The 66,937-nt window shown below is 39.3% G+C and overlaps 2 protein-coding genes across 7 annotated transcripts; both read left to right on the top strand.

The window, feature by feature from the left end:
• The first annotated feature begins 8,180 nt into the window (after positions 1-8,180).
• Positions 8,181-62,212, top strand: LOC133547090 (zinc finger protein OZF-like). 6 transcript variants are annotated; one of them, XM_061892899.1, is made up of 6 exons: positions 8,181-8,598; positions 8,818-8,904; positions 9,122-9,186; positions 10,202-10,426; positions 13,230-13,520; positions 36,015-37,414. In XM_061892899.1, the coding sequence occupies exons 4-6, from the start codon at positions 10,216-10,218 to the stop codon at positions 37,211-37,213; spliced, it is 1,701 nt and encodes a 566-aa protein (XP_061748883.1). In that variant the 5' UTR covers positions 8,181-8,598; positions 8,818-8,904; positions 9,122-9,186; positions 10,202-10,215; the 3' UTR covers positions 37,214-37,414. The 6 variants fall into 6 exon arrangements, with proteins under 6 accessions (XP_061748883.1, XP_061748882.1, XP_061748887.1 ...); XM_061892898.1 differs by having other exon boundaries at positions 9,027-9,186; XM_061892903.1 differs by lacking the exons at positions 8,818-8,904; positions 9,122-9,186; positions 36,015-37,414 and adding exons at positions 59,105-59,359; positions 61,956-62,212.
• A 117-nt stretch (positions 62,213-62,329) lies between these two features.
• LOC133547091 (gastrula zinc finger protein XlCGF49.1-like) lies at positions 62,330-63,038 on the top strand. The gene has a single exon (XM_061892904.1). It carries the CDS (start codon positions 62,330-62,332, stop codon positions 62,909-62,911), a length of 582 nt encoding a protein of 193 aa, XP_061748888.1. The 3' UTR covers positions 62,912-63,038.
• The last annotated feature ends 3,899 nt before the right edge of the window (positions 63,039-66,937 follow it).

Genomic DNA, 66,937 nt, shown 5'->3' with positions numbered 1-66,937 from the left:
TTTTGGCAACCAACAATTCATTGATTAAATTAATACATCCAAACACTTTATTGATATGTATGATGTGCATGAACAAAGAACAGTTGATGTTGTATGTAGCTTATAAACAAGGAAGAGGTTTGTAACACATCAACATCAACAAGTCCTTTAAAATCTCATTAATGTCACGGGAATGGCCAAATCTTTCACATTTCAAACCGAGCAAAGGCTTAAGATAATGCTACTTTTGTTTAAGAAATGCTTTGCAGGTACAATAGTCTGGATAAACCTGCTTTCATATCAATTTTAAAGAGACTATCTTTTATACTTTATATTTGAGTTGACTATATCTACTGTCATTCTAGCAGTGACGTGCTGTCAGGGAGGCGAGTGAGGCTGTGCCTCACCTGCCAGGTGGCTTAACCATGAGATGTTCCAAAACAAAATAATAAAATAAAATAAGTTTTAATTTTTCTCTTTTGGTTTATAATTTCTATGTGATTTTGATGTGGTTCCTGTATATTTTGATAATTTTCATGGTCAAAATTGCGGAAATTCCATGTTTCCTGATCAAAACAACGCAGCATACGAGAAGGGAGGCAGACACAGGCGGAGCCTCCACGGCTACACACAGTGTATATTGGCCGTGTGTGTACGAGGGGGCGCATGCTTGTTGCCTCAGGGAAAAGGCAGGCCATGAGGCAGCAAGTACCTCTGCCTCAAGGTAGGGGGCGATATTTTGTCAACTTGCAGTTCAATGCCTCAGCAGTACTCTAACTCGCCACACTGGGAGAAGTGGGGGCGTTCGCGTAGAATGTACAGTAGCATGGACCATAGGACAGGACGAAGAAGTCGCGTTAAGAAGCTGTAGAGGCCTAAGATGCTCTACTAGTCTGCTGGAAATCCAAAGAAAACGAAGGAGTAAAAAGCAAAATGGCTTTTGACAGGGAAGGCCTAAACGTGGCCACTGGCCATTATTGTTTCTCTATTTGTATTTAGTGCATACATGTACACATATATGTGGTGTAGTAGATGAAACGTTGTTAGTCATTGTTTGTCAGCGGTAACATTAGTCTGAGCGCACTTTATCTGGTTTTACCATGAATTGATTAACGTGGACCCTGACTTAAACGAGTTGAAAAACTTATTGGGGTGTTACCATTTAGTGGTCAATTGTACGAAATATGTACTGAACTGTGCAATCTACTAATAAAAGTTTCAATCAATCAATCAATCAATCAGTCTTGTGCTAGTTAGCTTAGCTCGTTAGCAGCTAACAAAGAGACACGGACATAGATAAATAACCATAACCCAACTTTGGGAAGTTGACATTAAAAGGGACCGAATGTCCCTTTGGGACAGAGGACCCTATTGAATTTCTAGCATTTTATTCTTTCTTTCTTTCTTTCTTTCTTTCTTTATTATTATTCCACAGCTTTGAGCTATAATTTGACCCCCTTAACATGCTTCAAAACTCACCAAATTTGACATACAAATCAGGACTGGCGAACATTGCAATTTAATCAAAAAACCTAACCCCAAAACTACAAATTGTGCTCTAGCGCCCCCTAGGAAGAAAACACAGACAAAACTGCCTGTACATGCATATATATATATATATATATATATATATATATATATATATATATATATATATATATATATATATATATATATATAGTACATATTATAAATATGCATATATAGCTATATTTTATATATGTATATCTATATATACATATATAAAATATAGCTATATATGCATATTTATAATTTGTACTCTATATATACATATATAGATATATATATATCTATATGTATATATATATATATATATATATATATATATATATATATATATATATATACATATATATCTATACATATATATATATATATATATATATATATATATATATATATATATATATATATATATATATATATATATATATATATATATATGTCTTGATTGGATTATCCAGAGAATAGTGCTCGATACCGTGGTAGAGCGCAATATGTAGGTGTGGGAAAAAAATCACAAGACTACTTCATCTCTACAGATCTGTTTCATGAGGGGTTCCCTCAATCATCAGGAGATTTTAATGGAAGCATTCACATACAATGGTTTATATAGAGCACAGAGTGGGTGGGTACAGGCAGGCGTAGGGTGTGGTGATTGGCTCATGTGTTACCTAGGAGGTGTTTCCGTCTGTGGCGGCATGTTGAAATGATTTCACTGCGCTTGTTGAGGGATGATAGCTCTGGATGATATATAATAAACAGTTTCTCTTTTAAGCATAGGTTGCATCTTTTATTACCACTGTTGTAAGGTGTGCTGGATGCAAGAATTTGCCATGTTATTGAATATACAACATTATTGTCTTTGAGGTTCCAAATGTGTTTGCTGAGTTCTGTAGAATTCTGCAAAGTCTGGTTTCTAAAGGAGCCCTTGTGAATATTCCATCTTGTTTTGAACGCTCCTTCGGTTAATCCTACGTACGTGTCGGATGTGTTAATGTCCTTGCGTATTACCTTTGCTTGGTAAACGACATCATCTGGTACAATCCGCCATTCAGCAAAAACGTCTCAACCAACATCGGCCGCAAGTTCCTCACTCTGATCGACAAACACTTCCCCAAAGGCAATACCCTAAGAAAAATATTCAACAAGAACAACATTAAATTGAGCTACAGCTGTATGAATAACATGCAACAAATCATTTCAAACCACAACAAAGCAATTGCAAAAGGACTGCCTACCCCCAGACTAAACGACTCTGAAACCAATAATGAATGTAACTGTCGCAAGAAACCTGATTGCCCTCTCAACGGAAGGTGCTTACAGACATCAGTCGTTTACCAAGCAAAGGTAATACGCAAGGACATTAACACATCCGACACGTACGTAGGATTAACCGAAGGAGCGTTCAAAACAAGATGGAATAATCATAACGCCTCCTTTAGAAACCAGACTTTGCAGAATTCTACAGAACTCAGCAAACACATTTGGAACCTCAAAGACAATAATGTTGAATATTCAATAACATGGCACATTCTTGCATCCAGCACACCTTACAACAGTGGTAATAAAAGATGCAACCTATGCTTAAAAGAGAAACTGTTTATTATATATCATCCAGAGCTATCATCCCTCAACAAGCGCAGTGAAATCATTTCAACATGCCGCCACAGACGGAAACACCTCCTAGGTAACACATGAGCCAATCACCACACCCTACGCCTGCCTGTACCCACCCACTCTGTGCCCTATATAAACCATTGTATGCGAATGCTTCCATTAAAATCTCCTGATGATTGAGGGAACCCCTCATGAAACAGATCTGTAGAGATGAAGTAGTCTTGTGATTTTTTTCCCACACCTACATATATATATATATATATATATATATATATATATATATATATATATATATATATATATGGTCCACGTCTTGGACCATGTCATATTCTGGTTTTGTCTCCATTTTGTTATCATCCTGTGTTGTATTCGATGTCTTTGGTTCCCGGTGGCACTTCCTGTTTGGTTTCTGTTGTCATGGTTACTCATTTAGTGTCACCTGTTTCTTGTTTGTCGTCACGCACCTGATTTGATTAGTTATCTCCTTATTTAAGACCGCACTTGTTTGTCATTCGTTCTCGGACTATAGTTTGCTACACGCAACAAGTGACATCTCTCTTCCCGCATTGTGGTAACTATCTTTTTTCACCCTATTAGCTTCCGTGCTATTTTGTTTGTTTACTTGTCCCTAGTTTACATACTAGCGCTTTCTGTTCATTCTAGCTTCCACGCTAGTTCTGTTTGTTTTGTCTTTAGTGCCTATGTGCCAGTATTTCTGTTATTAGTTTGTTCTTGTAGTTAGGAATAAATCATCATTCCTACCTTAACGCTGTGTTCCATCTCTGCTGCACCACGAGAACGCAAACACACGCGGCGATGCCACCCAGACGTCACAGTATAGTCCGAGCTAGTCAACGTTCTCTAGCAGCAGAAATAGAGGCTTTCGATGTGCATAGGGGACAGATAGTCTAAGCGATGCAGGCAGGGACTTATTGCCACACGCCAGAGTGGACCTGGGAGCCTGAACGTCTTCAGGCTTCACCCGACGCCTCTCGGCTCGCTGCGGTCCCGGTCCGCATACGTCAGTGAAAGCAGAAGTCAGGGAGGAGGACTTCACCTCGCGATAGTGACGCGTCAGCCCCGCCATCCCTCTTTCACGGACGCAGCCACCTCCAACCCGTCCAAGACTCTTCTCCCATGTCTGGTAACTCTTTTTTTTTATTCCTCATCTCACTCCTCAGTCTGGACCTGGTAGTCACAGGTACGGCACCCGTGACGTCAGCCCTCTGACGTCACGTGAACAGAGTGGAGATGAATATTTTTTTTTAGAGCATGCACTCCCTCAGTCGTCCGCAGGGGACGTGAATATCTCCCTTACACTCCTTAAAGACATTTGTTTTCAATCCCAATATAAGTCTTTATTTTCTGAAACCCCTCCACCTGTGACTTGGCCCCCTTCCCCAGTGACTTTTCCTCCCACGCTGTCTACCTCTTTCTGTTCCTCCCCCCACCCACCTCTGGAGGTAGTTGTAGACCATGGAGAGAGCGTCTGGCATCCGCTTGTGGAGGGGGGTGGGCTCATGCTGGTAGCTGTGCCACGGAGGTAGCACAGTGGCGTTCAGCCGAGCCTCTTCCTCCACAAAGACCTCCTCCGCCGGTTTTTCCTCACGTCAGACCGCAGCCTCCTGTACGTCCTCCTCCACCAGTATTCCGGCTAGCACCTCCTAGGCCGCCTCCACCAGCACCACGGCTAGCACAACCTAGGCCGCCTCCCCTGGCACCACGGCTAGCTGTAGCTAGTCCCAGTTCTAGCCCAAGTCACAGTCGCATTCCTAGTCCTGGCCATAGTCACAGTTTGAGTCCTGGTCCTAGCCATAGTCATAGTCTTAGTTATAGTTTTAGTCCTTGTCATAGTCTTAGTCCTTGTCCTAGTCCTTGTCATAGTTCGAGTCCTGGTCCTTGTCTTAGTCTTAGTCATAGTCCCAGTCCCAGTCCTAGTCATAGTCTTGTTCATAGTCTTAGTCCTAGTCATAGTTGTAGTCCTAGTCATAGTTTGAGTTCAAGTCTTAGTCCTAGTCCATGTCAGACTTCTAGTCCAGGTCTGGATTACACTCCAGCACCTGACGTCATGCTGGATCCCACTCCAGCAAGGGACTTCATGCTGGATCCCACTCTAGCACCTGTTCTTCGGCTGAGACCAGTGCCGGCTCCTCGGCTGAGACCAGTGCCGGCTCCTCGGGTGAAACCAGTGCCGGTTCCTCTGCCGGCTTCTGCACCTGCTCATCTGCCGGCTTCTGCACCTGCTCATCTGCCGGCTTCTGCACCTGCTCATCTGCCGGCTTCTGCACCTGCTCCTCTGCCGGCTTCCGCACCTGCTCCTCTGCCGGCGTCTGCACCTGCTCCTCTGCCGGCGTCCACGCCTGACTCGTCTGCTGCGGCGTCCACGCCTGACTCGTCTGCTGCGGCGTCCACGCCTGACTCGTCTGCTGCGGCCCCCACGCCTGACTCGTCTGCTGCGGCCCCCACGCCTGACTCGTCTGCTGCGGCGCCCACGCCTGACTCGTCTGCTGCGGCCCCCACGCCTGACTCGTCTGCTGCGGCCCCCACGCCTGACTCGTCTGCTGCGGCGCCCACGCCTGACTCGTCTGCTGCGGCGCCCACGCCTGACTCGTCTGCTGCGGCGCCCACGCCTGACTCGTCTGCTGCGGCGCCCACGCCTGACTCGTCTGCTGCGGCGCCCAAGCCTGACTCGTCTGCTGCGGCCCCCACGCCTGACTCGTCTGCTGCGGCCCCCACGCCTGACTCGTCTGCTGCGGCCCCCACGCCTGACTCGTCTGCTGCGGGGCCCACGCCTGACTCATCTGCTGCGGCGCCCACGCCTGACTCGTCTGCTGCGGCGCCCACGCCTGACTCGTCTGCTGCGGCGCCCACGCCTGGTCTGCTGCGGCGCCCACGCCTGACTCGTCTGCTGCGGCGCCCACGCCTGACTCGTCTGCTGCGGCCCCCACGCCTGACTCGTCTGCTGCGGCCCCCACGCCTGACTCGTCTGCTGCGGCCCCCACGCCTGACTCGTCTGCTGCGGGGCCCACGCCTGACTCGTCTGCTGCGGCGCCCACGCCTGACTCGTCTGCTGCGGCGCCCACGCCTGACTCGTCTGCTGCGGCGCCCACGCCTGGTCTGCTGCGGCGCCCACGCCTGACTCGTCTGCTGCGGCGCCCACGCCTGACTCGTCTGCTGCGGCGCCCACGCCTGACTCCTCTGCTGCGGCGCCCACGCCTGACTCGTCTGCTGCGGCGCCCACGCCTGACTCGTCTGCTGCGGCCCCCACGCCTGACTCGTCTGCTGCGGCCCCCACGCCTGACTCGTCTGCTGCGGGGCCCACGCCTGACTCGTCTGCTGCGGCGCCCACGCCTGACTCCTCTGCTGCGGCGCCCACGCCTGACTCGTCTGCTGCGGCGCCCACGCCTGACTCGTCTGCTGCGGCGCCCACGCCTGACTCGTCTGCTGCGGCGCCCACGCCTGACTCGTCTGCTGCGGCGCCGCCGCCTGTCTCGTCTGCTGCGGCGCCGCCACCTGTCTCGTCTGCTGCGACGCCGCCGCCTGTCTCGTCTGCTGCGACGCCGCCGCCTGTCTCCGCGACGCCGCCGCCTGTCTCCGCGACGACGCCGCCTGTCTCCGCGACGACGCCGCCTGTCTCCACGACGACGCCGCCTGTCTCCACGACGACGCCGCCTGTCTCCACGACGACGCCGCCTGTCTCCACGACGACGCCGCCTGTCTCCACGACGACGACGCCGGTCTCCACGACGACGACGATGCCACCTGATTCGGCTGCAGCAACCGCCCCGTCTTCGCCTGCTGCTTTCGGGCCTGCTTTGGCTGCAGTCCCCGCACCCTCGTCTGCAGCTTCCAAGCCTGCCATGACGACGGCGCTGAAGCGCCAAGACTTTCACGGCAGCGGCGTTCCATCCGCCGCCGCCACCTGGCTTGTTCTCGGTGGATTCGGGGACATGCGACCTGGCGACCCTCCATCGTGTCCTCCCTCCGCCCTGCCTTCATGTTTGGACTTTTTTGTGTGGGGGGGTTCATACTGGGACATCTGGGATCTGTCCGTTAGGGGGAGGCTAATGTCATGGTCCACGTCTTGGACCATGTCATATTCTGGTTTTGTTTCTGTTTTGTTATCATCCTGTGTTGTATTCGACGTCTTTGGTTCCCGGTAGCACTTCCTGTTTGGTTTCTGTTGTCATGGTTACTCATTTAGTGTCACCTGTTTCTTGTTTGTCGTCACGCACCTGATTTAATTAGTTATCTCCTTATTTAAGACCGCCCTTGTTTGTCATTCGTTCTCGGACTATAGTTTGCTTCACGCAACAAGTGACATCTCTCTTCCCGCATTGTGGTAACTATCTTTTTTCACCCTATTAGCTTCCATGCTATTTTGTTTGTTTACTTGTCCCTAGTTTACATACTAACGCTTTCTGTTCATTCTAGCTTCCACGCTAGTTCTGTTTGTTTTGTCTTTAGTGCCTATATGCCAGTATTTCTGTTATTAGTTTGTTCTTGTAGTTAGGAATAAATCATCATTCCTACCTCAACGCTGTGTTCCATCTCTGCTGCACCACGAGAACGCAAACACACGCCACGATGCCACCCAGACGTCACACATATATATATATACATATATATATATACATATATATATATATATATATATATTATATAGATTGATAGATATAATATATAAAGCCAGAGGAAATTTAGAAAGAACATGACAACCTCCCACATTCTAAAATACATTATAAAAACGATTAACATCAAAGACAAAAATAATATCATGAGTGTAATATTTATTTTGTTTCTTTTTTTTCTTTCTTTATGATACGTTGTTTCAATACATTGTTAAATATTTTAATATTTTTAGGAAAATAAGTTTTATGTCTGTTTTGAAAATTAAAAATGGACAAGTTTACTTTTATTTTCACAATAAGTAAATAGTATATAATAAAATAGTTTTACCGGTGGTGGAAAGCTGGTTGTACTTATTCCTCTCGCGAGATTTGGAAAAGAGCTGCTTACTTGTTTCTCTCGCGAGATCTGACAACACTGCGCGCGAACCAAACACGGCGAGGATAAAGCAAGATGGCGTCTGACGGTGAAGACGTTATTGCAGTCGTCACAGTTCAGTGTTCTTAATCTGTGCCTCCATGTGCACATATATGTCCTTTATTACACTCTAGTAAATAGAGTAAACATCGTTAATAACGGTTTGCTTCCGGTTATATTAGTCTGAGCGCACTTTGATGCTTCTCGAGCTAGCTTAGCCTGCTAGTTAGCTTAGCTTGTTAGCTGCTAACAAAGAGAGGCGGAAGTGATCAAAACACATCACTAAGTAGAGATCAAATGTGAGTGTAAAGTGTTGTGATTGTGTGAAAATGTGCCAAAGAACCACAGCAGAGTACAAAGAGGAGCTTTGTCCAACAAAAGAGGAGAAGGAGCGACAACATGAAAAACCTCAAGTTGTGTAACACAGAACAGGTTTGTTTACTTCTTACTCTCACATCTTTACTAACTTTATTTTTATTTTTAACACACATCTTGAATAGGTTGTCTATAGGAAGATGAATTGTCATGTGAGGATGATATACTGATTGTTTTATGTTGTTCATAAAAACGAGACAGTTTCAGACACAATATTTATGAGAGGTTGATGTTTGTAACAATGTGTATCAACATGTTTACACAAAACTCACACAGTCACCGGGGGAATATTCCAGAGAGCTGGTTAAGCGCAAAGTCCTGAGTATGCAAAGCTCGAGAGTTTTATCTCCAAAAACAAGAGAGGTAAGACAAAGTCAGAGTCAGTTACCATGGTTATTGACACTGTAAAACTAGCCTGATAGCTGGCAGGTTTGACAAGTTATTTATGTGTGCAAAAGCTATATGATTAGAATGTAATTTTCCAGCATGATCTGGCACCTGCCCAAAGTGCCAAAACCACCAGTAACTGGTGTATTGACCATGGCATTACTGTCCAACTCCCCTGACCTGAACCCCGTAGAGAATTTGTGGGGTATTGTGAAGAAGAAGAAGCTGAGAGACACCAGACCCAATAATACAAATGAGGTAAAGGCCGCTATTGAAGCATCCTGGGCATCCATAACATCTCAGCTGATGGCGTTGCGAAGTTGGGAGAGTGGCTGTGCCTGCAATCAGAGGGTTACTGGTTCAATCCCCTCCTTGTACCATCCTAGTCACGTCCGTTGTGTCTTTGAGTAATACACTTCACCCTTGCTCCTGATGGGTCCTGGTTAGCGCCTTGCATGGCAGCTCCCTCCATCAGTGTGTGAATGTATGTGTGAATGGGCGAATGGCTGAAAATAGTTGCAAAGCGCTTTGGGCTCCTTAAAAAAGGTTAGAAAAGCGCTATACAAGTAGAACTATTTACCATTTATCAGCTATGTCACAGGCTGATTGCCTCCATGCCACGCCGCATTGATGCAGTATTCAGTGCACAAGGAATCCCAACCAAGTACTGAGTCCATTAATTGGCATTTTCAAATGTTTGATTTTGTTTTGCTCTTATTAATCTTTTTTTTTTTTTTTTACTTGGTCCGAGGAAATATTCTAGTTTTTTGAGATAGGATTTTTGAGTTTTCTTAAGTTGTATGCCATTATCAGCAATATTAAAATAATAAAAGGCTTGCAATATTTCAGTTGGTGTATAATGAATCCAGAATGTATGACATTTTCAAAATTCTAGTTGCATTACAGAAAATAAAGGACTTTATCAAAAAATTCTAATTTTCTGAGACAGTCCTGTAGTAGTTAAAATAAATAAATGATAAATGGGTTGTACTTGTATAGCGCTTTTCTACCTTCAAGGTACTCAAAGCGCTTTGACACTACTTCCACATTTACCCATTCACACACACATTCACACACTGATGGAGGGAACTGCCATGCAAGGCGCCAACCAGCACCCATCAGGAGCAAGGGTGAAGTGTCTTGCTCAGGACACAACGGACGTGACGAGGTTGGTTCTAGGTGGGATTTGAACCCGTGCCCCTCGGGTTGCGCACGGCCACTCTCCCCACTGCACCACGCCGTCCCTAAAATGTGTTTTGTTTGTGTCCTGTAGACATCCATCAGCTGATGGAACACCAAGAAGAATGTCTCCCTCATCTGCAGGGGGACAGTTTCACACATCCACAGCCCCCCTATTTTAAAGAGGAAGAGGAGGGAGAGTGTCCTGTAGGGCAGGAGGAGGCTGATGTCAGCAAGTTTCCACTGACTGTTGTTTCTGTGAAGACTGAAGAGCATGAAGACAAACCACCTGAGTCCTCACAGCTTCATCACAGTCCAAGTAAGCACAACATCCACGTATCATCTAATACAATGTTTGTGACACATGTTCATCCGGGGGCCACATTTATCACTAAAGATGGAGATATATTTGCTTTTTAACACCACCATTTAAAAATCAATCATCAACAGTGTAATTGCTGGGGTGTAACCATGTGACTTAGAGGCCGTCCTCCTTACCTCACGTGGTCAAATGAAGGCAAGCATTCAATATGGCTACTGTTCATTTACCTTTAGCAGCACATATGTCAGCATATTTCAAAGGTTTAGTGGTGAAGATAAGAGATGTATACCAGTTACCATTTTTTTAGTACTGGTTCCTAATTATGTCGTCCATGAGGACCGTGAAGATTCTGGACTAACGGCACAACTATTTGTATTTTTAATTCCAGCTGACTGAGGTAACTATGACACGTTGTCACATTGAGTTCAGCTGCCGCTGCTACACATTACAATCAGCTTTGAATAATGACAAATAAGGAAGCAACAAAAGTTTGATGTGTGTGTTATTGACAAGAAGAGAAGATTTCACCCTGTACTGCACGCATAGTTGACTTCTTTAAGACTTCAAATAAACAGCTGTTGATAAACGACTTCCCTGATGTTACAGAAAATCATGTTGGAGGTGTTCAACCTCTTGTGCTAATAGGAATGCTATTTAAAATGCCTTTTTTTCCACTTTTATTAGTTCCACAAATTACATGCAGTACCGATAAATACTGGTATCAATAAGGAATATCAATTAGGGTATCATATCGATAAATTCTCAGCGATTAACATCTCTACTGAAGATACAAGCCAGATATCTTTAAAAAATATATTCAACTTTTATTTGGATTTAGTAACTTCTCTGCTGTCTATCAATGTCTCAATCAATGTAGATTATTAGTACTAATTAGCAAAGTTTTGTTGTCTCTCTAAAGTATTTATTTTGACAGCCCCCTCACGGTAAAGTTGTCGGAGTGCAAACTGAGGCAGTATTTGTGACTGATAAAACTTTCGGCGAATCAAAATTTAAGAAATTGCACCGGAAAAATCATTACTTTTGAAGACGGCCAATAAAAACACAATCAAAATCAGAAATACTTTAATAATTCCAGGGGGAGAAAATAAAGTTTTCCGCACAATCCCATTCAAGAGCAGACCAACATTACAGGGAGACAGAACAGGATCGCTGACGGGTCTGACAACTTCCGGCGCCCCTTTCAAAAAAAGGGAGAAACAGGGGAGGAGGGGGGAGAAAAAAAATTCAATCTCAGCCTGATCATCAGCGATAACAGCGTGGAGAGGGTCTCTGACTTCCGCTTCCTGGGAGTCCACCTGGCCGACGACCTATCCTGGAGCACCAACACCACGGCTACCATCAAGAAGGCACACCAGAGACTGCACTTTCTGAGAATACTGAGGAACAAGCACCTCTCTCAGGAACTGCTGGTGTCATTCTACTGGTGCTCCATTGAGAGCATCCTGCCCTACTGCATCTGCGTGTGCTTCAGCAGCTGCTTGGCCGCAGAGAGAACGGCGCTCCAGAGGGTCATAAAGACCGCCCAGAAGATCATCGGATGCCCCCTCCCCTCCCTGGCTGACCTGTACAGCTCCCGCTGTCTCAGGAAAGCAGAGAGCATCCTGAAAGACCCACTCCACCTAGAACTGCAAGTACCTGGGCGAGTCTTAATTTGGCAGTTTGTCATTGAAAGCCTTGCTAGTCTAGGTCTTGAGGATTGTAGCTTTGCTTGTTTTGTGGCCGTCATCCTCGGTTCTATGTTCTTTACAGGTACAAAAATTGATGGAATGATCACTTAAGCCGCATACAGTAGTTCCACTTGTGGTGATCTTAGAATAGTCAGAAGTAACAACGAGGTTTATGAAGGTTTAAAAGGACTCACTCACCCTGGTAGTTTGATTAATGAGTTAAGTGAGACAATGTTGGTGGCACAGCTTAGTGAACGTTTTAAAAATGGGTGCATCCTTTCAGGACATATCTGTGTTCCAGTCCCCAAGAAGATGTAAACCTGTATCAAAATGTTTACACAAAACTCACACACTCACCAAGTACATTTTATACTGTAATCAAATCTAATAATTTCCCTTCCTGACTCTGACCTACATGCATCAATAAGTGAAAGTAAACATTTATTTTCAATAACCAAAGTAGTCAACACTTGATTTATTAGAAGAACAAAAAGGTGACTGACTTTCCTTCAGCGTGTCGTAGATGGTCTCCAATACCAAAAGAGGAATTGTTAATGAAGATACTCCATAAAAAAGCACATAGTAAAACATGTTTTTGGTAAAAGTTCCTTTTGGCCCAGCCAACAAAATGACCACCAAAACGTATTTTGCATGATAACAAAAACAAACGATGAATGTTTTTTTTAAGTGATTTTGGTATTAGATTTTTTCTTATTTCCATGATATTGAAGTTATGTTAATGACAATGTCATTAAAATATTATCGTTAAGTTTAGAGATAAAGATTAGGTGTAATAGACCGTATACAGAATTAACTATTTACACACTTTACATCAGTGAAGTTAAGAATGCCTCAATCAATGCTGCCTCGTATTTATAAAAACTTTTCAAATTGCCCCCCATTAAATTTCCAAGTCTGTTTTTGTACTCACTGTACCACTTTTGAATTAATTTTAGGAAAAAAGGATGTATTTCCTGTGTTTTTATTGGTTGTTTTGCTACACACTTTTGACACAACACAGGAAAGAACACAAATAATGTCATTGTGTTAACAGTGTCAGTTCAAAACTATTTCTATTCTCTCTTTATCTTATTTACTTATTTACCCAACAGATGTCCAGCAGCCCCCTCACATTAAAGAGGAAGAGGAGGATCCACAGCCCCCGCACATTAAAGAGGAAGAGAAGGATCCACAGCCCCCGCACATTAAAGAGGAAGAGGAGGATCCACAGCCCCCCCACATGAAAGAGGAAGAGGAGGAAGTGTGGATCAGTCAGGAGGGAGAGTGTCCTGTAGGGCAGGAGGAGGCTGATGTCAGCAAGTTTCCACTGACTGTTGTCTCTGTGAAGACTGAAGAGCATGAAGACAAACCACCTGAGTCCTCACAGCTTCATCACAGTCCAAGTAAGCACAACATTTTATTCTCAGGGCATTCAATCCATCACAACTGGACTCTTCACTTTGTCTTACAAGACCTTTGTCCTCTCATCCAAGTAGGCTTCATCACTTCATGCTCATACACTTCAAGTCTTGAATATAATCATTTGAATTTAGAGGAGAACTGCACTTTTTTGAGGAATTTTTCTATTTTTCACAATCATTATGAAAGACACCCACTGTTGATATATTTACACAAAAAAAATCACATTCTAACTGGGCTGGGCGATATGGCCTTTCATTAATATGTCAATATTTTTAGTCCACATCACGATACAGCATATATATGTGGATATTTTGCCTTAGCCTTGAATGAACACTTGATGCATATAATCACAGCAGTATGATGATTCTATGTGTCTACATTCAAACATTCTTCTTCATACTGCATTCATATATGCTACTTTTAAACTTTCATGAAGAGAGGGAAACCACAACTAAGTCAAATTAGCAAAAGTGTATTTATTAAACAGTTATTAAGCAGTGGCACAAACATTCATGTCATTTCCAAAGCAGAAAGTGCAAGATTGTCAGAGACATTTTAAAACAAGCTATGAGTGCACTTTTGTGCATGATGTCACTAAGATGAAATATCAAAACAACACTCAATTAAAGTGCACTTTTTGTACAGAAGGCGACTACAATAGTTTAAAACAAATAAAGTGCACTTTTCTGCATGATGTCACACAAGATATTTCAATAACTGTCAAATGAAAATGTGCTGCATAATAGGAAATCAAATAGTGTATGTCCTTCGCTATGTGGTAGGTTCCTGCGGACGTTATCTCCTTCTGTTGTTGACTATTTTTTTCATACGGTGTTGGTGTGGAAATGTTTGCTTGGGCATTTTGTGGGTGTGGCACCAAACTGAGATGTTGACATGCAGAGTTTCAAGCACTCCTCATTCTCTAGCGGGTGACTTTTCAAATGATGCTACACATTAGCAGTGCTGCAACTTTTTGTAGCAACGCTTTTGCCGCATACTTGACATTACGGTTGCCTGTTCAAAATCTTCCCGCTTGAAGCCAAACCACCGCCAGACAATGGACCCTGTGCCGTTTTTCTTGAAAATTAATTATTCCTTCATTTGTTACCAGACTAGCACCTTCTTTCTCTCGTATTACCACTAGCACCACCCCGTTAGCACCACAGCTAACGTTATAATGCCGCTACCTGTCTGCTCTGCGAGGGCGTATGACGTTGCACGCGCGACAATATGTGACGTATGTGAGAAGGTGCGCTTGTTTTATGTCTCTGTGAGAAGGAGAGACAAGAAAGAGTGAGAAGAGGATGTAGTGTAATGCCCGCAGCTAAAAGCAACTGCGTGAGAACATATACTCCAATACTGACAATATAGTCATTTTCTATAGCGCACAGAGACAAACCCACAATATATGGAGTATATTACATATATCACCCAGCCCTAATTCTAACTCATAAATGTAAATAAAAGTCCACTTGCAATGGAGCCAATGGGAGGTCCTCTCTAACCATCCAAAAAAGGCCGACAATACTCCATTTGCATTTTGTGGCTTGAATATCGACAAAGTATTAGTTGAGTTTGAGTTTATTTGGAACATGCAAGCATACATCATGATACATCACACATGCATGCATACAACATGATACATCACACATGCATGCATACAACATGATACATCACACATGCATGTATACAACATGATACATCACACATGCATGCATACAACATGATACATCACACATGCATGCATACAACATGATACATCACACATGCATGCGTACAACATGATACATCACACATGCATGCATACAACATGATACATCACACATGCATGCGTACAACATGATACATCACACATGCATGCATACAACATGATACATCACACATGCATGCATACAACATGACACATCACACATGCATGCATACAACATGATACATCACACATGCATGCATACAACATGATACATCACACATGCATGCATACAACATGATACATCACACATGCATGCGTACAACATGATACATCACACATGCATGCATACAACATGATACATCACACATGCATGCATACAACATGACACATCACACATGCATGCATACAACATGATACATCACACATGCATGCATACAACATGATACATCACACATGCATGCATACAACATGATACATCACACATGCATGCATACAACATGATACATCACACATGCATGCATACAACATGATACATCACACATGCATGCATACAACATGATACATCACACATGCATGCATACAACATGATACATCACACATGCATGCATACAACATGATACATCACACATGCATGCATACAACATGATACATCACACATGCATGTATACAACATGATACATCACACATGCATGCATACAACATGATACATCACACATGCATGTATACAACATGATACATCACACATGCATGCGTACAACATGATACATCACACATGCATGCGTACAACATGATACATCACACATGCATGCATACAACATGATACATCACACATGCATGCATACAACATGACACATCACACATGCATGCATACAACATGATACATCACACATGCATGCATACAACATGATACATCACACATGCATGCATACAACATGATACATCACACATACAACATGATACATCACACATGCATGCATACAACATGATACATCACACATGCATGCATACAACATGATACATCACACATGCATGCATACAACATGATACATCACACATGCATGCATACAACATGATACATCACACATGCATACAACATTATACATCACACATGCATGCATACAACATGATACATCACACATGCATGCATACAACATGATACATCACACATGCATGCATACAACATGATACATCACACATGCATGCATACAACATGATACATCACACATGCATGCATACAACATGATACATCACACATGCATGCATACAACATGATACATCACACATGCATGTATACAACATGATACATCACACATGCATGCATAGAACATGATACATCACACATGCATGCGTACAACATGATACATCACACATGCATGCATACAACATGATACATCACACATGCATGCATACAACATGACACATCACACATGCATGCATACAACATGATACATCACACATGCATGCATACAACATGATACATCACACATGCATGCATACAACATGATACATCACACATACAACATGATACATCACACATGCATGCATACAACATGATACATCACACATGCATGCATACAACATGATACATCACACATGCATGCATACAACATGATACATCACACATGCATGCATACAACATGATACATCACACATGCATACAACATTATACATCACACATGCATGCATACAACATGATACATCACACATGCATACAACATTATACATCACACATGCATGCATACAACATGATACATCACACATGCATGCATACAACATGATACATCACACATGCATGCATACAACATGATACATCACACATGCATGTATACAACATGATACATCACACATGCATGCATACAACATGATACATCACACATGCATGCATACAACATGATACATCACACATGCATGCATACAACATGATACATCACACATGCATGCATACAACATGATACATCACACATGCATGTATACAACATGATACATCACACATGCATGCATAGAACATGATACATCACACATGCATGCGTACAACATGATACATCACACATGCATGCATACAACATGATACATCACACATGCATGCATACAACATGACACATCACACATGCATGCATACAACATGATACATCACACATGCATGCATACAACATGATACATCACACATGCATGCATACAACATGATACATCACACATACAACATGATACATCACACATGCATGCATACAACATGATACATCACACATGCATGCATACAACATGATACATCACACATGCATGCATACAACATGATACATCACACATGCATGCATACAACATGATACATCACACATGCATACAACATTATACATCACACATGCATGCATACAACATGATACATCACACATGCATACAACATTATACATCACACATGCATGCATACAACATGATACATCACACATGCATGCATACAACATGATACATCACACATGCATGCATACAACATGATACATCACACATGCATGTATACAACATGATACATCACACATGCATGCATACAACATGATACATCACACATGCATGCATACAACATGATACATCACACATGCATGCATACAACATGATACATCACACATGCATGCATACAACATGATACATCACACATGCATGCATACAACATGATACATCACACATGCATACAACATTATACATCACACATGCATGCATACAACATGATACATCACACATGCATACAACATTATACATCACACATGCATGCATACAACATGATACATCACACATGCATGCATACAACATGATACATCACACATGGATGTATACAACATGATACATCACACATGCATGCATACAACATGATACATCACACATACAACATGATACATCACACATGCATGTATACAACATGATACATCACACATACAACATGATACATCACACATGCATGCATACAACATGATACATCACACATGCATGCATACAACATGATACATCACACATGCATGCATACAACATGATACATCACACATGCATGTATACAACATGATACATCACACATGCATGCATACAACATGATACATCACACATGCATGCATACAACATGATACATCACACATGCATGCATACAACATGATACATCACACATGCATGCATACAACATGATACATCACACATGCAACATGATACATCACACATACAACATGATACATCACACATGCATGTATACAACATGATACATCACACATACAACATGATACATCACACATGCATGCATACAACATGATACATCACACATACAACATGATACATCACACATGCATGTATACAACATGATATATCACACATACAACATGATACATCACACATGCATGTATACAACATGATACATCACACATGCATGCATACAACATGATACATCACACATGCATGCATACAACATGATACATCACACATGCATGTATACAACATGATACATCACACATGCATGCATACAACATGATACATCACACATGCATGCATACAACATGATACATCACACATGCATGCATACAACATGACACATCACACATGCATGCATACAACATGATACATCACACATGCATGCATACAACATGATACATCACACATGCATGCATACAACATGATACATCACACATGCATGTATACAACATGATACATCACACATGCATGCATACAACATGATACATCACACATGCATGCATACAACATGATACATCACACATGCATGCGTACAACATGATACATCACACATGCATGCATACAACATGATACATCACACATGCATGCGTACAACATGATACATCACACATGCATGCATACAACATGATACATCACACATGCATGCATACAACATGACACATCACACATGCATGCATACAACATGATACATCACACATGCATGTATACAACATGATACATCACACATGCATGCATACAACATGATACATCACACATGCAACATGATACATCACACATACAACATGATACATCACACATGCATGTATACAACATGATACATCACACATACAACATGGTACATCACACATGCATGCATACAACATGATATATCACACATACAACATGATACATCACACATGCATGCATACAACATGATACATCACACATGCAACATGATACATCACACATACAACATGATACATCACACATACAACATGATACATCACACATACAACATGATACATCACACATGCATGCATACAACATGATATATCACACATACAACATGATACATCACACATACAACATGGTACATCACACATGCATGCATACAACATGATACATCACACATACAACATGATACATCACACATGCATGCATACAACATGATACATCACACATGCATGCATACAACATGACACATCACACATGCATGCATACAACATGATACATCACACATGCATGCATACAACATGACACATCACACATGCATGCATACAACATGATACATCACACATGCATGCATACAACATGATACATCACACATGCATGCATACAACATGATACATCACACATACAACATGATACATCACACATGCATGCATACAACATGATACATCACACATGCATGCATACAACATGATACATCACACATGCATGCATACAACATGATACATCACACATGCATGCATACAACATGATACATCACACATGCATGCATACAACATGATACATCACACATGCATACAACATTATACATCACACATGCATGCATACAACATGATACATCACACATGCATGCATACAACATGATACATCACACATGCATGCATACAACATGATACATCACACATGCATGCATACAACATGATACATCACACATGCATGTATACAACATGATACATCACACATGCATGCATACAACATGATACATCACACATGCATGCATACAACATGATACATCACACATGCATGCATACAACATGATACATCACACATGCATGCATACAACATGATACATCACACATGCATGTATACAACATGATACATCACACATGCATGCATAGAACATGATACATCACACATGCATGCGTACAACATGATACATCACACATGCATGCATACAACATGATACATCACACATGCATGCATACAACATGACACATCACACATGCATGCATACAACATGATACATCACACATGCATGCATACAACATGATACATCACACATACAACATGATACATCCCACATGCATGCATACAACATGATACATCACACATGCATGCATACAACATGATACATCACACATGCATGCATACAACATGATACATCACACATGCATGCATACAACATGATACATCACACATGCATACAACATTATACATCACACATGCATGCATACAACATGATACAATACACATGCATACAACATTATAAATCACACTTGCATGCATACAACATGATACATCACACATGCATGCATACAACATGATACATCACACATGCATGCATACAACATGATACATCACACATGCATGTATACAACATGATACATCACACATGCATGCATACAACATGATACATCACACATGCATGCATACAACATGATACATCACACATGCATGCATACAACATGATACATCACACATGCATGCATACAACATGATACATCACACATGCATGCATACAACATGATACATCACACATGCATACAACATTATACATCACACATGCATGCATACAACATGATACATCACACATGCATACAACATTATACATCACACATGCATGCATACAACATGATACATCACACATGCATGCATACAACATGATACATCACACATGGATGTATACAACATGATACATCACACATGCATGCATACAACATGATACATCACACATACAACATGATACATCACACATGCATGTATACAACATGATACATCACACATACAACATGATACATCACACATGCATGCATACAACATGATACATCACACATGCATGCATACAACATGATACATCACACATGCATGCATACAACATGATACATCACACATGCATGTATACAACATGATACATCACACATGCATGCATACAACATGATACATCACACATGCATGCATACAACATGATACATCACACATGCATGCATACAACATGATACATCACACATGCATGCATACAACATGATACATCACACATGCAACATGATACATCACACATACAACATGATACATCACACATGCATGTATACAACATGATACATCACACATACAACATGATACATCACACATGCATGCATACAACATGATACATCACACATACAACATGATACATCACACATGCATGTATACAACATGATATATCACACATACAACATGATACATCACACATGCATGTATACAACATGATACATCACACATGCATGCATACAACATGATACATCACACATGCATGCATACAACATGATACATCACACATGCATGTATACAACATGATACATCACACATGCATGCATACAACATGATACATCACACATGCATGCATACAACATGATACATCACACATGCATGTATACAACATGATACATCACACATGCATGCATACAACATGATACATCACACATGCAACATGATACATCACACATACAACATGATACATCACACATGCATGTATACAACATGATACATCACACATACAACATGGTACATCACACATGCATGCATACAACATGATATATCACACATACAACATGATACATCACATATGCATGCATACAACATGATACATCACACATGCAACATGATACATCACACATACAACATGATACATCACACATACAACATGATACATCACACATACAACATGATACATCACACATGCATGCATACAACATGATATATCACACATACAACATGATACATCACACATACAACATGGTACATCACACATGCATGCATACAACATGATACATCACACATACAACATGATACATCACACATGCATGCATACAACATGATACATCACACATGCATGCATACAACATGACACATCACACATGCATGCATACAACATGATACATCACACATGCATGCATACAACATGATACATCACACATGCATGCATACAACATGATACATCACACATACAACATGATACATCACACATGCATGCATACAACATGATACATCACACATGCATGCATACAACATGATACATCACACATGCATGCATACAACATGATACATCACACATGCATGCATACAACATGATACATCACACATGCATGCATACAACATGATACATCACACATGCATACAACATTATACATCACACATGCATGCATACAACATGATACATCACACATGCATGCATACAACATGATACATCACACATGCATGCATACAACATGATACATCACACATGCATGCATACAACATGATACATCACACATGCATGCATACAACATGATACATCACACATGCATGCATACAACATGATACATCACACATGCATGTATACAACATGATACATCACACATGCATGCATACAACATGATACATCACACATGCATGCATACAACATGATACATCACACATGCATGCATACAACATGATACATCACACATGCATGTATACAACATGATACATCACACATGCATGCATAGAACATGATACATCACACATGCATGCGTACAACATGATACATCACACATGCATGCATACAACATGATACATCACACATGCATGCATACAACATGACACATCACACATGCATGCATACAACATGATACATCACACATGCATGCATACAACATGATACATCACACATGCATGCATACAACATGATACATCACACATACAACATGATACATCACACATGCATGCATACAACATGATACATCACACATGCATGCATACAACATGATACATCACACATGCATGCATACAACATGATACATCACACATGCATGCATACAACATGATACATCACACATGCATACAACATTATACATCACACATGCATGCATACAACATGATACATCACACATGCATACAACATTATACATCACACATGCATGCATACAACATGATACATCACACATGCATGCATACAACATGATACATCACACATGCATGCATACAACATGATACATCACACATGCATGTATACAACATGATACATCACACATGCATGCATACAACATGATACATCACACATGCATGCATACAACATGATACATCACACATGCATGCATACAACATGATACATCACACATGCATGCATACAACATGATACATCACACATGCATGCATACAACATGATACATCACACATGCATACAACATTATACATCACACATGCATGCATACAACATGATACATCACACATGCATACAACATTATACATCACACATGCATGCATACAACATGATACATCACACATGCATGCATACAACATGATACATCACACATGGATGTATACAACATGATACATCACACATGCATGCATACAACATGATACATCACACATACAACATGATACATCACACATGCATGTATACAACATGATACATCACACATACAACATGATACATCACACATGCATGCATACAACATGATACATCACACATGCATGCATACAACATGATACATCACACATGCATGCATACAACATGATACATCACACATGCATGTATACAACATGATACATCACACATGCATGCATACAACATGATACATCACACATGCATGCATACAACATGATACATCACACATGCATGCATACAACATGATACATCACACATGCATGCATACAACATGATACATCACACATGCAACATGATACATCACACATACAACATGATACATCACACATGCATGTATACAACATGATACATCACACATACAACATGATACATCACACATGCATGCATACAACATGATACATCACACATACAACATGATACATCACACATGCATGTATACAACATGATATATCACACATACAACATGATACATCACACATGCATGTATACATGATACATCACACATGCATGCATACAACATGATACATCACACATGCATGCATACAACATGATACATCACACATGCATGTATACAACATGATACATCACACATGCATGCATACAACATGATACATCACACATGCATGCATACAACATGATACATCACACATGCATGTATACAACATGATACATCACACATACAACATGATACATCACACATGCATGCATACAACATGATACATCACACATACAACATGATACATCACACATGCATGTATACAACATGATATATCACACATACAACATGATACATCACACATGCATGTATACAACATGATACATCACACATGCATGCATACAACATGATACATCACACATGCATGCACACAACATGATACATCACACATGCATGTATACAACATGATACATCACACATGCATGCATACAACATGATACATCACACATGCATGCATACAACATGATACATCACACATGCATGTATACAACATGATACATCACACATGCATGCATACAACATGATACATCACACATGCAACATGATACATCACACATACAACATGATACATCACACATGCATGTATACAACATGATACATCACACATACAACATGGTACATCACACATGCATGCATACAACATGATATATCACACATACAACATGATACATCACACATGCATGCATACAACATGATACATCACACATGCAACATGATACATCACACATACAACATGATACATCACACATACAACATGATACATCACACATACAACATGATACATCACACATGCATGCATACAACATGATATATCACACATACAACATGATACATCACACATACAACATGGTACATCACACATGCATGCATACAACATGATACATCACACATACAACATGATACATCACACATGCATGCATACAACATGATACATCACACATGCATGCATACAACATGACACATCACACATGCATGCATACAACATGATACATCACACATGCATGCATACAACATGACACATCACACATGCATGCATACAACATGATACATCACACATGCATGCATACAACATGATACATCACACATGCATGCATACAACATGATACATCACACATACAACATGATACATCACACATGCATGCATACAACATGATACATCACACATGCATGCATACAACATGATACATCACACATGCATGCATACAACATGATACATCACACATGCATGCATACAACATGATACATCACACATGCATGCATACAACATGATACATCACACATGCATACAACATTATACATCACACATGCATGCATACAACATGATACATCACACATGCATGCATACAACATGATACATCACACATGCATGCATACAACATGATACATCACACATGCATGCATACAACATGATACATCACACATGCATGTATACAACATGATACATCACACATGCATGCATACAACATGATACATCACACATGCATGCATACAACATGATACATCACACATGCATGCATACAACATGATACATCACACATGCATGCATACAACATGATACATCACACATGCATGTATACAACATGATACATCACACATGCATGCATAGAACATGATACATCACACATGCATGCGTACAACATGATACATCACACATGCATGCATACAACATGATACATCACACATGCATGCATACAACATGACACATCACACATGCATGCATACAACATGATACATCACACATGCATGCATACAACATGATACATCACACATACAACATGATACATCCCACATGCATGCATACAACATGATACATCACACATGCATGCATACAACATGATACATCACACATGCATGCATACAACATGATACATCACACATGCATGCATACAACATGATACATCACACATGCATACAACATTATACATCACACATGCATGCATACAACATGATACAATACACATGCATACAACATTATAAATCACACTTGCATGCATACAACATGATACATCACACATGCATGCATACAACATGATACATCACACATGCATGCATACAACATGATACATCACACATGCATGTATACAACATGATACATCACACATGCATGCATACAACATGATACATCACACATGCATGCATACAACATGATACATCACACATGCATGCATACAACATGATACATCACACATGCATGCATACAACATGATACATCACACATGCATGCATACAACATGATACATCACACATGCATACAACATTATACATCACACATGCATGCATACAACATGATACATCACACATGCATACAACATTATACATCACACATGCATGCATACAACATGATACATCACACATGCATGCATACAACATGATACATCACACATGGATGTATACAACATGATACATCACACATGCATGCATACAACATGATACATCACACATACAACATGATACATCACACATGCATGTATACAACATGATACATCACACATACAACATGATACATCACACATGCATGCATACAACATGATACATCACACATGCATGCATACAACATGATACATCACACATGCATGCATACAACATGATACATCACACATGCATGTATACAACATGATACATCACACATGCATGCATACAACATGATACATCACACATGCATGCATACAACATGATACATCACACATGCATGCATACAACATGATACATCACACATGCATGCATACAACATGATACATCACACATGCAACATGATACATCACACATACAACATGATACATCACACATGCATGTATACAACATGATACATCACACATACAACATGATACATCACACATGCATGCATACAACATGATACATCACACATACAACATGATACATCACACATGCATGTATACAACATGATATATCACACATACAACATGATACATCACACATGCATGTATACAACATGATACATCACACATGCATGCATACAACATGATACATCACACATGCATGCATACAACATGATACATCACACATGCATGTATACAACATGATACATCACACATGCATGCATACAACATGATACATCACACATGCATGCATACAACATGATACATCACACATGCATGTATACAACATGATACATCACACATGCATGCATACAACATGATACATCACACATGCAACATGATACATCACACATACAACATGATACATCACACATGCATGTATACAACATGATACATCACACATACAACATGGTACATCACACATGCATGCATACAACATGATATATCACACATACAACATGATACATCACATATGCATGCATACAACATGATACATCACACATGCAACATGATACATCACACATACAACATGATACATCACACATACAACATGATACATCACACATACAACATGATACATCACACATGCATGCATACAACATGATATATCACACATACAACATGATACATCACACATACAACATGGTACATCACACATGCATGCATACAACATGATACATCACACATACAACATGATACATCACACATGCATGCATACAACATGATACATCACACATGCATGCATACAACATGACACATCACACATGCATGCATACAACATGATACATCACACATGCATGCATACAACATGATACATCACACATGCATGCATACAACATGATACATCACACATACAACATGATACATCACACATGCATGCATACAACATGATACATCACACATGCATGCATACAACATGATACATCACACATGCATGCATACAACATGATACATCACACATGCATGCATACAACATGATACATCACACATGCATGCATACAACATGATACATCACACATGCATACAACATTATACATCACACATGCATGCATACAACATGATACATCACACATGCATGCATACAACATGATACATCACACATGCATGCATACAACATGATACATCACACATGCATGCATACAACATGATACATCACACATGCATGCATACAACATGATACATCACACATGCATGCATACAACATGATACATCACACATGCATGTATACAACATGATACATCACACATGCATGCATAGAACATGATACATCACACATGCATGCGTACAACATGATACATCACACATGCATGCGTACAACATGATACATCACACATGCATGCATACAACATGACACATCACACATGCATGCATACAACATGATACATCACACATGCATGCATACAACATGATACATCACACATACAACATGATACATCACACATGCATGCATACAACATGATACATCACACATGCATGCATACAACATGATACATCACACATGCATGCATACAACATGATACATCACACATGCATGCATACAACATGATACATCACACATGCATACAACATTATACATCACACATGCATGCATACAACATGATACATCACACATGCATACAACATTATACATCACACATGCATGCATACAACATGATACATCACACATGCATGCATACAACATGATACATCACACATGCATGCATACAACATGATACATCACACATGCATGTATACAACATGATACATCACACATGCATGCATACAACATGATACATCACACATGCATGCATACAACATGATACATCACACATGCATGCATACAACATGATACATCACACATGCATGCATACAACATGATACATCACACATGCATGCATACAACATGATACATCACACATGCATACAACATTATACATCACACATGCATGCATACAACATGATACATCACACATGCATGCATACAACATGATACATCACACATGCATACAACATTATACATCACACATGCATGCATACAACATGATACATCACACATGCATGCATACAACATGATACATCACACATGGATGTATACAACATGATACATCACACATGCATGCATACAACATGATACATCACACATACAACATGATACATCACACATGCATGTATACAACATGATACATCACACATACAACATGATACATCACACATGCATGCATACAACATGATACATCACACATGCATGCATACAACATGATACATCACACATGCATGCATACAACATGATACATCACACATGCATGTATACAACATGATACATCACACATGCATGCATACAACATGATACATCACACATGCATGCATACAACATGATACATCACACATGCATGCATACAACATGATACATCACACATGCAACATGATACATCACACATACAACATGATACATCACACATGCATGTATACAACATGATACATCACACATACAACATGATACATCACACATGCATGCATACAACATGATACATCACACATACAACATGATACATCACACATGCATGTATACAACATGATATATCACACATACAACATGATACATCACACATGCATGTATACAACATGATACATCACACATGCATGCATACAACATGATACATCACACATGCATGCACACAACATGATACATCACACATGCATGTATACAACATGAAACATCACACATGCATGCATACAACATGATACATCACACATGCATGCATACAACATGATACATCACACATGCATGTATACAACATGATACATCACACATGCATGCATACAACATGATACATCACACATGCAACATGATACATCACACATACAACATGATACATCACACATGCATGTATACAACATGATACATCACACATACAACATGGTACATCACACATGCATGCATACAACATGATATATCACACATACAACATGATACATCACACATGCATGCATACAACATGATACATCACACATGCAACATGATACATCACACATACAACATGATACATCACACATACAACATGATACATCACACATACAACATGATACATCACACATGCATGCATACAACATGATACATCACACATGCATGTATACAACATGATACATCACACATGCATGCATAGAACATGATACATCACACATGCATGCGTACAACATGATACATCACACATGCATGCATACAACATGATACATCACACATGCATGCATACAACATGACACATCACACATGCATGCATACAACATGATACATCACACATGCATGCATACAACATGATACATCACACATACAACATGATACATCACACATGCATGCATACAACATGATACATCACACATGCATGCATACAACATGATACATCACACATGCATGCATACAACATGATACATCACACATGCATGCATACAACATGATACATCACACATGCATGCATACAACATGATACATCACACATGCATACAACATTATACATCACACATGCATGCATACAACATGATACATCACACATGCATACAACATTATACATCACACATGCATGCATACAACATGATACATCACACATGCATGCATACAACATGATACATCACACATGCATGCATACAACATGATACATCACACATGCATGTATACAACATGATACATCACACATGCATGCATACAACATGATACATCACACATGCATGCATACAACATGATACATCACACATGCATGCATACAACATGATACATCACACATGCATGCATACAACATGATACATCACACATGCATACAACATTATACATCACACATGCATGCATACAACATGATACATCACACATGCATACAACATTATACATCACACATGCATGCATACAACATGATACATCACACATGCATGCATACAACATGATACATCACACATGGATGTATACAACATGATACATCACACATGCATGCATACAACATGATACATCACACATACAACATGATACATCACACATGCATGTATACAACATGATACATCACACATACAACATGATACATCACACATGCATGCATACAACATGATACATCACACATGCATGCATACAACATGATACATCACACATGCATGCATACAACATGATACATCACACATGCATGCATACAACATGATACATCACACATGCATGCATACAACATGATACATCACACATGCATGCATACAACATGATACATCACACATGCATGCATACAACATGATACATCACACATGCATACAACATTATACATCACACATGCATGCATACAACATGATACATCACACATGCATACAACATTATACATCACACATGCATGCATACAACATGATACATCACACATGCATGCATACAACATGATACATCACACATGCATGCATACAACATGATACATCACACATGCATGTATACAACATGATACATCACACATGCATGCATACAACATGATACATCACACATGCATGCATACAACATGATACATCACACATGCATGCATACAACATGATACATCACACATGCATGCATACAACATGATACATCACACATGCATACAACATTATACATCACACATGCATGCATACAACATGATACATCACACATGCATACAACATTATACATCACACATGCATGCATACAACATGATACATCACACATGCATGCATACAACATGATACATCACACATGGATGTATACAACATGATACATCACACATGCATGCATACAACATGATACATCACACATACAACATGATACATCACACATGCATGTATACAACATGATACATCACACATACAACATGATACATCACACATGCATGCATACAACATGATACATCACACATGCATGCATACAACATGATACATCACACATGCATGCATACAACATGATACATCACACATGCATGTATACAACATGATACATCACACATGCATGCATACAACATGATACATCACACATGCATGCATACAACATGATACATCACACATGCATGCATACAACATGATACATCACACATGCATGCATACAACATGATACATCACACATGCAACATGATACATCACACATACAACATGATACATCACACATGCATGTATACAACATGATACATCACACATACAACATGATACATCACACATGCATGCATACAACATGATACATCACACATACAACATGATACATCACACATGCATGTATACAACATGATATATCACACATACAACATGATACATCACACATGCATGTATACAACATGATACATCACACATGCATGCATACAACATGATACATCACACATGCATGCATACAGCATGATACATCACACATGCATGTATACAACATGATACATCACACATGCATGCATACAACATGATACATCACACATGCATGCATACAACATGATACATCACACATGCATGTATACAACATGATACATCACACATGCATGCATACAACATGATACATCACACATGCAACATGATACATCACACATACAACATGATACATCACACATGCATGTATACAACATGATACATCACACATACAACATGGTACATCACACATGCATGCATACAACATGATATATCACACATACAACATGATACATCACACATGCATGCATACAACATGATACATCACACATGCAACATGATACATCACACATACAACATGATACATCACACATACAACATGATACATCACACATACAACATGGTACATCACACATACAACATGATACATCACACATACAACATGATACATCCCACATGCATGCATACAACATGATACATCACACATGCACATGCATGCATACAACATGATACATCACACATACAACATGATACATCACACATACAACATGATACATCACACATGCATGCATACAACATGATACATCACACATGCATGTATACAACATGATACATCACACATGCATGCATACAACATGATACATCACACATGCAACATGATACATCACACATACAACATGATACATCACACATGCATGTATACAACATGATACATCACACATACAACATGGTACATCACACATGCATGCATACAACATGATATATCACACATACAACATGATACATCACACATGCATGCATACAACATGATACATCACACATGCAACATGATACATCACACATACAACATGATACATCACACATACAACATGATACATCACACATACAACATGGTACATCACACATACAACATGATACATCACACATACAACATGATACATCACACATGCATGCATACAACATGATACATCACACATGCATGCATACAACATGATACATCACACATACAACATGATACATCACACATACAACATGATACATCACACATGCATGCATACAACATGATACATCACACATGCATGTATACAACATGATACATCACACATGCATGCATACAACATGATACATCACACATGCAACATGATACATCACACATACAACATGATACATCACACATGCATGTATACAACATGATACATCACACATACAACATGGTACATCACACATGCATGCATACAACATGATATATCACACATACAACATGATACATCACACATGCATGCATACAACATGATACATCACACATACAACATGATACATCACACATACAACATGGTACATCACACATACAACATGATACATCACACATACAACATGATACATCACACATGCATGCATACAACATGATACATCACACATGCATGCATACAACATGATACATCACACATACAACATGATACATCACACATACAACATGATACATCACACATGCATGTATACAACATGATACATCACACATGCAACATGATACATCACACATGCATGCATACAACATGATACATCACACATGCATGCATACAACATGATACATCACACATACAACATGATACATCACACATACAACATGATACATCACACATGCATTTATACAACATGATACATCACACATGCAACATGATACATCACACATACAACATGTTACATCACACATACAACATGACACATCACAATTTCCAGTTTGTCTTTTCAACATGTTTGAAAAGGAGTAGGAAGAAGCAGAGCTTATTTAATCCTACCCCTTTTCTTTTACATAACAGTTGCTAAAACTTTTGTTCACTTCCAGTTCTCAATTTATTGACCATATACTCCATAAGTAATCACAATAAAAATAAATAAATAATACTCGTATGGTGAGATGAGTAAGAACATCTAGAAAATGAATGGATTGATGACATAAATTCAGAATGTTTATTATCATGGTTCTTCTTCTTTCTACTTTGTAAACACTTTAGGTTTGAAGAGTTTCTTGAAGTGGATGATATTAGTACATTGTTTGATTGCTGTGCTTAATCCATTCCATCATTTAATTCCACATCCTGATATACTGAAGGTCTTAAGTGTTGTACGTGCATACAAATGTTTTAAATTACATTTTTCACTATGATTACATTTCTCCTCTTTTTTTTGAGAATATAGTTTGTAAATTTTTGGCTAGCAGGTTATATTTTGTTTTGTGTATAATTTTATCTGTTTGCAAATTCACTATGTCGTGGAATTTCAGTATTTTCAATTCAATGATTAAAGGGTTTGAATGTTCTCTATATCCAACATGATGTATTATTCTAACTGATCTTTTTTGTAACACAGTTAATGAATGAAGTGTACTTTTGTAATTATTTCCCCATTTTTCTGCACAATAACTCAGATATGGTAACACTAGTGAGCAGTAGAGAATATGAAGCTATTTTTGGGCCAGAACATGTTTTGTTTTATTCATTATTGACGTGTTTCTTGCTGCTTTATGTTGTAAATTTTTTACATGAGATTTCCAGTTCATTTTATCATCAATCATTATACCTAGAAATTTGGTTTCATTTACTCTTTCAATTTCTATTCCGTCTATTTGTATTTGTGTTTGACACTTCTTTTCTACTGTTACCAAATAGCATTATTTTAGTTTTACCGAGATTCAAAGAGTCTGTTTTTGTCAAACCATCTTTTTAATTAAATTTCTTCTGTTATTATTTGTATTATCTTCTGTGTGTTCTCTCCTGAACAAAACACTGTTCTATCATCCGCAAATAATACTAGCTTTCAATATTTTATAACTTTACAAATGTCATTTATATAAAGCTTGAACCATGTTGGTCCTAGTATTGCTCCCTGAGGTACACCACAGGATATATTTAGTGTTGTAAAAAAAAGTGTGTTCGCCCGGCTTCACGTATTGTTTCCTGTTGGTTAAATAACTTCTAATCCAGTTTAAGACCAGCCCTCTGGTGCCATATCGTTCTAGTTTTTTGATTAAAATATTGTAATTAATTGTGTGAAATGCTTTAGTTGGATCAATAAACACTGCTGCCGCATATTTTTTTTTTTACTATCTATTGCATTGGTCATTTCTTCTGTCATTTCTATTACAGCCATCAAAGTTGAAATATTAGCTCTGTATCCATATTGGTTCTCATCTAATATTCTACGTTTGTTTGTAAAACTCTCTGATCTGTTATTGAACAGTTTTTCAATGATTTTAGAAAATTGTGGAAGTAGAGAAACAGGTCTATAATTTGTAAATTGGTGTTTGTATCCAGTCTTATAAATTGGTGCAATTTTAGCTATTTTCATTTTGTTTGGGAATTTACCTGTTTGAGATGATGGGTATTTTTACGCTGCTTTTGCAGTGTAGCGTGTAGTGTAGCTTGCTACAATTCTCTGAGGATAGCTTAGCTACATTTAATTGGGAGTAACTTGTAGCTCAGCTTACTACATTTTCCAGGTCGCTTGCCCATCACTGTCTGTTTGGCCTAGCTCACATGTGAATAGTTTGAATACTGCAAACTTCAACACAGTAACACCTCATTTGTGTTTTATGTTCTGCAGACGTCCAGCAGGTGTCAGCAGAGAGTCATGAAGAGATTCCCTCCAAGCAGCAGGAGTGGAGCTCCAGTGTGGGACAGAAGGAGCTACAGGCCCCCTCCCACATTAAAGAGGAAGAGGAGGAACTGTGGAAGCAGCTTCAAATGTTGGTGGAGGATAATGATGAAGATGAAGCTCAGTCCTTACAGCTTCATCACAGTCAAAGTGAGGAGAACAGAGGGGCGGAGCTTGTAAGTCAACACATCACAGAAGATGATGGAGAGCATTGTGAAGATATAAAGTCAGAACCAGACAGCATCTTTGCTCCACTGTCAGACATGGACCACATGATGTCACACTCTTCTGATCACAGTGACCACATCCAAAAACCTTTGGAGAGTAAAAATGACTCCAAAGGTGATACGAGACATCTCACTAACAACAAACACTTGGACTGCTCTGAATGTGGGAAATCATTTAGACACAAGAGTTATATTACAATACACATGAGGATACATACTGGAGAGAAACGTTTTACTTGCTCTGTTTGTAAGAAAAGTTTCTCCACAAAGCAACACATGACCACACACATGAGAACACACACTGGAGAGAAACCTTTTACTTGCTCTGTTTGTAAGAAGAGTTTCTCCGTTAAGCCTGCCATGACCAGACACATGAGAACACACACTGGAGAGAAACTTTTTACTTGCTCTGTTTGTAAGAAGAATTTCTCCAGAAAGTCTAACATAACCGAACACATGAGAACACATACTGGAGAGAAACCTTTTACTTGCTCTGTTTGTAAGAAGCGTTTCTCCACAAAGCAACATATGATCACACACATGAGAACACATACTGGAGAGAAACCTTTTACTTGCTCTGTTTGTAAGAAGTGTTTCTCCAGAAAGCCTGACATCTCCATACACATGAGAACACACACTGGAGAGAAACCTTTTACATGCTCTGTTTGTAAGAACAGTTTCTCCACAAAGTCTAACATGTCCTCACATATGAGAACACATACTGGAGAGAAAAATTTTACTTGCTTTGTTTGTAAGAAGACTTTCTCCACAAAGCCTAAGATGTCCGCACACATGAGAACACATACTGGAGAGAAACCTTTTACTTGCCCTGTTTGTAAGAAGCATTTCTCCACAAAGCTTGCCATGACCAGACACATGAGAACACACACTAGAGCGAAACAATTTAGTTGCAATGTGTGATAAGATGTTCTGGCATAAGTATCAGGTCAGTAAACACAGGTGTGTAACAGTCATGGAAGCTGCAGGGATTTAAAAACACTTCGTGATTGTGCTAAATGTACTTTAAAAACACAGCATGTTTAATATGAATGTATATTTGATGTTGTATGTAGTGCCTCTCATCTTCTACTGTTAAATTTAAAGGCCTACTGAAAGCCACTACTAGCGACCACGCAGTCTGATAGTTTACATATCCATGATGAAATATTAACATTGCAACACATGCCAATACGGCCGCTTTAGTTTACTAAATTGTATTTTGAAAGGAGAACATTATCACCAGACATATGTAAGAGTCAATATATACCTTGATATTGCAGAAAAAAGCCCATATGTTTTTTTAACGGATTTCCGAACTCTAAAAGGGTGAATTTGGCGATTTAAACGCCTTTCAATTGTTCGCTGTCGGAGCAATGACCTTTCACCTGTGACGTTACAACGGGAAGCAATCCACTATTTTCTCAAACACATTACACACACAAGTCAAATCAGCTCTGTTATTTTCCGTTTTTTCTAATGTTTTCCGTGCCTTGGAGACATCATGCCTCGTCGGTGTGTTGTTGGAGGGTGTAACAACACGATCAGGAACGGATTCAAGGTGACTTACGTGGCGTGTGCATCGATTAGCATGGCATGCTAATCGATGCTACCATGCTATTTAGGCTAGCTGTATGTACCTATTGCATCATTATGCCTCATTTGTAGCTATATTTGCATCCAGCCTTTCCCTCCACCCACATTTAATGCCAAACAAACACATACCAATCGACGGATTCAAGTACACCAGTGGTCAAAAGATGCGAAAGTCCCTTGTTTGTTCTGCACATTTCACCGGCGATGCTACGACAGACATGGCACAGAGATGTGTGGATATCCTGCGACACTCAAAGCAGATGCATTTCCAACGATAAAGTCAACGAAATCACAAAGGTGAGTTTTGTTGATGTTATTGACTTATGTGCTAATCAGACATATTTGGTCGCGGCATGACTGCCAGTTAATCGATGCTAACATGCTATTTAGGCTAGCTGTATGTACATTTGTAGCTATATTTGCCTCCAGCCTTTCCCTCCACCCACATTTAATGCCAAACAAACATTTACCAATCAATGGATTTAAGTTGCTCCAGTGGTCAAAAGATGCAATCGTTGGTTAGAAGGCGATCGTCGAATAACTTCAAAAGCTATTCGCTCAATAGCTTCAGTTTCTTCTTCAATTTTGTTTTCGCTATCTGCCTCCACACTCCAACCATCCGTTTCAATACATGCGTAATCTTTTGAATTGCTTAAGCCGCTGAAATCCACGTCTGAATCCGAGCTAATGTTGCTATATCTTGCTGTTCTATCCGCCATGTTTGTTTGTATTGGCGTCACTATATGACATCACAGGAAAATGGACGGTGGATTTACAGATAGCGAAAATCAGGCTTTTTAAAGCCTTTTTTTGGGATATTACATAATTGGTAAAATTTTGAAAAAAACTTCGAAAAATAAAATAAGCCACTGGGAACTGATTTTTATTGGTTTCAACCCTTCTGAAATTGTGATAATGTTACCCTTTAAATTTCCCACGAGTTTCTTGTTAAAGGGGAACATTATCACAATTTCAAAAGGGGTAAAAACAATAAAAATCAGTTTCCAGTGGCATGTTGTATTTTTTGAAGTTTTTTTTTAAATTTTACCGGTCTCCGAATATCCCTAATAAAAGTTTTAAAGTGCTTGATTTTCGCTATTTGCGATGCGACTATCCATTTCCCTGTGACGTCATACAGTGCTGCCAATGTAAACAAACAATGGGAATACCACAGCAAGATATAGCGACATTAGCTCGGATTTCGACTCGGATTTCAGCGGCTTAAGCGATTCAACAGATTACGCATGTATTGAAACGGATGGTTGGAGTATGAAAGTATTGAAGAAGAAACTGAAGCTATTGAGCGAATAGCTATTGACGCTATTCATAGCCATAGCATGGCCGAATAGCTGCGTTAGCATCGCCGGTAAAATGTGCAGACCAAACGCTCAGGACTTTCGCATCTTTTGACACTGGAGCAAATTAAATCCGTCGATTGGTTTTTTTCGCATTACATGAGGGTGGAAGGAAATGTAATATAGTTGCAAATGCATCTGCAGGTTATCCATACATCTCTGTGCCATGTCTGCTTTAGCACCGCCGGTAAATAGCATGTTAGCATCGATTAGCATAGCATGTTAGCATCGATCAGCTGGCAGTCAACATCAACAAAACTCACCTTTGTGATTTCTGTGACTTTATCGTTACAAATGCATCTGCAGGTTATCCATACATCTCTGTGCCATGTCTGCTTTAGCACCGCCGGTAAATAGCATGTTGGCGTTGATTAGCATAGCATGTTAGCATCGATTAGCTCGCAGTCACGCCGCAACCAAATATGTCTGTTTAGCACATAAGTCAACATCAACAAAACTCACCTTTGTGATTTCGTTGACTTTATCTTTGCAAATGCATCTGCAGGTTATCCATACATCTCTGTGCCATGTCTGTCATCGCCGGTAAAATGTGCAGACACTGGCACATTCAATGGGGGTCTGGCGGCAGACACTTTGGCATCTTCGGTGCAACTTGAATCCCTCCCTGTTAGTGTTGTTACACCCTCCGACAACACACCAACGAGGCATGATGTCTCCAAGGATCCAAAAAATAGTTGAAAAAACGGAAAATAACAGAGCTGAGACCCAATGTTTACAATGGGTTCAAAATGAAAAAGGCGGCTGTATTACCTCGGCGACGTCACATTCTGACGTCATCGCTTCCAGCGCGATAAACAGAAAGGCGTTTAATTCGCCAAAACTCACCCATTTAGAGTTCGGAAATCGGTTAAAAAAATATAGTCTTTTTTCTGCACCATCAAGGTATATATTGACGCTTACATAGGTCTGGTGATGATGTTCCCCTTTAAAAATGTCGCGGAATGATGACTCATACGCGTGACGTCACCTGTTGGAGGGGACATGTTAGCGTAGCACCAAACACGGCTAAAAGTCGTCTCTTTTCATCGTGCAATTACAAAGTATTTTGGACATCCGTGTTGCTGAATCTTTTGCAATTTGTTCATTTAATAATGGAGACTATAAAGAAGAATGCTGTTGGTGGAAAGCGGTGGATTGCAGCTGTCTTTAGCACCGAGACACAGCCGGTGTTTCTTTGTTTGTTTTTAACACAGAGCGGTCAAGCGAACATGTTTTCTCTACGTCAACCAGCATGTTTTTGGATGGGGAAATTGTGATATATATCTTACCGGAGAAATCATTGGATTATTCGTCGTTCTGCTGCAGCTGTGAGCTTGGCTCCTCGGCTTCTCTCTGAGACAAAGTGTGTTCACCGCAGCCATCCGACCTCGAGGTATGTCTTTACAATCTCACTAAAACACTATTACAACAATAAGCAGATACGGGATTTTCCAGAATTATCCTAGTAAATGTGTCTAATTACATCTGAAACGCTCACACTGCCGTCGCCCGGAGCCGTCACGTTTTTTGTTTTTTTTTTGCGTTTTTTTCTTCTAGTCCTTTACTTTCAATATCCTAATTCACAAATCTTTCATACCCGCTCAAATTAATGGGGGAATTGTCGCTTTCTCGGTCCGAATTGCTCTTACTGCTGGTGGCTCCCATTAAAAACAATGTGAATATGTGTGGAGTCTTACAACTCGTGAAGTCACGCACACATACTTCCGGTACAGGCAGGGCTTTTTTATTAGCGACCAATAGTTGCGAACTTTATCGTGAATGTTCTCTACTAAATCATTTCAGCAAAAATATGGCAAGATCGCGAAATGATGAAGTATGACACATAGAATGGACCTGCTATCCCTGTTTAAATAAGAAAATCTCATTGAAAATCTCTACTGAAATGAGATTTTCTTATTCAAACGGGGATAGCAGGTCCATTCTATGTGTCATACTTCATCATTTAATTTTGCAATATTGCCATATTTTTGCTGAAAGGATTTAGTAGAGAACATCAACGATAAAGTTCGCAACTTTTGGTCGCTAATAGAAAAGCCTTGCCTTTACCGGAAGTATGTGCGCGTGATGTCATAAGTTGCAGGGTTCCACACATATTCCCATTGTTTTTAATGGGAGCCACCAGCAGTAAGAGCAATTCGGACCGAGAAAGCGACAATTTCCCCATTAATTTGAGTGAGGATGAAAGATTCTTGAATTAGGATATTGAAAGTGAAGGAATAGAAAGGGAAAAAAAAAAAGCGACAGCTCCGGGCGACGGCAGTGTGAGCGTTTCAGATGTAATTAGACACATTTACTAGGATAATTCTGGAAGATCCCTTATCTGCTTATTGTTTTAATAGTTTTTTAGTGAGGTTTTAAAGATTGTAAAGGCATACCTCGAGTCTAAGAGAGAAGCCGAGGAGCCAGGCTCACAGCTGCTGCAGGACGACAAATAATCCACTGATGTCTTCAGCAAGATATATATCACAATTTTCCCATCCAAAAACTTGCTGGTTGATGTAGAGAAAACATGTTCGCTTGACCGCTCTGCTTCACAACAAACAAAGAAACACCGGCTGTGTCTCGGTGCTAAAGACAGCTGCAATCCACCGCTTTCCACCAACAGCATTCTTCTTTATAGTCTCCATTATTAAATGAACAAATTGCAAAAGATTCAGCAACACAGATGTCCAAAATTCTCTGTAATCATGCGATTAAAGCAGACAACTTTTAGCTGTGTGTGTGCGCAGCGCTAATATTTCCTTACAGTCCTTAACGTAACGCGTATACGTCATCATTCCGCAACATTTTCAACAAGAAACTCCCGGGAAATTTAAATTGCAATTTAGTAAACTAAAGCGGCCGTATTGGCATGTGTTGCAATGTTAATATTTCATCATTGATATATAAACTATCAGACTGCGTGGTGGCTAGTAGTGGCTTTCAGTAGGCCTTTAGGTCGGGGTCTGATCATGACTAGTCATAAATATCGACACCAACATCGCCCCCTTGTGGTGGGAAATTATAACAGTCATAGCTTCCTTCCACATTCTCCAATCTTCCTGTTTTGTTTTAAGGTGGGTGAAGATCATCGTCATTCTACATCCTGTACGCAAATTCAAAATGACATTTTTCATACTCAGCACATTTTCTAACAGAATCTTGTTAATATGCTCAATAAGGTTCTATTCAAATGTAATACAAGTAATACGTAAGACTTTATTTGCACACTTAAGGAGATAAGTTTCCAGGTAAAAAAAGATGCTACCTCCCTGAAAAGATTAATTGTTAATCAAATTATTTTCCATGAATTAATTTACATCCAGAACACACATTGTTAAATTTCTTATTATATTATAATCATTACTATAATTGAATGTAAGTTTGTGTAAAAATATTTTCACACAACAAAGTGTGAATACATGTTGTAAAGTGTGGGGTTGAGTTATAATTGATATAATACAATTAGGTATGGCAAATGCATTTTGTTTACTTGCCAACTATTCAAATTATATTTAATATACATATTTATATAATGTCATGTAATATGACTTCAACATTATTTATGTTAAAATAAGAGTTTATTTGCTAACCAGTTCTACTTCTGAGTATTTATTTTTTTTTTTCATTGAACAATTAAACACACATAAACAATGTTTAGACACATTAAGGTACTTTCAATACAATATGAGTCAATGTTTTTTCAATATTTTACTCAGCAATATAAAAAACATCACATTGAATCCAATCCTCTTACAAAGAAAACCCGTTAAAGAAAGTAAAAGTAAATATGAGAGACCATTCGAATAAGATTAAAATAAAATATATATAAATAAATGATACACTTAAATTATTTCAGTAAATATAATAAAGGCGTTTTCTATTTTGTACAATCTTCCAAGATTGAATTAATAAATTCAAATCATTAACACAATGTTAGAATTTGGATTTCACTTTAAGAAAGACACTTTTGTGTATGAGAGCAAATGTTTCACACTTTTTAAAAATTGATAAAAATTCACGACACGATCGATCCACGCATGCGCGAAGAGTACGTCACTTCCTGGACTTACAATTTGTTTTATGTCAGAGTTCATGCCAGAGGTGGGACCAAGTCATTGTTTTGCAAGTCACAAGTAAGTCTCAAGTCTTTGCCCTCAACTATCGAGTCAAGTCTCGAGTCAAGACAGGAAAGTCCCGGGTCAAGTCCAAAGTCAAGACTGGAAAGTCTCAAGTCAAGTCCCAAGTCCTGTATTTTGAGTTTCGAGTCCGTTCAAGTCATTTTAATCACGGATTAATACATTTACACAGATTGTGTATGTTTTTAAAATGCTGTATTTATTTATTAAAACCAAGTGCATTTGAAATTGCAGGAAAAAAAATAGTGCTGACCTTGCAATTCATAATAACACTATTAACCAGTCATTTTAAACATTTAACTCATTGCTTTACAGAATAAACACATTTGGAAAAACAAGTTGAACTGTACTTATTTGTACAAAAGTGTTAACATTGTATTTCCATGTCATATTGCATTGTAGCTAGTTAGTTCCACAGCAGTTTCTATCCTGTTCTTACCTTATGTCATTGATCTCATCTCATTCTGTTTGTGTGTTTATGTGTGCGTACACATGAAAAACATAACAAATACATGAAAATAACAATGAACAATGTACTGTTTAGATTTCAGGGCCCTATGCAAAAGCAATCTGTACACATATTCTTAATATAGGGTACATTTTAACTGACCTTTATTTGACTATGTTTGTCTTTTTGTAGGTGGCTAAAATATGCGGTGCTGCTGACCACCGTATAACCTTACGTTACAGTTTGTGATACACTGACTAGCGTAACACTATGTGTAGGTACCTCATGCAACCCTGCTTGAAAAAAATCACTTTACAAAAAGTATGAATATGGTAGCAAACTGCAGTGGATGCAACAGATTGTCGTGTTTGCAATGACGTTATAACCAGAGACATCTTATAGGTAGACGCCGCATTGGCTGCTGTGACGCGAGCAATTTGGCCTCCATCTTGAAGTGGTGATGAGGAGCTGGCGAGCAGCTTAAACTGACAGTTGACAGGTAGAAAACAAAGATGCCGGGCGGTGTTCAGCGTTTTCCTGTTAAAATGAGCGGACTGTTAAAAATATGAATTGGGGGATTACTTTTCACAAGTAAGATTTAACATTAACGTACTATTGCCTTCCGCCTGATTGTAGCTGAGATAGGCACCAGTGCCCCCCGCTACCCAAAGGGAATAAGCAGTAGAAAATGGATGAATGGATGGTTGTATTTTGGGAAAAGAATATCACCACAGAGTTGTGAAGGAGCAAAGATCTTCAATATTTGTATGTGAAAATCACAAAGAAATCTTCTGGGGGAGGATGACGCCCCTACAGGTATTTGCTTTACAAACTTTCAGTCCCACCGAAAACAAAATTCACCAGTTGCCTATGATTATGATGCATTCTCATTTTAGGCAAAATATAAGACAATACTTTCTTAACAGTATGTATGTAACCAGGAATAAGTTTTCAAGTAACAAAATTCAAATACTAACATTGCTGGGTACAACAGAATTTAGTTTTATTCTGAATCCAGTCAAACAGATTGGTGGTTTTAGCTGATATAAAAACTTACAGGTTAAAGTTAAAGTAGCAATGATTGTCACACACACACTAGGTATGGTGAAATCTGTCTTCCGCATTTGACCCATCCCCTTGTTCACCCCCTGGGAGGTGAGGGGTGCAGTGGGCGCCCGGGAAACATTTTGGGCGATTTAACCCCCAATTCCAACCCTTGATGCTGAGTGCCAAGCAGGGAGGTAATGAGTCCCATTTTTATAGTCTTTGGTATGACTTTGCGTGTTAATATATGTTTATGTTGAAGTATTTGGCAGACGCATTTATCCAAAGTGACATACATAAAAAAATACATATAAAACAATCACTGAAAACATGATCATTTAAGGGAAGAATGTAATAGAATATCAATACAAAATGCCAAGACAGAATAAACTCCCTGCTGCTGCAGCAACAGAGATAGTCTATAGGTCCGTAAGATACATAGATATCTAATGTATTCATACATTTTTTATGTATAATATATGCATGTATATACATATATACATGCATATATTTTTTTCCCCTTCTCTGGGATTATATTCCCAGTATTGATCTTGGACGTCTGGTCACTTATAGCATATACAAATATTCTGTTACTGTTAAGCAAACTATGAATAATAAAACACACCAAAGCATGTGTCCTTTTATCATAGTTACATGTATGACAAAAATCTGTGGTTTTTAGTGAGGTAAGATTAATTAAATGCGCCGACTGTTCATTGCTCCTGCCAAATTAATTGCACTGAGTGGAGCGGATCACCACTCCAAGATGGAGGCCGACTGTTCATTGCTCCTGCCAAATTAATTGCACTGAGTGGAGCGGATCACCACTCCAAGATGGAGGCCGACTGTTCATTGCTCCTGCCAAATTAATTGCACTGAGTGGAGCGGATCACCACTCCAAGATGGAGGCCGACTGTTCATTGCTCCTGACAAATTAATTGCACTGAGTGAAGCGGATCACCACTCCAAGATGGCGGCCGCGCGACTCGTCTCCTCAGCGCCAGTAGCAGAAGTGCTCTATACCGCGTCTACTTATAAGATGACTATGGTTATAACGTTAGCAGTGAGTTTACAGCCTCACTCATTCAACTACACAGCAAATAAAAGTCACATTACTCAGCCAATAAACTTTAGCTTACAATCAAAACTTACCCTTCTTTGTGCATCTTCAAATGTCGAACGAAATTGGAAGTTGTTGCGTCTACATATTCGAACTGCATGTTTTGCATACGGCAATTCGTTTTTTGTTGACCAAGTCGTAGTTTTTATACCCGAACGAAACCAACTTTGGCATTTTTTATCTCAATGGCGCGTTGTTTGAGAATTATTCTTCATAGGTTTTCCTGCAATGTGATTGGATGAATGCTGTGGGAGCAAAAGAGCAGTACTAATGTGATTGGCTGTTGTACTGAGAGCATACAAGCTGACTTGCAATGTGATTGGCTGTTGTACTGAGAGCATACAAGCTGACCTGCAATGTGATTGGCTGTTGTACTGAGAGCATACAAGCTGACCTGCAATGTGATTGGATGAGTGCTGTGGGAGCAAAACAACAGTACTAATGTGATTGGCTGTTGTACTGAGAGCATACAAGCTGACCTGCAATGTGATTGGCTGTTGTACTGAGAGCATACAAGCTGACCTGCAATGTGATTGGCTGTTGTACTGAGAGCATACAAGCTGACCTGCAATGTGATTGGCTGTTGTACTGAGAGCATACAAGCTGACCTGCAATGTGATTGGCTGTTGTACTGAGAGCATACAAGCTGACCTGCAATGTGATTGGCTGTTGTACTGAGAGCATACAAGCTGACCTGCAATGTGATTGGCTGTTGTACTGAGAGCATACAAGCTGACCTGCAATGTGATTGGCTGTTGTACTGAGAGCATACAAGCTGACGGGAACAACACGCAGACACACACAAATACTAAATGAAAGATACGGAGCGCTCCTGAATAACTTTTTAATCTTTGGGTTTCGGGGAAAGTAGCAAGTCATGTCAAGTCAAAAGGCTCAAGTCCAAGTCAAGTCACAAGTCATTGATGTTAAAGTCTAAGTCGAATTGCAAGTCTTTTTAAATGTGGTCAAGTCGAGTCTAAAGTCATCAAATTTATGACTCGAGTCCGACTCGAGTCCAATTCATGTGACTCGAGTCCACACCTCTGGTTCGTGTGACATCACGTTCTGTGATATTTGAATGTTTTTTTAATGTTTTGTATGAAAATAGATTATCTAGGAGTGAAAGGGAACCACAATAAAAACATGTGGAATCAGGCAGTAATATCGCTACAATTTCTAGCACTTTCACTCTTGTCATTGCAATGAATGTCGCAGGGGGGCGCCACTGAACCCCAACATTAAAGCTGTGTTTGATATACTTTGAATTTATTTTTTAAAAACAAGACACTCTTTTATTTCACATTGTTATTCAAACAAATATTACAGGTTATAAAAGCATGGTAACAGTGACAGCAGGCAATATCTTATATAGAGCTACCTCTTCGTCCACTCGGCTGTGACGTCATTCCCAGCTTCCGGTGTAAACGGAAGACAGTAGAAGAGAGCAGTACTGCCTTGTAACGTCAAGTGTGCAGCACATGGACGGAGAAAGACAGTCTTATTATTTGTTCTCCAGTTTGAAATATTTACCTCGTATAAAATACATCTTTGATTCTTTCTTTAAGGATAAAGTGTTGTCGATGCGCTAGAAGCACTGTGCCGCTTCTCGTGCTATCTTTGCTTGTTAGTTAGCTTAGCTCGCTAGTTAGCTTAGCTTGTTAGCTGCTAACAGAAGACACAGAAGTTATCAACACATCGCTAAGTAGAGATCAAGTGTGAGAGTAAAGTGTTGTGATTGTGTGAAAAAGTGCGAAAGAACTATAGCAAAGTATGAGGAGGAACTTTGTCTTACAAAAGAGGAGAAGGAGCGACAACATCAACTACTGGACGCTGTTTTCAAGAAACCTCAAGTTGTGTTACACAGAACAGGTTTGTTTACTTCTTACTCTCACATCTTTACTAACTTTATATTTCATTATTAACACTTCTTCAGTAGGAAGATGCTTTGTCTTGTGGGGATGATGCAATGCTTTGATTTAGATCAGGGATCTCAAACACGAGACGTTATTTTGCGGCCCGCACCCGTTCGGGCTCCAGTACTCTGGAATGCCCTCCCGGTAACAGTTCGAGATGCTACCTCAGTAGAAGCATTTAAGTCTCACCTTAAAACTCATCTGTATACTCTAGCCTTTAAATAGACCTCCTTTTTAGACCAGTTGATCTGCTGCTTCTTTTCTTTCTCCTATGTCCCCCCCTCCCTTGTGGAGGGGGTCCGGTCCGATAACCATGGATGAAGTACTGACTGTCCAGAGTCGAGACCCAGGATGGACCGCTCGTCGGGACCCAGGATGGACCGCTCGCCTGTATCGATTGGGGACATCTCTACGCTGCTGACCCGCCTCCGCTTGAGATGGTTTCCTGTGGACGGGACTCTCGCTGCTGTCTTGGATCCGCTTGAACTGAACTCTTGCGGCTGTGTTGGAGCCACTATGGATTGAACTTTCACAGTATCATGTTGGACCCGCTCGACATCCATTGCTTTTGGTCCCCTAGAGGGGGGGGGTTGCCCACATCTGAGGTCCTCTCCAAGGTTTCTCATAGTCAGCATTGTCACTGGCGTCCCACTAGATGTGAATTCTCCCTGCCCACTGGGTGAGTTTTCCTTGCCCTTTTGTGGGTTCTTCCGAGGATGTTGTAGTCGTAATGATTTGTGCAGTCCTTTGAGACATTTGTGATTTGGGGCTATATAAATAAACATTGATTGATTGATTGATTGATTAATATGAACAATTAATGTTAGTGCAGCCCGCGTGTTTTATATGAACGGCGCCCAACAGCGGTGTACTTGCATACTCTTGATTCTTCCGGGAGACTCCCAATTCTTCAGTGCCCCTCCTGAGGTAATCATTCTCCAGAATTTCCTCCAAAATAACAATATTAAGGGGGCACCGTGGAGGAACTGCTTTTAGCATCCTCTACAACCTGTACAAACCGCGTGCCAGCCCAGCCACATGCCGTATTTGGCTTCTGTAGATGCAGTAAACAACTGCAAGACATAGTTGATCAACAGCCATACAGGTCACACTGAGGGTGGCCGTATAAACAACTTTAACACTGTTACTAATGTGCGCCATGGTGGAAAGGCGGACGAGACGGCAGGTTGTAGAGGACGCTAAAGACTGTGACATCGCGACACGCCCTTAATATTGTTGTCCGGGTTAAAACCGGGAGAATGCTTGCCCCGGGGGATTGTCGGGAGGGGCACTGATATTCGGGTGTTTCCCGGAGAGATCGCCACAGTTGGCAAGTATGTTACGAGGGCGGGAAAGCCATTCAAAGAAGGTGAATTCATTAAAAAGTGCATGTTGGATTTTTTAAGAAATATTTTCTTGCAGCCCATTCTCACCCGGTTTCTGCATCCAGTGGCCCCCAGGTAAATTGAGTTTGAGACCCCTGACTTAGATTCTTCACGAAAAGGGGACAGTTTGAGGTTGATGTTCCTCTCAGTTTGTAACAATGTGTGATTGATTGATTGAAGGAGTTATGAGAAGTTTGCATAGGAAAGGGTACACTTTCATCACGGTACACATTCACTGCTACAAGAAAGCCTGAGATGCTTTCAGTTGAAATATATATTTGAACTCACATAGTACTATGTAGAAAGTAGCATTTAAAATACAAATATACTGCAAGAAAATACATGCAAATATAATTTCAAATAGATAAAAGGCTATGTTTATTCCCAGTTACGAGTAGCCGCAAGCAGTAATATGTTTCTTTTTGATAGGGACTTCCACATGTTGGTGGTATGGCAGGCAAACACATTAGAACCTTTTTTGGAGTGAGATCTAGGTTGAATGTGATTTGTACAACTACCTTTGGTGTTATAATGGTGAATATATTTTGAAGTATCTAGACAGGTACATGGGTATTTTAGTGGTATGGTGTATCTTGTACACCAGACCAACTGCAAGAAGATGTACTCTGTCAGATACCAAGAGCCTCCCCACGTTAAGGAAATGGTTGGCTGAAAGGTGAGCCCGAGATGGACGGTTAAGCAGAAGCCCAATCATTTTGTTTTGGGCTGTCTGGAGTTTGTTTTTCAGGGCTTTTAAGGCATCACGGTACCAAACATGAACTCTGTAGTCAAAGTGGGGTTAAAGGCCTACTGAAATGAGATTTTCTTATTCAAACGGGGATAGCAGGTCCATTCTGTGTCATTAATATGAGCGAGGATGAAAGATTTGTGTTCGAGGATTCGAGGATATTGACAGCGACGGACTAGAAAAAAAAATTAAAAATCAAGTTAAAAAAAAAAGGTTATTGCATTGGGACTGATTCAGATGTTTTTAGACACATTTACTAGGATAATTCTGGGAAATCCCTTATCTTTCTATTGTGTTGCTTGTGTTTTAGTGAGTTGAGTTTGAGTTTATTTGGAACATGCAAGCATACAACATGATACATCACACATACAACATGATACATCACACATACAACATGATACATCACACATACAACATGATACATCACACATGCATGTATACAACATGATACATCACACATACAACATGTTACATCACACATACCAACATGATACATCACAATTTCCGGTTTCTCTTTTCAACATGTTCGAAAAGGAGTAGGAAGAAGCAGAGCTTATTTATTCCTACCCCTTTTCTTTACATAACAGTTGCTAAAATTTTTGTTCACTTCCTGTTCTCAATGTATTCACAATGTATACTCCATAAGTAATAAGTAATCACAATAAAAATAAATAAATAAATAATTGGTGAAGTAAGTTTTATTCCATACGATGAGATAAGTACGATTATTTTGAGAATGAATGGGTGAATAAAATCAGAATGTTTATTATCATGGTTCTTTTTCTTTCTACTTTGTAAACACTTTAGGTTTGAAGAGTTTCTTGAAGTGGATGATATTAGTACATTGTTTGATTGCTGTGCTTAATCCATTCCATCATTTAATTCTACATACTGATATACTGAAGGTCTTAAGTGTTGTACGTGCATACAAATGTTTTAAATTACATTTTGCTCTAAGATTATATTTCTCTTTTGTTGAGAAGAATCGTTGTATATTCTTGGGAAGCAGGTTATAGTTTGCTTTGTGTATAATTTTATCTGTTTGCAATTTCACTATGTGGTGGAATTTCAGTATCTTTGATTCAATAAATAAAGGGTTTGTATGTTGTCTATATCCAACATGATGTATTATTCTAACTGATCTTTTTTGTAACACTGTTAATGAATGAAGTGTACTTTTGTAGTTATTTCCCCATATTTCTACACAGTAACTCAGATATGGTAACACTAGTGAGCAGTAGAGAATATAAACTGATTTTCGGTCCAGAACATATTTTGGCTTTATACATTATTGACGTATTTCTTGTTACTTTTATGTTGTATATTTTTTACATGAGATTTCCAGTTCAGTTTATCATCAATCATTATACCTAGAAATTTGGTTTCATTTACTCTTTCAATTTCTATTCCGTCTATTTGTATTTGTGTTTGACACTTCTTTTCTACTGTTACCAAATAGCATTATTTTAGTCTTACTGAGATTCAATGATAGTCTGTTTTTGTCAAACCATTTTTTTAATTTGTTCATTTCTTCTGTTATTATTTGTATTATCCTCTTTGTGTTCTCTCCTCAACCAAACGCTGTTGTTTCATCCGCAAATAATACTAACTTTAAATCTCTTGTAACTTTACAAACGTCATTTATATAGAGATTGAATAATTTAAGTCCCAGTATTGATCCCTGAGGTACACCACAGGATATATTTAGTGTTGTAGAAGTGTGTTCGCCTAGTTTCACGTATTGTTTCCTGTTCGTTAGATAACTTCTTATCCAATTTAAGACTAACCCTCTGATGCCATATCGTTCCAGTTTTTTGATTAAAATATTGTGATTAATTGTGTCAAATGCTTTAGTTAGATCCATAAACACTGCTGCTGCACATTTTTTACTATCTATTGCATTGGTCATTTCTTCTGTGATTTCAATTAAAGCCTTTGAAGTTGAAACATTTGCTCTGTATCCATATTGGTTCTCTTCGAGTATTCTATTTTTATTTATGAAACTCTCTAATCTTTTATTGAACAGTTTTTCAATGATTTTAGAAATTTGTGGAAGTAAAGAAACAGGTCTATAATTTGTAAATAGATGTTTATCTCCAGTCTTATAAATTGGTGCAACTTTAGCTATTTTCATTTTGTTTGGAAATGTACCTGTTTGAAATGATAGGTTACTAATATACATTAATGGTCCTGAGATCTCATCAATAACCTTTTTTATCGTATCCATATCAATTCCGTTACAATCAGTTGAAGACTTTGATTTACATTTTTTCACGATTTTAACTATTTCCTCCTGTGTCACATTTCTGAGGAACATGGAGTTGGGATTTTGCTCAATGGTATCATTATAGTCCTCAATTGAAACTGGGTCTGGAATCCTTTCTTCCAATTTTGGTCCAATATTTACAAAGTAGTTATTAAAGCTTTCGACTACTTTCTTTATGTTGTCATTATGTTTATTTCCATCTAAGACATGGGTGTGAAACTCTGGCCCGTGGGCCAAACATTGGCCCACCGTTTAATTTCATTTGGCCCTTGAGGCAATATCAAATTAACATTAGAGCTGGCCCGCCGGTAACACCACATTCACCGCTAATACTCATACTTGCCAACCCTCCCGATTTTCCCGGGAGACTCCCGAAGTTTAGTGCCCTTCTCGAAAATCTCTCTGGGCAACCATTTTCCTGATTTGCACCCGGACAACAATATTGGTAGCGTGCTTTAAAGGCGATGCCTTTAGCGTCCTCTACAACATGCCGTCATGTCCTCTTTTCCTCCATATAAACAGCGTGCTGGCCAAGTCACATAATATATGTGGCTTTCACACACACATACTCGGCCAACAGCCATACAGGTCACACTGAGGGTGGCCGTATAAACAACTTTAACACTGTTACAAATATGCGCCACACTGTGAACCCACACCAAACAAGAATGACAAAACATATTTCGGGAGAACACCCGCACCGTAACACAACATAAACACAACAGAACAAATACCAAGAACCCTTTGCAGCACCAACTCTACAATATACCACCAAATCCCCGCCCACCTCATTTTAATTTTATTTTCAAATTTATTAGCCTGTGGAAAAAGTTAATGTTGGTATTTACCTCAGAAGGCTGCAAATAGAAAAGAGGCATTCATTTTTTAAGTTAAATTCTATTTAATATACCACTGAAGTTTTTTCCTTTGTTTTTTAAAAGTTGATTTTGCACTATTACGTTATATAAGCTCTGCCTGTTCCATGGGAGGAAGCCTGAGTACCCGGAGGGAACCCACGCAGTCACAGGGAGAACATGCAAACTCCACACAGAAAGAACCCAGGATTACTCAGGACCTTTGTATTGTGAGGCAGATGCACTAACCCCTGTCCCACCATGCTGCCATATTTAAGCCTTGCTTGTTTAATATTCATTGCAAAACTTGTTTGGGTCCCTATTAAAAGGCAATGTGTTCAACCTTGGCCCGCGGATTTGTTCAGTTTTAAATTTTGGCCCACTCTGTATTTGAGTTTGACACTCCTGATCTGAGAAGTATTGGGTGTAATCCCTCTTAGTGCCATTTTTAATAATGCTATTGAGAATGCCCCATGTTGCTCTCATATTATTTTTGTTCCTGTCCAATAATTCACTGTAATATTCTTTTCTACATGATCGTAGTATGTTTGTTAACTTGTTTTTATACTTTTTGTACTTAACTTCTGCCTCTGTAGTTCTTTGTACTATAAATTTTCTATATAGCGTATTCTTCTTCTTACAAGCATTGTTTAATCCTTTTGTCATCCATGGTTGATTATTCTTTCTATGTTTACTACTGAGTTGTCTCCATGGACAATGTTTGTCATAAAGTGTTATGAACTTGTTTAAGAAATGTTCGTATGCTTCATCAACCTCTTTTTCATTGTACACATTGTCCCAATCCTGCTTTTGTTGCTCCATTTTGAAAGCAATCATCCTCTTCTCTGTGCACAGTCTTTGAATTGTCCTTTTGTCTTCCATGTTCTTTTTGCAGTTTCCATCATATATTGTAAAAACTGGCAGATGATCCCTAAAGTCGGTTATAAGTAGACCACTTGTAGTGTTATTATCAAAATCATTGGTAAAAATATGATCAATAAGTGTGGCACAGTGTCCTGTGATGCTGCTTGGCTTTGTGATTTTAGGATATAAACTGATGCTGTACATTGTATCAATGAAGTCATCAATAGACCTTTGCTTGTTAGGGTTCAATAAGTCAATGTTAAAGTCACCACATAAGACAATTATTTTTTGACCATTGTCCATGTAAGTTGCCTTGATCCATTCTTCAAATGTTTCTATACTTGACTTAGGTGATCTATATATACAACTGATTACTATGTTTTTGCTATTTTCCTGACATATTTCAATGGTAATACATTCTAAGATATTATCTATAGCTAATGACATGTTTTTTAACACTTTGAGGTTCGGGTTCTTCATCACATACACAACTACTCCTCCTCCATTTTTGTTGGCTCTGTTGATGTAGTTTAGTTCATATCTTTCCAGATCAAAATCTATTCCTTTTTTATCATCAATCCATGTTTCTGTGACGGCGATCACTTTGAAGGGTTTTTTGATGTATTTCAAAAAGTTCTTAATGTTGTTGTAGTTTGCATACAAGCTTCTGCTATTAAAATGAACAATTGACAATTTGTTATCACTTTTAATGATGCTATTGTATTGCTCATCTTTGTAATAAAAACAATTATTACTAATGTGGGGGAAAAAAATTGTATCTGGATCTATATCGTTTTCCAAATCCTGGTTTTTGTGCTCTTTGTTGCAGAAGTTTTGTAGTTCCATATTTCCTTGCTCAACAATCTTTGATGTCGTTTCAATAATGTCTATAAGTGTATATGGATGCAGTCCTGAATCTAGGTCTTCTTTTTTAGTCGTCCCTTGCAGTGTAGTAGTGTTGATGTTGAATTTAGGTGCTTGTTTTCTGTCAGAGTCCATTATCATCGTTGTTGTGGAAGCTGTGTAAACTTCAAATTTGTCCAGGTCTTTGATGTCATTGACAACAATTACTCTTGCTTCTGGACCTCCATTCAGCTTGATGTAGATTTTACAGTTGGCGCTCCAAGTTCCCTGGATTTTTCCCTGCTTTCTCAAGTCGCGTGCTTTCTTGGCGATTCCAGCATTATGTTTAGTGAGATGCTCATTCATGTACACATTTGTTCCCTTCAGCTTCTTTCCCTGTCTCAGCAATGCCATTTTAGATGTTCTGTTTACGAGTTTCACGAGCACGACTGGAGTGGCGTTGTTGTCTCTTCTGTTCAGTGGGATGCATGTTTCGATGGTATTAATGTCGATTTCAATTTCCTTTGATTGCAGAAAGTTGACCACTTGCTGTTCTGCCGAGACAAGGTCCATTTCATCTGGTTCACCTTCATTATTCACAGCCTTCGCATATGATCTTGGTTTAATTCGGTGCCCTGTCACCATGATATCATTCATTCGTTTATCCTGCTCCATTTCATCTATGATATTCCACAGCATGGAGTTGTCTTCTTGAAGGGTCTTCATTTGTTGGCGCATATCTTCTTGAAAGGTCTTCAATTGTTGGCACATATCAGAGACTTCATTTTTTCTGGTGATGATTTGAGTTTGCAGACTTTTCACATCTTGTTTGTGTTCTTCCATTGCTTTTTTCAGATCTTTTTTTATTTCTTTCATTTCTTTCCAATCTTCTTTTAATTCATGGAGTATTTTTAGTAGTACTCCTTCTTGATTCCCATCATGTCCTGTTTCCAGTCTCAAATCTTGGTCCCAGTTGTGTCCTGTGTCGGCTGACACGAAGGTTTTGGGTTTCAGTCTTCTCTTTAACTTTTGGCATTGTGGCAGATCGATGACATCAGTGACTCTTGTGTCTTAAACGGCAGTTACTTTAGCAACTTGCAGCACGTTTAACTTGTTTGTTCCAACAATGCGTACCTTGCGTTGTTCACAGATCGATTTCAGGTGTTAGTCTGTCAACTTATAACACTCTGCGACGTTGGAAGCACTTTAAAACAGCTGTAAACTCGCCGTAGCTTTTGGTTGCTAGGCAACCGCTTTGAGCTGCGGTAAGGCGCCGATGGCTTGAGGCAAACGGCTCTTCCAACTTGCCTCATTTCAGCGTATCAGTGCCTCACAACTGACCAAAATGAGGTCAAGGATGCCAGGTGACTCTCCTGTGGCTGTGATCGCAAATCAGTTGTCAAAATCTTCAGAATAAATAAAAAGTCCGGTAGCAAAAGCGGAGCCTTTTTCTTTTGTGTCCTTTCTCGTGAACAGGAAGTGACGTATTAGTGAGTTTAATATTACCTGATAGTCGGAGGGGTGTGTCCACGGGTGTCTTGAGGCCAGTCTCTGAGGGAAGTCGACGGCAGCTCTATGGATGGCGCAAGTTCAGCTGATCTCCGGTAAGAGGTGACTTTTTAACCACAATTTTCTCACCGAAACCTGCTGGTTGACATTTGGTCGGGATCCATGTTTGCTGGACCGCTCTGATCCATAGTAAAGTTTCACCTCCGGGAATTTTAAACAAGGAATCACCGTGTGTTTGTGTGGCTAAAGGTTAAAGCTTCCCAACTCCATCTTTCTACTTTGACTTCTCCATTATTAATTGAACAAATTGCAAAAGATTCAGCAACACAGATGTCCAAAATACTGTGTAATTACGCCATTAAAGCAGACAACTTTTAGCTGTGTGTGGTGCACCGCTAATATTTCCTTACAGTCCGTGACGTTTTCACCAATAAACTCCGCAGGAAATTTAAAATTGCAATTTAGTAAACTAAACCGTCCGTATTGGCATGTGTTGCAATGTTAATATTTCATCATTGATATATAAACTATCAGACTGTGTGGTCGCTAGTAGTGGCTTTCAGTAGGCCTTTAAATGAGTGCTTGTGTTAGAGTCTTAAGTGTATTTCTACCCACCAGCGGGGTGATCCTACTATATAAGAAGTAAGGGTGTACGGAATGCCGGTATTGGTAAAGTACCGTGATACTATCCATCCATCCATTTTCTACTGCTTGTCACGTTTGGGGTCGCGGGGGGTGTTGGACCCCATCTCAACTGCATTAATCATATTCGGTACTAAACCGCCTCTAAAAAGTACTACTTCTATGTTTACATCAAAATGTTTTGCCATCACATCTTATTTCGTTTTTTTATTTGTAATTATTTATATTATGTTTATAAACTCAGGAAATATGTCACTTTGGACTTTGAATATGACCAATATATGATCCTGTAACTACTTGGTATCAGATTGATACCCACATTTATGGTATCATCCAAAACTAATGTAAAGTATCCAAACAACAGAAACATAAGTGATTATTACATTTTAACAGAAGTGTAGGTAGAACATGTTAAAACAGAAAATAAGCAGATATTTACAGTTAATGAACAAGTAAATTAATAATCCATTTTTTACCACTTGTCCTTAATAATTTTGACCTAATAATAATAGAATATAAATGACACAATATGTTACTGCTTACGTCAACAGACTAAATTAGGAGCTTTTCTTTATATACTTACTACTAAAAGACAAGTTGTCCAGTATGTTCACAAACTTGCAATAGGAAACATGTTTGATGTACCCCAAAACATTTTTTATTTAAAAAAGCCAATAATGCACTTTTCTGTGATCCCTTTTTTTTTAGAAAAGTATCAAAATCCATTTTTGTAAAGGTCCCGGTACCAAAATATTGTTATTGGGACAACATTAGCAAGAATATAATTTGTCGGTTGATTCTTTCACTACCTGAGTAGTCATTTTTTCACTGGAGAGATTAGTCTTTACGATGCAGCCAAGAAAGTTAATCTAATTTTTGTTTGTTATAATATTGTCGCCCACTTTGACTGTGAAGTTATTTACTTTTCTGAGGTTAGGAATTGACCCAAAGACCTGTGTACTTGCAAGTACCGAGGCAAGTCTTATTTCGGCAGTTTGTCATTGAAAGCCTTGCTAGTCTTGGTCTTGAGGATTGTAGCTTCGCTTATTTTGTGGCCGTCAGCCTCGGTTCTATGTTCTTTATGGGTACAGAACATGATGGAATGATCACTTAAGCCTCATACAGTAGTTCCACTTGTGGTGATCAGAGACTGGTCAGAAGTAACAAGGAGGTCTATGAAGGTTTAACAGGACTCACTCACCCTGGTAGTTTGCTTAATGAGCTAAGTGAGACAATGTTGGTGGCACAGCTTAGTGAAGGTTTTAAAAATGGGTGCATCCTTTCAGGACATATCTGTGTTCCAGTCCCCAAGAAGATGTAAACCTGTATCAACATGTTTACACTAAACTCACACACTCACCAAATACATTTTATACTGTAATCAAATCTAATAATTTCGCTTCCTGATTTTCACTTACATGCATCAATAAGTGAAAGTAAACATTTATTTTCAGTAACCAAAGTAGTCAACACTTGTTTTATTAAAAGCACATAAAGTTGACTGACTTTCCTTCAGCGTGTCGTAGATGGAGATACTCCATAAAACAGCACATAGTAAAACATGTTTTGGTAAAAGTTCCTTTTGGCCCAGCCAACAAAATGACCTCAAGAAAGTATGTTGCATGATAACAAAAACATACCATGAATGTTTTTTTTGTTTTTTTAGTGATTTTGGAATTATATTTTTTTTATTTCCATGATATTGAAGTTATGGTAATGACAATGTCATTATAATATTATGATTAAGTTTAGAGATAAAGTTTAGGTGTCATAGACCGTATACACAAAACAATATTTACCCACTTTACATCAGTGAAGTTAAGAATGCTTCAATCAATCCTGCCTCGTACTTATACAAACTTTTCAAATTGCCCCGCATCAAATTTCCAAGTCTGTTTTTGTACTCACTGTACCACTTTTGAATAATTTTTAGGAAAAAAGTAGGTATTTCCAGTGTTTTTATTGGTTGTTTTGCTACACACTTTTAACACAACACACAAAGGAACACAAATAAGGTCATTGTGTTAACAGTGTCAGTTCAAAACTATTTCTATACTCTCTTTATCTTATTTACTTATTTACCCAACAGACGTCCAGCAGCCCCCTCACATTAAAGAGGAAGGGGAGGATCCACAGCCCCCCCACATTAAAGAGGAAGAAGAGGATCCACAGCCCCCCCACATGAAAGAGGAAGAGGAGGAAGTGTGGATGAGTCAGGAGGGAGAGTGTCCTGTAGGGCAGGAGGAGGCTGATGTCAGCAAGTTTCCACTGACTGTTGTCTCCGTGAAGACTGAAGAGCATGAAGACAAACCACCTGAGTCCTCACAGCTTCATCACAGTCCAAGTAAGCACAACATTATACAACATTATACAAGAATGACAAACACATTTCGGGAGGACATTCTCACAGTAACACAACATAAAACAGAACAGAACAAATACCCACAATCCCATGCATCTGTGACTTTTCGTGGCTATATTATACACCCCGCTAGCACCAACCCTCCCCCCCCGCCCCCCCAACCCCGCCCACCTCAAGCGACACACGGGGGGGCGGGGGGGGAGGGTTGGTGCTAGCGGGGTGTATAATATAGCCAGGAATAGTCACGGATGCCTGGGATTGTGGGTATCTGTTCCGTTCGGTTTATGTTGTGTTACTATCAGGATGTCCTCCCGAAATGTGTTTGTCATTCTTGTTTGGTGTGGGTTCACAGTGTGGCGCATATTAATAAGAGTGTTAAAGTTGTTTATATCACAACCTTCAGTGTAACCTGTGTGGCTGTTGACTATATGCCTTGCAATCTCGTATGTGTGATGACAGAAGCGGCGAAATATATATATATATATATATATATATATACACACACACACACACACACAGGACTGTCTCAGAAAATTATAATATTGTGATAAAGTCCTTTATTTTCTGTAATGAAACTAAAAACATGGAAATGTCAGACATTCTGGATGCATTACACATCAACTGAAATATTGCAAGCCTTTTATTATTTTAATATTGCTGATTATGGCATACAGCTTAAGAAAACTCAAAAATCCTATCTCAAAAAATGTGAACATTTCCTAGGACCAAGTAAAAAAAAAGATTTATAACAGCAAAACAAAATCAAATATTTGAAAATGTCAAATAATGCACTAAGTACTTGGTTGGGAATCCTTTCGCATGGATTACTGCATCAATGCGGCGTGGCATGGAGGCAATCGGCCTGTGGCATTGCTGAGGTGTTATGGATGCTCAGGATGCTTCGCTAGTGGCCTTAAACTCATTAGCATTATTGGGTCTGGTGTCTTACAGCTTCTTCTTCATAATACCCCACAAATTCTCTAAGGGGTTCAGGTCAGGGGAGTTGGCAGGCCAATCGCGGACAGTAATGCCATGGTCAGTACACCAGTTACTGCTGGTTTTGGCAGATCATGCTGGAAGATGAAGTCATCATCTCCATAGAGCTTTACAACAGATGGAAGCATGGAGTGCTCTTGGTACACAGCTGCATTGACTCTAGACTTGATTAAACACAGTGGACAAAAACCAGCAGCTGACATGGCTCCCCAAACCATTGCTGACTGTGGGAACACACTGGATTTCAAGCAACTTGGATTTTGCTCCTCTCCAGCTTTCCTCCAGACTATAGCGCCTTGACTTCCAAATGAAATACAAAATTTGCTTTCTTCTGAAAACAGGACTTTAGACCACTCTGCATAACCGTGTGGTACGCCAGCTGCACTGAAGCAGACAAACGGGCGAATTAGAGGGTCATAAAGTTTGCACAAAAAATCATCGGCTGCCCCCTGCCCTCCCTGAAGCATTTACATAACTCCCGTTGCCTCAAGAAAGCAAAAACCATCACCAAAGACAGCACACACCCTGGCTACCACCTGTTCCACCTGCTACCATCAGGCAGGCGCTACAGGTGCATCAGAGCCAGAACAAACAGGCTCAGAGACAGCTTCTTCCCCAGAGCTGTCACCATGTTAAAATCTAACTTCTAATAATAATAATAATTCACCCCTGTACAATATCATGCCCTAATACCCTACTGTGCAATACTGATTGTTATTTATTACTTCCGTACTCTTGTCTTGTTCTGTATATTGTACAGTATTTTGTATTTCTACAGTGTGCTGTATATTGTACAGGATTGCTTGTTATTTTTATTGGATAGTTGTCTGTTTATTTCAATTGTTAGTTTTTCCTTTATTACCCCTTGTGTTATTTATTTCACCCCATATTTGTTCCCACAACCGCCACTCAAGTTGGAGTCTTTAATCTCGTTATATGCAAATATAATGACAATAAAGTCTATTTTATTCTATTCTATTCTAATTAGGCTTGCACGCCTAAAGGCAGTGCCTTTATGGCACTCCCTGAATATTGTTGATCTGGTAAAAATTGACAGGGGCTTCGAGAGAATTGGTGCCCTGAAATTCAGGGGTCTCCCGGGAAAATTGGGGACTTGGGCAAGCATGACCTATCAAGCGCCGTTCAGATTAAACTCATGGGCCGCACCAACATAAAATTGTCACATCAAAGCGCGCGCCGCATAATAACGTTTCGCGGAACGCAATTTTGCCCGCGGGCCGCATGTTTGAGACCCCTGCTCTAAACCAAAATCATAATGATCAAAGACGTCCAGCACATTAAGGTGAGTTAAAGTTCATGAAAAGTTTTACTGTCAAGCTCTTACAAACTGTTCTCAAACACCACACACATCATTGTTTTTGTTTTTCAAGATATAGATGGATGCTGTCTTTTGAATGTAGGTGGAGAAAATGAATAACTTTATAGGGGTGGGCCAAAGAAAAGGTAAACTAAATAAATGCATAACGTGGAGTGCTGTCTATTTGGCCTAACTCACCTGTGAATAGTTTGAATACTGCAAACTTCAATAAGTAACACCTCATTTGTGTTCTATGTTCTGCAGACGTCCAGCAGGTGTCAGCAGAGAGTCATGAAGAGATTCCCTCCAAGCAGCAGGAGTGGAGCTCCAGTGTGGGACAGAAGAAGCTCGAGCCCACTCATATAGAGGAAGAAGAGGAACTGTGGGAGCAGCTTCCAAGGTTGGAGGAGGTTAATGACGAAGATGATATAAAGTCAGAACCAGACAGCATCTTTGCTCCACTCTCAGACATGGACCACATGATGTCACAGTCTTCTGATCACAGTGACCACATCCAATAACCTTTAAAAAGTAAAAATGACTCTGAAGGTGATACGAGACATCAAACTAACAACAAACACTTTGACTGCTCTGAATGTGAAAAATCTTTTAGACATAAGAGTAATTTTACAGTACACATGAGAACACACACTGGAGAGAAACCTTATACTTGCCCTGTTTGTAAGAAGAGTTTCTCCAGAAAGCAATACATGACCACACACATGACAATACATACTGGAGAGAAACCTTTTACTTGCTCTGTTTGTAAGAAGAGTTTCCCCAGAAAGAATGACATGACCACACACATGAGAACACATACTGGAGAGAAACCTTTTGCTTGCTCAATTTGTGCTAAAAGATTCAACGCTAAGAGTATCATGACATTACACATGAAAATACACACTGGAGAGAAACCTTTCACTTGCTCTGTCTGTAAGAAGAGCTTCATCAGAAAGCATCACATGACCACACACATGAGAACACACACTGGAGAGAAACCTTTTACTTGCTCTGTCTGTAAGAAGAGTTTCTCCATGAAGCCTGACATGACCACACACATGAGAATACATACTGGAGAAAAACCTTTTACTTGCTCTGTTTGTAAGAAGAGTTTCTCCAGAAAGCGTAACATGACCACACACATGAGAACGCACACACTGGAGAGAAACCTTTTATTTGCTCTGTTTGTAAGAAGAGTTTCTCCAGATGGCAACACATGACCACACACATGAGGACACACAGTGGTGAGAAACCTTTTCCTTGCTCTGTTTGTAAGAAGAGTTTCTCCATGAAGCCTGACATGACCACACACATGAGAACACATACTGGAGAGAAACCTTTTACTTGCCCTGTTTGTAAGAAGAGTTTCTCCAGAAAGCAATGTGTGACCAAACACATGAGAACACACAATGGAGAGAAACCGTTTGTGTGATAAAACAATCAGGTTTAAGTATCAGGTCAGTAAACACAAGTGTGTAACAGTCATGGAAGCTGCAGGGATGTAAAAACACTCAAACGGTGATTGTGCTAAATGTACTTTAAAAACACAGCATGTTTAATATGAACGTATATTTTATGTTGAATGTTGTGCTTCTTATCTTCTACTCTTATATGTTGTCCTGGAATGACTTTTTAAGTTGTGTGCATTTATTGAATATTATATATGTTGCTAAATTTTTATTCTATTTTCCCATTGTTAAAGAGAGGTCATCTTATTTTTTATTTTTTTTTCCAACACATTTTTTCCATCGCATTTTATTGATGTTATTCTCCAATTAAAAGTATGAATTAATAACATTGTTAAAAAAATTTGGACCCTAAGTTCGGACACAGATTCATCGTCATCGTCATCATCATCATCAGAATACTGGATGAAACTTTAACATTACTTTTTTTAATATAAGTGTGACCTCAATATTCCTCGATAATAAGACTAAAAATATAGATTTAAGTACCATATTAGAGTGCCTCTTGTAGTACTCCACCTCGCCACATTGTGAGAAGTGGGGGCTAGCAGTTGCATGTTTTTATCATGTTTTATCAGCGAGGAAGACAGCATTTGTTTTTACTTTTTTGTCAGATTCAAGTTTTAATGTTCTTTTCATTAATAAATTAATCACTATGGCTGGCAATATTAAGGATTATTTATAGATATTTAAGAACAAATTCCCTCCTTGACAGGTAGCAAAATGACTCCACAAAATGTGAACTAGCAGCTGACTCAGTAAATATTTTTTTAGAGAGTAACATCCATCCATTTCCTACCACTTATTCCCCTTTGGGGTCGCGGGGGGCGCTGCTGCCTACCTCAGCTACAATCGGGCGGAAGGCGTTGTACACCCTGGACAAGTCGCCGTCTCATCGCAGGGCCAACACAGATAGACAGACAACATTCACACTCACATTCACACACTAGGGACCATTTAGTGTTGCCAATCAACCTATAAATGATAAATGGGTTGTACTTGTATAGCGCTTTTCTACCTTCAAAGTACTCAAAGCGCTTTGACACTACTTCCACATTTACCCATTCACACACACATTCACACACTGATGGAGGGAGCTGCCATGCAAGGCGCCAACCAGCACACATCAGGAGCAAGGGTGAAGTGTCTTGCTCAGGACACAACGGACGTGACGAGGTTAATACTAGGTGGGATTTGAACCAGGGACGCTCGGGTTGCGCACGGCCACTATCCCACTGCGCCACGCCGTCCCTCGAGGTGCATGTCTTTGGAGGTGGGAGGGGCCTATCCCCAGGTCCATGTCTTTGGAGGTGGGAGGGGCCTATCCCCAGGTGCATGTCTTTGGAGGTGGGAGGGGCCTATCCCCAGGTGCATGTCTTTGGAGGTGGGAGGAAACCGGAGTACCTGGAGGGAACCCACGCATTCACGGGGAGAACATGCAAACTCCACACAGAAAGATCCTGAGCCCGGGATTGAACCCTGACTACTCAGGACCTTCGTATTGTGAGGCAGACACACTAACCCCTCTTCCACCGTGAAGCCTTAAAGAGTAACATGACAGTGGAAATTTCACAATAATTCACCAAAAATCGGAAATTGGGAATGATTTCTTAAGATGCAGATGAACCAGGTGGCACCATGCAGTAAAAAAAACGGATGTTTTTGATAAACGAACAAAAACCGAGAGCAACAGGGAACTGTGAAGACAACAAAACAAACCGCTGAAACCCAGCAAAACTCTCACAGGAAATGTGGAGCAGACGGCGTCCACAAAATATGTGCGTACTCGAGCTTGACATCAAAAAGGATAGTCACCCGTGAACAAAGAATAATGTCCGGACAACAAAGGTAGCAAGAGGATCAATTGAAATAGTCTTGATTGCAAACAGAAAAAAGGTGAGGGGAAATGCTCGGGGACAGAAGTGAAGCTGCCACGGGAAAACACGTACAAAACTGGGAGAGCCACCAAAATAAAAGCACAGGACAGGAATTCAAACATTAAACAGCGGAAAACACAAACAAAATGTGAACAAAATTTGCCAGATGTGACAAATGGAGTGTCAGAAATGAGCTGAGCCAAGATTGACAGGCTGGATAATGAGGGAGAAGCAATCTAGTGTCATGTCAGCACACTGGGACTGGAAGGCAGGATTCACACAATCTTCTTCTCACTTCTCTCTCATGTGGAGGCTACAGTCCGCATGACAGAAGTCACTACTACAACTACTACTATTTCATTTAAATGTATTTTTTACTTACAAATTATTATTATTATTGTTTTTTCATGGACATCCATCATCTGACATTGTTATCCATTACATCATATGTGCATACATCATACATCTATTGTCTGCCCGAAAGATCAACATATTATTTTTTGTTTATTTCCCAACGATGACACCCGACCCCTCCCCCACAAAAAGAGAAAAACAGCAAAAAAACAAAGTAATAATAATATTAATAAAATTAATAACGATAATAATAATAAATAGTATAAACAGATAGTAAATAAATACATAGAAAAAAACTATATACATATAGGGAGTAATCATTTTTTTTAAACAGTTTAATCACTAATTAGAAAAACATAAAATTAGTCTTATGTGGCGTGACATAATCAACCCAGTATTCCCAGTATGAAGTAAATATCTCTAGTTTATAAATAATAAAAGCTGTTATCTCCTGTGTTTTATAAATGTCCATTGTGATTTCCATCCATTTCTTCAAAGTTGGGCTCTCCTGTAATATCCATTTCCTGGTAATGCTCTTTTTACAAGCCACTAGTAGGATATTCATGAAGTATTTCTCTTTTTTCAGCCAATCCTGAGGTGCGATGTGTGAAAAACAGAATGTTACTTTCAAGGGGTGATTTGAAAATATCCTGTAGAGCTTGGTGTATCTCTTTCCAATAGTCCTTTATGGCAGAGCAGTCCCAGAAAACATGCTAGTGGTTTGCCTTTAGATTCCCACAATTTGTCCAACAGGCAGGGGAGTTGTTATCATACTGAGACTTCTGAGAAGGTGGAATAAAACTTTCCCAGCCAAACTCTCCACTTGGGTGAGCTGCTACAAGTCCATTGATATCTCCATTTTATTGTCCATTCTTCCTCAGATGTAGTTATCCCTCCTTTCTTCTCCCATTTTGTTTTAACATATGAAGTTAAATATGATTTCTTATACAAGCATGAAACACTTCTATCAATAGTTTCTGAATTATATGCTTTTGTAAACATTTCAATGAAACAAATGCTTGTCTTTGTTACATTTTTCACCTTCATATTAACAAAAGGCTGCAACTGCAGATATTGATAGAAGTCTTGTTTTTTTTTAAAATGTGTCCTTTTAAAGGGGAACATTATCACAATTTCAAAAGGGTTAAAACAATAAAAATCAGTTCCCAGGGGCTTGTTGTATTTTTTGAAGTTTTACTCAAAATTTTACCGGTCTCGGAATATCCCTAAATAAAGCTTTAAATTGCCTTATTTTCGCTATCTTCGAAACCACTATCCATTTCCCTGTGACGTCACACAGTGCTGCCAATGTAAACAAACAATGGGAATAGCACAGCAAGATATAGCGACATTAGCTCGGATTCAGACTCGGATTTCAGCGAATTAAGCGATTCAACAGATTACGCATGTATTGAAACAGATGGTTGGAGTATGAAAGTATTGAAGAAGAAACTGAAGCTATTGAGCGAATAGCTATTGACGCTATTCATAGCCATAGCATGGCCGAGTAGCTGCGTTAGCATCGCCGGTAAAATGTGCGGACCAAACG

Source organism: Nerophis ophidion, unplaced genomic scaffold (assembly GCF_033978795.1).
Source record: "Nerophis ophidion isolate RoL-2023_Sa unplaced genomic scaffold, RoL_Noph_v1.0 HiC_scaffold_61, whole genome shotgun sequence".
NCBI lineage: Eukaryota > Metazoa > Chordata > Actinopteri > Syngnathiformes > Syngnathidae > Nerophis > Nerophis ophidion.
The sequence above is the reverse complement of the archived record's forward strand: the minus strand, read 5'-3'. Positions and strand labels throughout refer to the sequence as shown.

Excerpts from the sequence above, each read along its gene's own strand:
- LOC133547090 (XM_061892897.1), top strand. The coding sequence starts at position 10,216 with ATGGAACACCAAGAAGAATGTCTCCCTCATCTGCAGGGGGACAGTTTC. Across the intron at positions 10,427-13,229 it reads ACAGCTTCATCACAGTCCAA|ATGTCCAGCAGCCCCCTCAC; the intron begins GTAAGCACAACA and ends TTTACCCAACAG. Across the intron at positions 13,521-36,014 it reads ACAGCTTCATCACAGTCCAA|ACGTCCAGCAGGTGTCAGCA; the intron begins GTAAGCACAACA and ends TATGTTCTGCAG.
- LOC133547091 (XM_061892904.1), top strand. The coding sequence starts at position 62,330 with ATGAGAACACACACTGGAGAGAAACCTTATACTTGCCCTGTTTGTAAG.